Below are 72,089 nucleotides of genomic sequence, written 5' to 3' on the forward strand. Positions count from 1 at the left end.
AATATGGTCATTTTGCACCTATTTTGGAAAACCCTAAAAGCTAATCTCGCTCGCGGCGAGATAAACTTGGAAAGTGACTTTTCTATATGCAAAATGTTATTACCGATTTATATATGATGTTTCTTCGTCAAACAGATTTGAATTTTGATATGTGCTTTTCACATGTGTGGTGCTGTTGATTTATGTGTGTACATAATGTTCTATCTGTTAAATGAATTTGAAATTCTAATTTACACGTAATGTTTAACAGCTGATTTTGTTGGAAAACTAATTGCTTTATGAAGTTTTTAAAAATGTGGTAGTCGGACCAAAAAAATTTGGGAATTGTGATTTTAGACCTGTTTATGATCATACTCATATTGTATTCTGGAAATGCATCGTGCCAAAAAACTTGCATATTTGTAGAATGGTCATTGAACCACCGTTAATTATTAGAATGAACGTATGTGGTGCATTTCATATATGATATTTATTGTGCTGGGCTCAGTCACTGAACCAACTAGTATTATGATTGATCACACACGGGATGCTAGGTTAGCCATTTGAGGAGTGGCCATTGTGTCGTCATTGGGTTGACAGTCCAAAAGCCAACTTTCGACTTGCACAGCTATCAGATTGGAAAATGTATCTCCCATTGGGCCTGCTCTCGGGGCGGTATGGCCGTTATGGCGTGCCGTAATCAAGACCTGTATGACCACCAACCATAGATGGGCCGTAGGCAGTGGCGGCGTAACGAAAAGGTACCTTGTTATCTGTAGGAAACAACGAGTAGCTCAGCTAAGCCCATTTAGCCACCGTAAACAAAGTTCTGTATAGACCACCCATTGTGGTGAGCTGTAGGTAGCGTGGTTAGCGTCCAAGTCAGTGGAGCATCACACCGTTTGGCTAAGCTCACCTAGCACACATATTATATTGCACATTCCTTTGGACATTTGGCACGGCTCTTGATAAATCTCATGAATGCTGTGAACATTTTGGCATGCTTTAGCATAAGGTTTTTATTCGTATGGTCGAGCACCAAACTTATATATATTATATATGAGGAATGATAGATGCAAGGGAGCCCTTGCATCATTATATATAGAGAGAGAGAGAACGGTTTCTACACACATGTGTAGATGAGTTATCTACACGCTAGCTTAAAATACAGTGGAGGCCCACATTGTTTGGGTGATCCAAACCATTCATTTGATTGGCCCTCACATAGATAGGGTGTCCACAAAAAATCAGCTCCATAGGATCATCCTAACCCTTCGAACCATGGAGGAAAAAAATGGACAAATTTGTGAAGGTTTATACATGTCCATTTTACCTCCACAAATCGTAGGGTTGGGATGATCCTATGGAGCTGATTTTTTATGGACACCCTATCTATGTGAGGGCCAATCAAATGAATGGTTTGAATCACCCAAACAATATGCCCTCCACTGTATTTTAAGCTAATGTGTAGATAACTTATCTACACATGTGTGTAGAAACCGTTCTCTCATATATATATATATATATATATATATATATATATATATATATATATATATATATATATATATATATATATATATATAGAGAGAGAGAGAGTATGAATCTGAGAAATATGAACCTATTGAGTTTCACATTAGAGACTCGCACTTATTTTTCACACATTATGCTGCGTACGACGGAGCGGGTTCATTTGGAGATTTATCGTGAGGGAGTGCGGCATATCACGATAGGCTCTCTAGTGGTCAACGGGTGATACTCGCGGAGTTTATTTGAGCTTGAGTCTGATTCGTTTGATATGTTATGTTTGGGCCTTCAGTTAATCTCTAGTAATAGTGATTTTATATCAATCCTCCCGAGGAGGAATTCTGATGCATGCAGAACCAGATTTGCTTTTGACTATGATCATCTGCACTGGTTAGTTCCATTAATCTCTCGTTTCTATTTATTACAAACAAATAGGGTCATCCAAGCAGAGTATTCATCAACAACATTAATTGGCCGTACTTATGGTTGTCATTCATGTCATATGATCTAACTGGGTACACAAGAGGCAAAAGTGAGGCCCAATAAATAACTCTTAGGAAGGAGCATAACAACTTGACACAGTCCGAAACCTTTAATGTTTTTCCTTGCGCGGGATTCAAAATGGTAAAATAAAGAATAAAAGGGGACCTTTCGATGATCTTCTCAGGGAAAACAATACTCGGATCGCGTCGAAGGGGATGGGATTTACTTCGATCGCGTTGAAGTCAAGTTTCTTAGAGCGAAACTGGAAAATAATCTTAGAAAGGTTAATCGTAACAATCCCAACGTCCTCGAATAACTCAAGAGACTTAAGGCCAATTTTCATTCAATAATCAAAGAAGTTCATTATATTGCTTTCATAGTATTTATTTATAAGAAAATAAACCCTGTAAGCTAACTTAAGACCCGAGCAACTAATCTAAGCTGATCATCTAAAGCAACTTAAATAAGAACTAAAAACATAGCTATAATAATCATATAAATAGAAATCCTGTAATCAACCCATACCATGCCTGTAAATTGGACACAATTTCCTCAAATCACGTGATCTTAGGCTCGTTAGATTGTTAATCTAAAAACCGTTTAAAAGATATCAAAATAAATCCAAACAGGCAATATTCGGTGCCTAAAAAGTAGGTCACAAATAAAGTAATGAAAGTAAAAGTCTAAGGAAATTGCTCCATGACGTATGTTCTTCATCATTTTCGTCCGCATCACATCTCATGCCTACTTATCATCTTCCTATCATGGAAATCGAGAGTGACTTCATTCAATATCCGTTAGATCTAAGGTGATATGTGTAATCGAGACTGTTAAAAGTGTAGATCATCATGTGTGGCAATTAAAAAAAAGGTCTTGACCCATGCCAAACGGATATTTTATGTGTAAGAAGAAAATATGGAAATCAACCATTTATCATCTGTCCGCGAAACCTTGAAAGAGGATTGATGGATCAATGAGTTGGAATCACCCGATCAAGGTGTTGCGAATGTCATCTGACTTGATTTCCTGGGCCAACCAATAGATCCGATCACATACAACACAAGTCGAGCCAAGAAAGTGTATGTTAGTGTGAAATGGCCAAAATCCGAAATGCCCGAAGCGTACCAAATTTCGGTCGAAATTTCAAAAGAAATATTACTTTTTTATTGTTTTACCGAAATTTCGGCCCAAAAAACCGACATTTCATGCCTCTTTACGAAATTTCGGTTTCGGCTAGGTCCGAAATATGTGCTGAAACCGAAATTTTAAACCCCATGGTCATAAATAGTTATTAAGTAATATATACATCACAAGGGGGCTGTCCAAAGCAAAACACAAGGAGCGACCATATCACTTTTCCAGTGCTTTATGTTTGCCGAGTGATGCAATTGGTCCCACAAATAACACCACCAACAAGGCAACAACCATAAAAAGCTGAAATCATTACACGGCACCATCAAACTCTATATATATATCCACCCCCTTCTTATTTCTTCCGTGAGATCAGGGGTTCGAATCTAATCCTTCTTAAAAAGGAAATTAAAAACCTTTTACTCTGTCTCTCTCACAACCCTCTCTTTTTCCTCAGACTTCTCCTCTTGTTTTTCCTCTCCCTCTGTTCTAGGGTTAGGGTTTCAGATCCTTCTCTCCTTTTTCATTCTTCAATCGAACCTCCCGCCGGCAGGGAGGTTGCCATGGCTTCCGACGGAGATTCCGGCGACGGGAGCAATTCCGGCGGGATCGCGACGGTCCATGTTCGTTGCTCGAACGGCTCAAAGTTCTCTGTTCAGACGAGTCTCGATTCCACGGTCGGAGCTTTCAAAACCCTACTCGCCGGAAATTGTGACATTCCGGCCGAACAGCAGCGGCTTATTTACAAAGGTCGGATCTTGAAGGACGACCAAACTCTAGAAAGCTACGGTACGATCTTTGTTAGGGTTTTGGTATTTTTTGTTTAATTGGGATGGTCTTTAATGCCCTGTTTGGATTGTAAGAAAAACATTTCGGACAGAATTTTTTTTTCCTTGCACAATTTAGAGGAAAAAAAAAAAATAGAATTATGGTTTATTTAGAGGGACATCATCATAAATTGAAGGTTTATACAAACAAAAATTTAATTGGGTTGGTTCAATATATATCTTTTTCGTGCGTGATAAAAGTAGGAAATTTTAACAAGATTTGACCTAAATGCTGTTGTTTAATTGTTCATTGATACATTGAATGGCAAAGGAACCTTAGAAAGGGGATTGGTTCTGTTGGTATTTGTTCTATTCTGATTTCATGACCCTTGATTGTTTTGGGAAATTGCGTTGAGTTGTCTTCTACATTGGGAGAGTTGGGAATAGATATTTGGGATGTAGTTGTTCTCTCCTTTGCTTGAATTTATTGCGTTTTGTGGGAAGTGGTTCATTAAGTTCAGTTTGCAGATTAATTCTAATGTTGGAAATGTGGACATTAGCTTTCCCCAAAAAAATCACATATTGCCGGATACATATTTTTCCTGGCTTCGTTGTTACATGGACTTATTGGTATTGTTTTGCATTTAGCTTTTATGTATATTTTTACTTGTTAAAGTAAAGTAAGTATATGCAATTTTACAAATTATATTTTCCGTAATTCAAATTGAGATGCTAGAGATATCAATGAAATTGTTGGTTAGAAATAAAAAAGTTGCAATTGTTTTTTTAATGGTTTTTGGTTCTGCACTCCAATTAGTTTGTATTCATTTTTTTCCGAATGACAACGGATTATACTAATAAGAAGAGAAAGCGGGTTGCCCCGTGACCAAGGTGGTCAATACAAGAGATCATCAACTAAAAAGATTAGTAAGGAAGATGAAAATTCTCAAGGAGGAAGGAAATCATGCGACTCTAGGCTTTCCCTAAGTAGCCTTGCCCTAGCCATCCTATGTGCGTCAGAATTTACCTATCTTTTAACAAGATGGAAGGATCTAGATGAACCGTCACTCGGTTTTAGATCTCATCAAACCAGTGAGCAAATCTTCAAGGGAAGGAATAGCTCCCCTGCAGACATTTGATTAGATTTAGAGAGTCTCCCTCCACTATCACTCGATCCACAAGGCTACCCTCTAGCAGGCTAATGACCTGGAGTATTACCTCTGCTTCATTAGAGTCCATGATTCCAATGGAGCCCGAGAAGGCCCACAACGTTAACCCGTTTTCGTCTCTCAGCACTCCGCCCACTCTTGCTGGCCTAGGGTTCCCCATGCTAGACCCGTCAAAGTTGAGCTGGTCAAAGTTGAGCTTCAGGTGATTGGTGTCTAGTGGCGCCCACTCTTGAGAGTGCACTGACACGTGCTTCGAACTACCACGAATCTCCCCCCAACCGTATCAAAAGTCATGGGCTGAGACAATACTGAAACCAAGAAATATCCTTACCCAAGAAATGGTTACATTTTATCTTTCAAAAGATAAATTATGGGCTTTTTACCAAACCTCTAAATACTCCAGCATTTCTCTCCTTCCATAAGACCCAAATCACGGCTAGGAATGTCACATTCCATAGGATTAGTATCTTACCTTTCTTCCTCCAGAGAACAAAGGACCATCACTCCAACAAGTCAGTAAACCTAGAATGAAGAACCCGCGACATACCAAATCTGCTAAAACTTATGTTCCAATCCTCCCTAGCCAAGCTTCAATGGAGAAACATGCGATCTACTTACTCTCTTGACTAAATGCACAGAGCGCAATGGTTGTTAATTGTAACGACCCGATTCCCGTGACCGGATCGCTATGAGCAAACCTGTCAAAATATTCATATTTTTTTTATTTTTTTTATTTTTTAAACCATATATGAAAATTAAATAGCCATCGCTTTTATTCCATTTCCAAAATGTCTCCTTACAATAACTTTAATTTAAAACCAATTTACTCAATTAAGTAAAGTCTCAAAACTAGCCAATTTAAAATAAATTCAAAGTATTGACGAAGGGTATCGTCTTCCTTAATTATTTGCTCCCATCATCCTACGCTCGTAGACCTCCTCGTGCGCAAACGCACCCTCATTAGAATTCTCTAGTCCTGGGGGAGAAAAATAAGATCAGCAGGATTATAGAGACTGAACCAGTATAAGAATTCAATTTAAAACAGCATATCAAGATCCATATATTATAGATAAGACAATTGTAATTTTCCAAAATAATGGTTTACCAAAATCTTCTGCAACTGAATAGAAAAATCATTTAGGGTGAACAAATGTACTAATAACTGAAAGAGAATAGTTCAATAAAAATAGGAACAATTAATCTGCTACATTCTTATCATATCAATTTCATTTAAACCCAGGGCACTCTAGCTCCCACTAGCTTGTTACCCTTGCCGACACGGCCGACTCCGCGTGGACTTATTACTGTAGATCATACCGCCTAGGGACTCTTGGTCTCCGTAGGATTCCGACATCAACTAGGAGTTGCGTGGTTCCCCCAAGTTGTATACCTTTGTTTACAGGGATAACTCAATGGTTTCCCATCACCCTTTCCCAACTGATGATTCTTTATTAGAAATCATATTCCATTTCCAACATGTAATACAAGAGACAGAATTTCATTTATCATAGAATAATTTAGAAAACCATAAAAATTTAGATACTTCACCATTCTTGTTGCATGAATTGAAAGCCATACGAGCAAAGTTAACTATCACCTGCCTTAATCTTACGAATGCGGTAGGATGAGATGGCTCCTGATAGAGAGTGGAGTGCAACGATCCTGAAGTTACATAATTGAGTGTAGAGAATAGCAGTTTAGCCTAGGTTCAAGTTGTTAAAAATTTTGTTCACTACTTAATCTTGATCCTGTCCCGTAGTGGGACTCACACATACTCTTAATTACACCATATTGCTGCCCTGTTCGAGCATGCAATCACACTCATCACAACACTAATAGCTGCCCTGTTTAAGGGCATAAAACACGTACAAAAAAAATGCTAGTTTTCTATTTTGTTCTTGGGTATAAGGAACAACACACAATTAAAACACTTATTCGGAACTCGAGGTCATTTAAACAGTTAAGCACTCGTACTCGTATTATTTGCATGCCACCCCGAAAATATACATACGTAATATAGCATGCAAGAAACCTACTATATTGAAAATAATGCAATAGCTATTATACCTTGCCTGCACGCATGAACTGCTTTTAAGGAAATAATTACATATATAATATATGTCAGAAGTAATGACTATTTTGAAAGAGAAGGCCATCCCACAAATTTTTATAAACAGGCATAGGGTCTGCTTCAAGAGAAACCATTATATACTCTTAAGATTCACACTTATGATTATTGGACTGACATAGCATAAAAAAATCATTTGATCTAGGTGTGAAATCATTTATGGGAAAATTGAAAGAAAAACATTCACCCCACCTTAATACAATTGTTGGAAAAAGGCTCATGTAATAAAGATCGTTTTTACATTGTACATGTCATTAGCACTGTTTGGGCAAAATTATACGTGTGCGAGGTTGTTCTTATGTACAATAGGTACATACGTCTGTTGTAAATAAAGGCCTACATAAAATAAAATTTTAGCAGTTTTATTTCTACTTGAAAGAATCACTTTATTTAACATATGCCCATGAGTTGAAAAGAAACGAAATTTAGATACACCTCTATACGTAAGGTATATAAATAAATGATTACATGTATAAACTCATTGGACCCAAAATAATAAAAAAAAGAACAATTGAAATTAATTATATCATATAAAAGAAATCTTTTGGTTTTAGAAGTCTGTCCATAAGACATACATATAGGGTCACTTGGAAGGTTTACTAATACATACAACATACGTTTGAAATTCAACTGTCAATACAAGGTTTTTAACTTGCGTATAAATTCTTTTACTGTTTGATATACAAAGAAGATAAAAAGAATCAGTTGTAAGACTTACCTAGTCACAAATCACAATACACATAAAACCTTAAAATTGACCAAAATATATTTGAGTAATAAAAGTGAAGCCTTATGATTTCATTGTCTCACCCACTGTAAAACTTGAGTAATAAACTTTCATATGGAAATCATGATTTTAAATTGAGGAACTCAATTCATCTACCAAAAATCATGAGTATTACATCCCTCATTGGTTAAAAGAATTCAACAACTTAATGAACTCTGAACGTACTTACTTGAAATTATGGATAGGATAAAAAAAAGGCCTTCCACTTCTTCTTCTTCAATTTATATATATATATATATATATATATATATATATATATAGAGAGAGAGAGAGAGAGAGAGAGAGAGAGAGAGAGAGAGAGAGAGAACGGTTCCTACACATATGTGTAGAGAGTTCTCTACACACTAGCTTAAAATACAGTGGGGGCCCACATTGTTTGGGTGATCCAAGCCATCCATTTTAAAGGCCCTCACATAGATAGGGTGTCTACAAAAAATCAGATCCATAGGATCATCCCAACCCTACGGTTTGTGGAGGTAAAATGGATGTCTTTAAACCTTCACAAATTAGTCCATTTTTTGCCTCCACAGTTCGAATGGTTGGGATGATCCTATGGATCTGATTTTTTGTGGACACCCTATCTATGTGAGGGCCTTAAAAATGAATGGTTTGGATCACCCAAATAATGTGGCCCCCACTGTATTTTAAGCTAGTGTGTAGATAACTTATCTACACATATGTGTAGGAACCGTTTTCTCATATATATATATATATACATATATTTTTGTAGGTGGATCTCTCTCTCTCTCTCTCTCACTTGGGCGTCCAGAAATTTGGACGTGGGAGAGAGCCCAAGTTTTTTATATTCTTCTCTTCTTTGTTGTAGTTTTGGTTGCTTTCCTAAATTTGAATTGTAGGATCCCTTGAATCTTTCAACTAATCTATTCAATATAGTTACTTAACCCTTAAGTAACTCAATCACATCCTTGATTTCCCAATGGACCACAAAATATAGACAATATATAAAAGAGAATGAAGGAGATATGGCAGTTGCTCACAATCAAATCCCTTGATTTCCCAATGGACCACAAAATATAGGCAATATATAAAAGAGAGAGTGTGGGTTTTTGGGAACATGAGTTGGGTGTCTCACAAATTTTGGGCGTGAGGGGATTACATATATTCTCTAATTTTTGTTTTGATTTGCTATTTTGGCTAATCTACTATTAATGATACTATTATATCCCTAAAGTTTCTCACTTTACATCATCCATAAGATTACTTAATCTCCAAGTAATCCCACTACTTCTATTAATGTAAAGTTCCCACTATTGTTAGGATTTGATTGCTCATATTCCAAAATCACAAGATCTTATCTAATAAGAAATCTGCTAAAATTTAGAGATTTTGAATTTCACATAAGTAAATCTACCATACCAAAAGAGGCGTACAAGATTCCTTTCAAAGTGGATATCAAATCTCCAAAAAGAAAAAGAATCTTTCCGTTCCCAACATTCCTAACTTATTTATCATACAATCATTGTTACTTACCCTAATTATATATATATATATATATATATATATATATAGAGAGAGAGAGAGAGAGAGAGAGAGAGAGAGAGAGAGAGAGAGAGAGAGAGAACATTTCCTACACACTTGTGTAGGTAAGTTCAGTGTTTAAAAACGCGGATTTGACGCGGAACGCGGCCAAGAAAAATCCTTGTTGACTCGGCACGGACGCGGCCAAGAACGCGGTTGACACGGTTGACAATGTCATAACTCGGGAGAGTCAAAGGAGTTTATTGACTCTGTAAGGCAAAATGCGGAACGCGGATGTGGTGAAACGCGGAATGCGGCCGAGGTAAAAAGGAGTCGACTCGGGCGAGTTCCTTGCCGAGTCAAGGAGTTTTTAAACACTGGGTAAGTTACCTACACACTACCTTAAAATATAGTGGGGGCCCACATTGTTTGGGTGATCCAAACCATTCATTTGAATGGTCCTCACATAGATAGGGTGTCCACAAAAAATCAGATCCATAGGATCATCCTAACCATTCAAACTATGGAGGCAAAAAATGGACTAATTTGTGAAGGTTTATACACGTCCATTTTACCTCCACAAATCGTAGAGTTGGGATGATCCTATGGATCTAATTTTTTGTGGACACCCTATCTATGTGAGGACCATTCAAATGAATTGTTTGGATCACCCTAACAATGTGGGCCCCCACTTTATTTTAAGGTAGTGTGTAGGTAACTTACCTACACAAGTGTGTAGGAAATGTTCTCTCATATATATATATATATATATATATATATATATATATATATATAATTAGTAGTTTTGCAATGCTATTACTAATTAAAAGCAAAGTATACAAATTCAATGGATTATTGAAAAGATTTTAGGTGGACCCACACCATATGCACATTTTCCCATACAAGGGAAAACGTGGGTTTCTTCCCATAACTTTTTATCTTATTTTATTTTTTTGACTTTCCACGTTTTAAGTGATATTTTCTGTGGAAATTTTTTTTACAACAAGACTTATTTTCTTCTCTCATTGAGGGAATTTAGTTATAACCTTCAATAGCCCTAGATTCTAAGATCTATGGATCAAAACAAATTAAAGGGAAAAGAATGATTAAAACTAAGATCAAGGGTTGATCATTGATGGATCGTTGATCCCCACCCTTGAAAATAGATTCACTGATCCAATGGCCTAAATCTTCGAGTTTTGACAGAAGAAGAATCACAGTCATTACATTAATCAACATGTGATGATTGCGCAGTTGGTCCACTATCAATATATTATCAATCAATTTGTATACATTAATCTACGGTTGAGGCTTTGTTTCTCAACCTTGAGATCTCAAGTTCGATCCTAGCATACCGATAAAAAAAAATTTGTATACATTATTTTCTCATGTTTAGTTTTTGAAAAGAATTCATCTTATACTCTTGGAGCTCCACAAGTATTTCCATGAATAGAAGCCACACTAAAATAGTTCGAGCAAGTCAAGGATTTTGTTCAGGTTGTTGAGATCGCGTTGAGTGGTGTGTGTATCTTTCTCTAGATTTCACTAGAATGCTCAAAGGATAAGATTGTTTATGTTGAAAAGGTGGAAACTCAGGATGCTGTTTCTATGCTCTCCACTTATTTTGTTTCTTCCTTTGTAGGATTTATCACTCCATGAGGCCTACAAAGTACTAGATAACTTGGTGATGTAGGGGCATGTTCTTTCATACATGCATAATGTTCAAACTTCTAAGAGAAAAGAAAAGAAGTAAGAAAAGAAAATTGGGTTTTCTTTTGTTTTTTAGGTAATATTTTGATATTTAAAAGTATCACGCAATGGATATGTCAGGGCCTTCAATAGTTCTATTTATATAGGGTTTTGAGTCTTGGGTCTAGAATTTAGATCTAGGGTTGAGATCAAGGTAAGGGTTCGAGTGATACACGAGTAACACGACTGCTATGTATATTTCTTTTTTGTAATTTTATTAGTTCTGATGTATGAACAAGAGTTTCTTCTCTTCTTTCTTTTGGCTTGTTGCTTAAGAGCCCTTTTGGAATATTTTACAAGTTCTACAGAGTGGTACTGCAGCGTGATGGTATGATATTGTCCTTTACTTCAGATAATCTTGTTGCGATTCCCTGCATTAATATTAGTGCATCTTCTGATCCCTGGTAATTAATCTATTTGATTAGCCATGGATGGGCAAAGCATGCATCATAGCCCACTTCACACTGTGCGCCTAATTCAGCAGCAGAGAGATAAAACTAGTTTTAGATTTAGGTCTGCAAGTAGGTCGTTTGATGCGGGAATTTAATCTCTTGTGACGGCGATAGGCTAGTAAAGATGGTCTGATTGCGATCTCGTCAACGGTGGGTTGATCCGATTGAGAGATGGTTCTTATATTTAAAATTGAGGATCTCCTTAATAAACTCAAGGGGCAATGGGGCACATGTAGAAGAAGTTGTTTGCTAGACTTACGTCGAGGGGGAAAATGGGAATCAATTTTATGAATGTGCTCGTGTCATAAGCTCCTTACCATTGTCCATGCGAGGACAAACTTGTGTGAACTCCTGAAAGGTAAGACTACATGGTTCATCTAGAGGCATCTATTTTCACAGTAAGCTATGTCCTAGTTCATTTTTAGATGATCTTATTAGTGTGGAGAATATTTTAGTGGAAGGATCTTCACAAAGTTTGGAAAATAAAATTCTTCACTGTGGGAGTCTTGATTCTATCATAGGACGACATATGTTTTTGTAGTAACGATGAGACGTCGAGTCTAGGTGGATACACGATTTTCATTCATCTGGTAAAGGCGGTTCAATCAGTAGAGAGAAACGGCAGGGAGACATCAAGCAACAAGTTCAAGCTAGAAGATGATTACTTGTCTCCATCTTAGTGGATGTGTCATAGTATGAAAGGCAACATTGCCCACACAACTTGAAATTCAAAGTTCAAATTTGAAAATGGGAATAAGATGACGGATGTGGAGCATAGACCGAGGGACAATTGTGCCACATTAGTGGGGTCCACGAACAGGGCTGGCCTTAAGTAGCAAGTTCATCTTTACTAAAATAGTATGTACTTATTAAAAATAGTAAGTTCTTATTTTTAGTTAGTGATGTGTGGGCCCTAGGTGATGTGGACAAACCCCCCACATCTAGGCTAAAACTGTATCAAAAATATAAATAAGTCCTATCTTCTTAGTATATATGTGTGCGCGTGCGCAGACGCTCGCATGTGTGCGTGCATGTACAAAAGGAATCAAATAGATGATCTGTAACACTTAATTTAATAAGAAATTAACAATCTATCAATGGCAGAAGGGAAGAAAAAGAAGAAAAGAGAAGGGAAACACCTTGATGTTAGGCCTTAGATGGTTGTGGCATCTTTCTTTGCATTGCTTGCCTTCTCCTTTCTTCTTTCCTCTTAATTTCCTCTATTCCTTCTCCTTTCTCCCTTCCTCCCCTTCCTCCTCCTCCTTCTTCTTCTTCTCCCCCCCTCTCTCTCTCCTACTTTTCTCTATCACTCCTTACACTTACCGGCTTGCAATCCAGGAATTTTCCTCCAGCCAACAACCCTCTCTTAACTTTCGCTTATTCTTTCATCCCCTCCCTTGCTGGTCGGCCATCTCCCTACGCCCAATGCAGTGGTCAACCCCCTTTTCCTCTTTTGCAGTCTCCGAACAGCAACATGATATTCCCAGGTTTTCCTAGCATTTTCCATTCCTTTCCCCCGTTTTACTCTCTTCTCATCGGCAAACAACCAGCTATTATAGATGTTGGATGTAAAACTAGGAAAAGCAATTCACCATGATCATCCCTACTGGTTATTTGGGCCTTTTTTGGACCTATTGGTTTTAAGGATTCCGATGAGGCGGAGTTGCGAGTAGTGCTACAAGGAGTATGGAAGTTGGAAGCGCACAATCTAGATAAGGTCGTAGTGGAAGGTGATTCCCTAAATGTGATCCATTGGCTAAAAGGATCCTCAAGACCTCCTTGGAGGTTTGCCCATTGGATGGATTAATTTTTGATCATATTGGAGAATCTTTCAATGACTATTCTACATGTGAGAAGATAGGCCAATAGGCTTGCCAGAGATGGAGTAGATAGGGCTGATTTGGAGTTTTTTTTATTTTCTCCCTCCTCGAGATTTCTTTTTATTCTTTGCGTCTCCATATGTTTCCTATCTCATTGTTCTGACCATCTCGCTCATGGGGTTCGCCCCTTTTTATCAATATAATTGTTACCATTAAAAAAATGACTAGGAAAAGCAATACAGAGAAAGACGGCACAACCATCTAAGGCCTAACATCATGGTGTTTCCCTTCTCCGTCCCATCTTTTTCTTCCCTTCTACCATTGATAGATTGTTAATTTTTTATTGAATTCATTATTACAGATCATCTATTTGATTCCTTCGGTACATGCACACACACGTGCGGGCGCGCATGCACATATATACTAAGATAGGACTTATTTCTATTTTTGATGCATTTTAGCCCAGATGTGGGTACTTATTTCCACATCACTTTGATGCATTTTAGCCTAGATGTGGGGACTTATTTCCACATCACCTAGGGCCACACATCACTAATTAAAAGATACAAACTTACTATTTTAAGTAAACACATACTATTTTTAGTAAAAAAAAACTTGCTATTTTTATTATGTGTGGAGTGTGGACTTTCTTTTTTAGTCAGCACAAACTTATTATTTTTATTTTTTAGTAAGTATGAACCGCGTAAAAGCCCCCAACCCTTATAAAAACTAACGAAGGAGAGCCTTACAGAGCATTTTTGGACGTGTGATTTTCTCACCAAGAGCAATCTCCCAAGAGAGCAGCCTTCTCTCTCTTCCTTCCACAGGTTTTTCCTCTCGTCCCTTCCCCTTTCTCTCTTCCTCCCCTTCCCTTTTCCCCTTTCTCTTCTACTTTCCTCCATCGCTCTCTGTTTTTGCCTCCTTACACCTGACTTCCTGCAGTACGGGAATTTCCTCCAGCTAATAACCTCCTCTTACCTTTCCCTTCTTTTATCCCTTCCCTTGCTGGTCGGCCTTCTCTCTGCACCTCAGTGTAGTCAACAACCCCTCTTTTCCTCTTCTGCAGTCTCCGAATAGCAACCTGCTGTTTGCAGGTTTTTCTTAGCATTTTCCATTCCTTTTCCCTCGTTTTACTCTCTTCTCATCGATGAATAACCAGCTGTTATAGATGTTGTTCAACCTCTGTTTGATTGTCGATTTCCTATCAGATCTGCTGTCCTGTACCCCTTTATAGCATATCCAACCATCACTTTCCTCTTTCGTCTTCCTTTGTACTGCGTATTGATTTTTGCTCAATTCAACCAATTTCCTGCCCTTTTCTTCATCACCTGTAGCTGATACATCCCTTGGGCGGACCTTGGCTGCTGGTATCACTCTATCCCCTCTTGGGAGCTTCTCCACGAGAGGGTTTGAGGCCGAGCCACCCACAATCAGGTGAGATCTGACCTGTATTACTCCACTGCCTTATATACACTTCCATTTAGAGCCTCATTTCTTGTCTCGTCCTTTTTCCAACCATACTTTAGACATTTTGGGCCCAACTTTGTTTATTTTACATCGTTTTTCACACTGTGGATAGACTAAGACATTATTGTTTCATCTTAGTTACAGATTTAATTTCTTTAGCATGACTATATGTGTTTGCAAACTATGTTTGGACTGAATTTAACTTATTTGTGAATTAATTCAAAGGCTTTAAATCTTGCTAACTCTAGTTGCTAGTTGATTAATTTTGGATGTTAAGTATTTTTATGGAATAAATGTGCTCTTTTAATTGAGGTTTAGACACGTTTATACTCCTGAAACCTGCGACCCATGTTTGCATCAAATTGCTATTAGAGCTAGGTTCGTATCAGAGTAGAACCAACCTTTGACGAAGGGGGATTTGAGCTTATGAGACAAATCGAAGGATGACTTGAAAGTATCATCTGAATGGAGGAAACTACCATGCACTAAAGATCAAAAGAACTCTGGATGAAAGAAGGGTATTCTATTACGAGTTATATTCTTAACATGGCTAAGAAGAGAATAAAAGGACACGATTAACTTCCTCCTGGTAGTTGATGATAAGGTTATTGAAGATATAGAAGCTATTTGATAGACTATTGTCTCCTTTCACATGAAGTTCTACACTAGTAACAGGGGTTGACGGGGTGGGGATTAGGTGGGCGGGATCCTAACATAGATGAGCTTGGCAAAATCAACAAGAGTATGAAATCTTCTTTTATCACTCACGTTCCAAAAAAGAGGGGCCATGGAACGTAAAGACTTCAGACCCATTAGCCTAATGGAAGTTTATATAAAATCATTGCCAAAACTATTTCAAGGAGACTCTTCAAGGAGACAGAGGAATTAATTTCCCTCTTTCAAGGAGCGTTTGTTGAAGGCCAGCTGATCTTAGGCAAACAGATGTATCGACTGATGGGAAAAAGTGGGTCATCAATTGGAAATGTGGATGGGGAGTAGAATGCTTAGGACCACGTTGAGTGGGAGTTAATTGATAACTTGGCAGATGGGTTTTGGCTCTAGATGAAGACTTTGGATGAAAGCATATATGGATGTCCCCCTTTTCTATATTGTTATTAAGAGCAGCCTTGGGGGGCACTTGTGTAAGACAAGGATACACGCGATCTTCTCACGGTAGTTTTGAACAACCCTCTTATTTTGGCTGGGCCTAGATTTCCTCTAAAACTTCCGTCAAAATTAAGCTTAATGTGACCCATAGTTGAAGAGCCGATTTCCTAATATTCCCATGGTTTCCAAGTTTGGTTTCGGAATGCTTTTTGGTCCTCTCCGAAACTGACATTTTAGCCGAAATCCGACGAAATAAAATATACGGCTATTTTATCTCCTATAATATTTCAACCGAAATTTTGGTAATTTCGGCTGAAATAAACGATGGTTTCGAGTGTCATCGATTTGGGTTTCGTTCTCGACCGAAACCCGAAATTTCAGATTTCGGTCGAAATTTAAAACCATGAATATATCAAGCTATCATTATTTCCATATATAATATACAACACCAATTGATCTACCCCAAAATTCTTTCCTTTCCAATACTCACTAGATGATGGATAATTTGATATCGAGAATTGACCATTATGCATATGCATAGGACTACATAATGGGCGACTTGTCTTCAAAGCTTTCTTGTGAAAACAATCAGCCTTCTAAACAACCACATGAGGTCCATCACTGATTCGGCCTCGCCCCTACAGTTCCAAAACATTCGGCAAGCCTGTCCAAAATTTGATGGCTTGATTTGCATTCTAGAAAAATATGGTCCATGGCTCCTTGATGCAGATTATAGGACAAATAAGAGGCATATTTGCGCGTTATGATTTATTTCCATGTTATTTAGTTTCTAGGCTTTTATTTTCCATGTTATTTAGAATTAGGAAATTTATTTGTTTCCATGGAATTTTATTTCCATGTTTAGTTGTTTAGGGATTCTTAAATTAGGCAGTTTCCTTCTTTTAAGGACTCTTAATTGCCTATATATAGGCCTTATGTAGTATTTGGATAATTAATAAAAATTAATTGGCTTCTCTTCGCTACAGGTTTCTTCTTCTCTTATTTTCCTTCCTCTATTCTCCTAATTTCTTCTTCTTCCCTTATTCTTCTTCTACTATTATTCTTCTATTCTCTTCTTCCCCTACTCTTTTTCTCTTCTACTCCTAATTCTTCACTTCTTCTCATATTCTTCCCCTTCTTCTATTTCTCTATCCCGGTCCTACATAAAATTTGTATCAGACGTTAGTAAGGAGAATAGAAGTGATAGGGAAGAAATCACCAACGTAGAACACAAACTGTTCGGGAGAAGAAGAATGGCTGGGAATATAGCAACATACTCCTCCTGGATATGTGGAATCGGCATGACAACTATGGGTAGTACCAATCCATGACCAGCCTTATTAAGGTCATCATCTGCTAGTATTAAATCTGGCTCATTGAAATCAGGATCAAAGCCAACTGCTAGAACTGTATCTGACTCAGTGATGTCAGGTTGACAATCATTCTGATGATCATCATGTGCACTGAAATCCTCAGTCTCAATCTCCGCAATCATCTCGATCGGGACATCTACTGAAGAAGCAATGATGTCACTGTGCTCATGTCATGATATGGAATCGATATCCTCAATGAACTGCTCGTGCACTGAATGATCTGGCAATGCCTCAACAATCAGGTCACTCGCCTCTGACTCATGACGGTGTTCGATTGACTCTGTCAATGGATCAGCCTCACGTGGTTTTTTCACAATATTTGCCTCGGAAGTGTGAAGCTGTCTTTCTGGATGCTCGGCAACTAGTGTTGGGGAAATCTCTGAATCATCATGCTTGTCGACGTCGGCCTCAACAATCACTGGATTCTCTGGCTCTATATCGAAGATCTCTGACTCAGTATCTGCCATGATAGACTCTGTATCAGACATAATCAATGACTCAACTATAATGATCTCATCAACACTAGCATCTGGTTCCTCAATAATATCATCAACAAGTGGTACGGGGGAAGTAGTGAAGTGGCTCTGCAGATCCGATTCACTCAGGCATGCGACACTCTTGGCATCCGGTGGCTGCTTTAATTTCGGCTTCTTGTGTACGTGGAGTGGCTTCTTCTCGTCGAGCAGCTTCTTCACGCATCAATCCTTGTTTATACGTTGCTCGCTCACTTTTCAATCTTTATTGATAATGATATCCATAAATGTTCATAAATTCATAATGAACTTCTTCCCATAGACGGAAGATGGCTTGCCTAAGTCACTGTCCTCGACGAAGAATCGCCATTTCGACCTGGCGTCTTTACATACTGTATCCTTGACACAACAATGGTTATTTGATGATTATAACATAGTTGTCATGGCGTCTCTACATACTGTATTTATGATATGCGTCAAGTGCATTGATCTATTACAGAAACGCATCATCGAAATTTCCATAGGGATAGTGGTAGTCATTATAACCATAGAATTATGCAACCTGTGGTACAAAAAAATATCGATCATCGTATCCATCAAAATATGGAACAAATGGTGGAGCCATAAGGATAGTTGTTGAAAAATGAAATCAGCTATTTGATCTATCTGTCATGTCGAATGGAACACAATGCTTTTCGCGGATCTCAAATCGGACTTACGGATGGTTCGGATCCGTGGTCAGACCAAAACAAACAAACGATGGAAGTTGGTCATTGTAGTGCTTGCACTCGTTGTTGACTGCTGAAAGTAAACTGGATATACTTGAAAAGTTGTCACGAACAACTTTGGTGTTGATGGCGAAACCCAATTTTGAGCGGAAAGCTCGGGTGAGGAGAGAGAAAATGAGATGGGGTAGAGAGAGAAAGTTAAAATATGGGGTACTAAAGTTATTTTTAAAAAGAAAAGGCAAGATGGGGGTGCCCAAGGAAGAACTGGGGGGTATTGTTTGTTTTCTTTCTTTTTCTTTTTGTGCCTCATGCGACGACAATCACATGAAAAATTAATTAACGGGGGTGTCTAGGAAAAAAATTGGGCAGAATATGACCTTTTTGTTTTCTTTCTTTTTATATTTTAACTTTATTAGTGGAAAAAAGGCAATGGAGACTACAAAAAATCTGCAGATTAAAGGGCTGGTTTTGGGTTGAGTTTAAGGTTTAGGATTTTAAGAGTAATATATGGGATTTGATATGGAAAGGGGCTGAGTGGGCTGCTAGGGATGTTCGGATGAGCAGCAGGTTTAGGAGTGGCCTTAGGCTGCAAAATACCTATGTTTTAGAGGATTCTCAGGGGCATATTTGGAGGTTATGGGTGCTGTTGTATGGGTTTGCAAGGGTGTTAGTTAATGGTTTGCGGCAAACCCCAAGGCAAAGGCAAAGGGCTGAGTGTTACAGGAAGGCTTTCCAGCTAGTTTTTGGCAAGGAAATCCTGCAACAAAAAGAAAAGGAACTACTAGCAGTGTGAACGTTGGTTGGGAAACTTGCCTTCATACGTTTCATTCAAGAGAGGCAACTTGCCTTTTTTTCCACTAATAAAGTTAAAATAAAAAAAAAGAAAACAGAAAGGTCATATTCCCCCCTTTTTTTTCTTGGACACCTCCCTTAATTAGTTTTTCACGTGACTTTCGTTGCATGAGTGAGGCATAAAAAGAAAAAGAAAGAAAACGAACAATACCCCTCAGTTCTTCCTTGGGCACCCCCATCTCGCCTTTTCTTTTAAAAAATAACTTTAGTACCCCCTGATTTTACCTTTAGACACAAAAAAAAAATCAGAAGAAAAAAAGAAAAAGAAAGAGAAATTCCCTTTCACTCCCTCTCTCTACTTTCTCTCTCTATCCCATCTCATTTTCTCTCTCCTCACCCGAGCCATTTCCATTTAAAATTGGGTTTCGCCATCAACACCAAAGTTGTTCGTGACAACTTTTCGAATATATCCAACTTACTTTCAGCAGTCAACAATGAGTGCAAGCACTACAACGACCAACTTCCATTGCCCGTTTGTTTTGGTCCGACCACTGATCCGAACCATTCGGGAGTTCGATATGAGATCAGCGAAAAGCATTGTGTTCCATTCGACATGACACATAGATCAAACAGTTGATTTTATTTTTCAACACCGATCCTTATGGCTCCACCACTTGTTCCATATTTTGATGGATTCAAGGATCGATATTTTTCTGTACCACAGGTTCCATAATTCTATGGTTATGATGACTACCACTATCCTTATGGAGATTCCGAGGATGCCTTTCTAGAATGGATCAAGGCACTTGATGCATATCATAAGTAACTATGGTTATGATCATCAAATAACCATTCGTTGTGTCAAGGATACAGTATGTAGAGTCGCCAGGTCGAAATGACGATTCTTCGTGGAGCGCAGTGACTTAGGCAAGCCATCATTCTGTCTATGAGAATAAGTTCGTTATGAATTTATGAACATTTATGGATATCATTATCAACAAAGATTGAAACGTGAGCGAGCAACATATAAACAAAGATGGATGCGTGAAGAAGCCGCTCGACGAGAAGAAGCCGAAATTAAAGCAGCCACCGGATACCAAGAGCGTCGCATGCCTGAGTGAGTCAGATTTGCAGAGCCACCCGTACCACTTGTTGATGATATTATTGAGGAACCATATGCTAGTGTTGATGAGATCATTATAGTTGAGTCCTTGATTATGTCAGATACTGAGTCTATCATGACAGATACTGAGTCAGAGATCTTCGATATAGAGCCAGAGAGTCCAGTGATTTTTTGAGGCCGACGTCTACTAGCATGATGATTCAGAGATTTCTCCAGCACCAGTTGCCGAGCATCCAGAAAGACAGCTTTACACTTCCGAGGCAGATATTGTGGAAAAACCACGTGAGGTTGATCCATTGACGGAGTCGATCGAACACCGTCATGAGTTAGAGGCGAGTGACCTGACTGTTGAGGCATTGCCAGATCATGCAAAGCATGAGCAGTTCATTGAGGATACTGATTCCTTATCATTACATGAGCACAATGACATCATTGCTTCTTCAGTAGATGTCCCGATCGAGATGATTGTGGAGATTGAGACTGGGGATTTTAGTGCACATGATGATCATCAGAAGGATTGTCAACCTGACATCACTGAGCCAGATACGGTTCTAGCAGTTGGCTTTGTTTATGATTTCATTGAGCCAGATTTGATACTAGGAGATGATGACCTTATTGAGGTCGGTCATGGATCGATACTGCCCATAGCTGTCATGCCGATTGCACATATCCAGGAGTATGTTGCTATATTCCCAGCCAGTCTTCTTCTCCGGAGCAGTTTGTGTTCTTATGTTTCTACGTTGGCAATTTCTCCCCTATCGCTTCGGCGGCATTTCATACTCTTCGCATGATTATCACGAGTCTTAGACATCAGGAATGCCTTCGACCGATTATGACTCCTACTGCTTCAATTGATCGTCTACATATTTGATCCAGGCGGACTAGAACTCGAGGGCGAGTTCTTTTCAAGCGGGGGAGAATGATGCAGATTGTAGGACAAATAAGAGGCATATTTGCCCATTAGGATTTATTTCCATGTTATTCAGTTTCTAGGCTTTTATTTTCCAATGTTATTTAGAATTAGAGAATTTATTTGTTTCCATGGAATTTTATTTCCATGTTTAGTTGTTTAGGGTTTCTTAAATTAGGCAGTTTCCTTCTTTTAAGGACTCCTAATTGCCTATATATAGGCCTTATGTAGTAGAGAACTAGAGATTATTAACTTTTGGATGATTAATCTTCTCCCCTCTACAGGTTTCTTCTCCTTCTCCTCTCTTCTCCTTCCTCTATTCTCCGAACTTCTTCTATTCTCTTCTTCCCCTATTCTTATTCTATTCTCTTCTTCCCCTATTCTTCTCTTCTACTTCTAATTCTCCACTTCTTCTCCTATTCTTCTATTTCTCTTTCCCGGTCCTACATCACTCCTCCATTTACTCAAATCACCTACTAGCCATTCAAAATCTTTCCTCTAGCATGTCGCGAGTGTTTAGATTTGTCTGTTTTGCCATCCATCTAAACTCCACTATATTGTGGTGAACATGGGCAGCCCAAAAGCAGTTGGATGGACATGTCAGTCGATTCATAGCTGCGAGAGAAGAGAATAGAAGCACCTTGTTTGTCATGGTCCCACCTTGTTTGTCATGTCCCAAATACTAATACAATCTAGTTAATAACCATCTAACAACCTAATATGCTTACGTTAGTACTTAGAACTGTATTTACTCTTGTTTATACATTTCTCCTAAAGATCAAGCCCCTAACCAATCTCAAAACTTCTCCCATGTCACACTTCTTTGTATTCAAATCCCTACAGACAACTAGCGTATGCAAGCTTGGGAAAGCATGGCAAAGAGCAGACTCACCTGCACGGATCCTCTAAAATCCTAATACTCACCCCCACTGACACTAAACAAATAGACCACCAATGTACCCGAGCATCTACTGGAAGTGTTCGTGCACCCCACCCTACCCCACCCATACTTATCCTCAATGACCTTGCTCTAGAGAGCACATTTTTCTTCACCAAACCTCCGCCACCACTTTCCCAGTAGCGATATATTCCTTAGCTTTAAGTTACCAATTCTGAGACCCCCATTCATGTGATCTAATTGCACATTTTCTGAACAAAATGCAACTATGTCAAATATTTGAATAAAACACTGGCTTAGAAGAAATAATTCCAAAGCATAAGCACACAATCGCTCTTCTTTTTTTCCTCGGTCCCTCTTGTTCAACCCCATGTAATTAAGAATGCTCATTTTTTTTTTTATTTTGTTCTCTTGGAGTGTGAGTTTTCATTTTTTTTTTGTTATGCTTGGAACATGAAGCACAAATATTTTTAGAGTTCTCCCCTTTGCTTTGTTATATCCCATTTGCTTCTAAGTTTGCTTTGCTTTTCTGAAAATTTTTATTTTAAAAATCAAGAAACTTATGAGATTACACCTCATTGCGCATGGCTTTTGATATCATGCCTCGCAAGAGGTCTGAATGCCTCAATCATCGACTTGCACGAGTTTTAAATGCAAATTTCTTTTATTATTAAATACCTTATAAATGTTAGTTCCCTTCTAGCACATTGCAGCTGGTCTCACCATAATTGGATGATCCTCAAATATTGATCAAATATGACACTTTTTTTTTTGAACAACTAATATGACTTCTTTAGTAGCAGGGGTCATCCTTGTTTGGCTTAGAAGATATTTGAACAACTAATATGACTTCTTTAGTATCAGTCTACTAAATGCCCGTCTGTTCAATATGAATCATATGATACTCATGCTTGCCACTCAAAAAAAAAGTGATACTCATGCTTGTTTGTTCATTTCATCTCTTTCTCTGATCAGGTTTGCAGTCAGATCACACTGTACATTTGGTTCGTGGTGCTGCCCCAGCTGCATCACCTAACACTGCAAGTGCACCTAATGTCGGGGGTCCAAACAATACTACTGGTGTTGCAAGTGGGGTTGGTTCCAATGAGGGTTTGGGCATTGGAGGAGGATTTGGTCTTGGTGGCAGCCTCTTTCCTGGACTCGGTGGCAGTGGAGCACCTGGTTTATTTGGATCTGGTCTTCCTGAGTTTGAACAGGTGCAGCAGCAGCTAACTCAAAACCCTAATATCATGAGGGAAATAATGAACATGCCTGTCATCCAGAACCTAATGAATAACCCTGACTTGATGCGCAACTTGATAATGGGCAATCCCCAAATGCGTGAAATCATTGATCGAAATCCAGAGCTTGCTCACATACTTAACGACCCTAGCACCCTCCGACAGACTCTAGAAGCGGCTAGGAATCCTGAACTCATGCGGGAAATGATGCGGAACACTGATAGGGCTATGAGCAATATTGAATCTTCTCCAGAAGGATTTAATATGCTTAGGCGCATGTATGAGACTGTTCAAGAGCCATTCCTTAATGCAACGACTATGGCAGGAGACCCCGGAAGTGATTTGGGATCAAACCCATTTGCAGCTCTCTTGGGTAACCCAGGTGCCAGAGTTCAGACACCAAACCCTTCCACCGCAGGATCGGAAACAACAACTGGGTCTCCTGCGCCTAACACTAACCCTCTTCCCAACCCATGGAGCAATGCTGGTAAGGTTTCACTCTTCTGTATTTCTTAGCTCAGGCCACTTTAGTTTTAGTTATGGAACTTTTGAACTTTTTGGTCTCATATTGTTATTTGTAAGTGAACCTAACAGCGGGAGGGACACAGACAAACACTAACACTAGGTCTAATCTCTCCGGAGACGCAAGGGCACCTGGCATCGCTGGATTGGGTGGTGCTAGTCTTCCAGATTTAGAAAGAATGCTTGGTGGCTTGCAGGAATCGCCTGTTAATCAGGCCATGCAAAATCCAGCCATGTCACAGATGATGGAAAGCCTCCTCTCTAACCCTCAGTATATGAACCAGGTACTAGTCAGCCATCTTGTGTAGACTTGATAGTATGAAATATGTTTCAAATGTTGACATTGTTTATTGTTTGATAGCTTCTTGGACTCAATCCCCAACTGCGGGGAATGATGGATTCCAATTCTCAATTTAGAGAAATGATGCAAAACCCAGAATTTCTTCGCCAGTTGACTTCCCCCGAGACAATGCAGGTAATATTGATTTAACAGAATAATCTGAAAATTTATTTCCTCTTATATTGTTTTTTTATTTATTTTTAAATTCTTCTTTTCCCGCAGCAAGTCTTGTCTTTACAGCAATCACTTCTGTCCCAGCTAGGTCGCAGTGACCAAGGTCAGACTGGCGGCGGGGGCACAGGTTAAAATTGGGTTGCGATCAATTTAATCTAATGCTTTTAACTTAAAATCCAAGTCTATCTTCTTAATCTTTTTCAATAACAGGTGCAGCCAACAATAATATGGGGTTGGAGTTTTTGATGAATATGTTTGGTGGCCTCGGTGCTGGTGGCGTCCCCCTCCCAAACACATCCAATGGTTAACATTCTCTTAGTCCCATTCACATATTTCTGCATTGTGTTTTCTTTATTTCAAACTCCATTAAACTACTTGTCTATGCTTCTTTAGTACCTCCGGAACAACTATACGCGACACAGCTCTCACAGCTCCAAGAAATGGGTTTCTTCGACACCCAAGAGAACATCCGCGCACTGAGTGCCACTGCTGGGAATGTCCATGCCGCAGTCGAGCGCCTCCTTGGCAATCTTGGTCAGTAGATTTTTATCATGTAATATTTTTCTATTATAATATTTGGTCCGCAAAGCTCATGTGGACCAGTAATATTAGTCGGTTCCCACCCGTGTCTATTAACTCGAGACAACAAAACACACACTCAGCTTCCATTTTTGGGCATGAAATAAGTGCATTATATGGTAACAGCTGTGAAACTTTTGTGGTATATATGAATTTCTGGGCACTTAGCTCTCTATTGAGAGGTCTGATGACCTGTGATCTTGTACATACACACTCTCTGATACTAAGTTTGCCTTGTGAATTGTTTGCCAAATTTATGAACAGTTGTGGTGTTTGTGTTTATAGTATTTCCTTCTATTTTTTCTATTCTTATATGTACCTTTGCCACTTCATAGAATACTGGCTGGTCAGTAATATGTCTCAATGACTAATAATTTAGTATAACGAGGTATTTATTTACCAATGGCGCCCTCTTTAGATTTCCTGTGGCCCCAAAATTCTTCTTGATCAGGTAATGGTGTGGGTGAAAAATGTAATGATAGTTGGTTCAGAGTAATTTTTGGTATTTCAAAGGCTGATAGAATTTTATCATTTCAAAAAAGGGGCATCCTTATTTCCAACAAGTGTTGTTGTCTGAGCCTTTAAAATGGTTGGGAAATGAAGGCATTCAGCAAGGAGATTTGCTAGGGACCATCGCTTAAGGCATTTCGCTGAACGTCTGTTGCATGAGAGAGCAGCCACTTAGGCTCACTTTTCAACAGATTTTGTCATTATTCATGAGGTGGCTGCCCTCTCATGCAACTTACGTCCCGCAAAATGCCTTATGCGATGGACCCTAGCATCGCCCACAAGATGGCAAAACAAGGGGCCAATATATCTTTTCCCAATTTCAAAACACACTTCACATGTCCTATAATATTTGCATAATTTTACCACATTTACAGAGTAGGGTAGATTTGCATTTTTCCTTTTTTGAAACGGTGAAATTTTATTAAACAAAGAGGGGTAATTTTTCTTGACACGGGCTTGTCTTCTAGCATCTCTCGAATCCTATAGCCTAAATCATAGGGTCTCTGGCAAACCACAAAATAAGAAAAACAAAGAAATTTTTTTTGGTAACTATAGGTCTCATGCATGTCACATATCACCACTACGATGTTTTGATAATGGCGCTTTGATTTACACTTTTTTGTTTTATTAGATGCTTGATTGTGGTAAAAGTTGTGAAAAAGCTACTTAATAAAAGTGGGTAGTGCCATTATCAAATTATGGATGGCTGATATGAATCCCAATATTTTACCCTACTTATTCTACTAAATTAACTAGCTAGAAAAAAATGTTAATCACATTTAATGAATGCTCTAATTCTTTTTTTAAAAAGTAATTATCTTTTGTTTACAAACTAAACACCAGAAAATGGTGAGTGAACCATCTCCTCCCTGTGATGATTACGTGGATTAGTTAATCTGAGCCGTTGAATTGGTGGGCCATCTCTTGGATAAGTTTTAGCTACAAAATTCACACCAATTGAACTGCAATCAAGATCAACTGCGTTTTTCAATCTTTTGTACCATGGCCCACCTACCTTGGGTCCACTGCGGTCACGTGACTTCATAGCCACGTGTACGGTGGCGATTTGCCGTGAATCTCCGGCCAAACATTTCCCTCTTTTGTTTTTTGCCCTCCCTGTTTTTAGGAGTCGTAGAAAAGTGAATGTTCCCGCCACTACAATAATGGCGTATATTTCTCAATAGATAACGATAAATTCGCACCCCATGTAGGTTAATTCGCACTTCCTTTGGAGTGAATTGATGTGGCCGACTTTAACGCTTTTTTTTCATGTTCAGGGGTGCGAATTATCCTACAGGGGGCGAATTTATAATTTGCCTCAAACAATCCGTTTTTCAACTTTATACTTCCTTTTCAATTTAGAACCAAACTTCTCCTATTTTCAAAGCCTCTCTCTTTCTCTCTCTCTCTCTCTCTCTCAATTGTTTGGAGTGCTGAAAGGTAATTTTCTCCTATTCTTCTTAAATGGGTTTCTAGGGTTTCAGCGTTCAATGCATTGACTTGTTTCAAAATCCCTTTTCTTATAGGTTTTCTTGAATACCCATTTATATCCTTTTGCTTTTTCATTATTTGGGAATGCTTAATAATGGGAATTTTTTTGGGAAACCCTAGTTGCTTTTTTCTTTTTTCCCGATTTCTTTCTTGGTTGAAATTTGCTAAATTTTTTTTTTTGTTTTGATGCAATTTTGGGGAAGCTAGGGATTTTATTAGCTTCTGATAGGATTAATTTGTTCTGGGTTTGAGGTTAGTGAAGAGAGATTTTATATCTTAGGGTTTTTTTTATTCGGAATTTTTCTAAATTTTGATGGATCTCATTATATTCATTTATACCTACGAGGGTTTTTTTTTTGGGGATTTTTCTGCTTGGGTTGAATTAGTTTCTTCTGGGTAGGCATTCATTTTGTCAGGGATTGTTGTTCTATTGAGAAACTGCTATCGTCTTTATGAGCTCAAAGCTGGTTTTGTAGATATGCCATCTGCCTTATCACATCTTTATGATTACATTTGTTTTTTTTTTCCTTATGTAAATTTCTTGTTCATCTTGGTTCGGGTTATTAGAAGTGATTAGTCCCCACATATAATCATTAATCAGGACTGAGCTTATTCAGTCTAGACCCCACTGAATGAAAAACTTCCATTTCTATTCGGAAACTTTCATGTCTTTCTGAGCTCGAAGCTGGTTTGTTAGATATGTGATTCATAGTTTTTTTTTTTCCTTTTGTAAATTTCTTGCTTATCATGGTTTGGGTGATTATAAGAGATTAGTTCCAAATCATCATCAATCAGGATCGAGCTTATTCAGTTTTGATTATAAAATTTATCGGATTCTCTTGTTCCGAATACCCTAGATAGCCACACCAATTATTATGTTTTGTTTGTGGAAGAATTTATACACATTGGTTCTATTGGTTCGAAGCTTGGATTCTTTAATTCATTAGGATTTAATGACTTTCATGAGAATGCAGAAGGTTCAATTGATACTGAAGTTACAACTTACAACCACCTTAAGTTTGGGTGAGACTCTTTGTACATCATCATCTTGTCTTTTTTTTTTAAAAAAAATTGCAAAAAGAGGACATTTGGATAAACATGGGAAAAGGGGAACATAAATAAGAAGAGATGATTTAAATTTCACTGCAATGCAAGTTTTGGGTTGGGGGAAGGTTTTTTTTTTCCCCCGAGTATGAGGTTGAAGCATGAGTCTCCTTCTAACCTTATCCGATTTTTTTTTGTTGTCAAAAGTAGTCTCCCATGTTTACCTTTTCAATCAATTGGTATTTTAATGCTGGAAAAATGGTAAGGTGGTTGTTGAAAGACAGTAGGATCTTATAATAATACTCTTTCATGATTTTTTTTTGAATTGCAATACTCTTTTCATGATTGATTGCGGTTTAACCTACTATGTGCTTGTCAGTCCAAAGTATGTGGACCATAGTTGCCAGGGTGGCAAACGGATTTGGGAAGCGAAACAGAAAACAGAAACGGGAAGCACAAGAAAAAATATAGAGGGAAATGAGATACGGGAAAATAATAAAAAATCGTACGAGAAACGTTTTAGGAAACACATTAGAATTGTTTCGGAAACAATAGAGAAACGTTAATGAAAACGCATGTGAAACACAAGGAAAACATGAAATATATGGTTTTGTGGATTTAAATTTTGTTAAGTTCAAAATTCTATTTGGATATTTCGTAATTTTAGTTTTTATTACGGTATACGTTGTTGTTTTCCTTTTTAATATCTATTCCACAATTTCTTTCTGTTTTTTCCTTAAAAATGATTTTCGTAAGTTTCACACATATTTCCCACACGTTTCACATACGTTTTCTACAGGTGTTCCATACGTTTCTGATTTCTCACGTGTTTCATATAAGTTTCTTATATGTTTCTCATGCATTTTGGAAATGAGTTTCCTACCTTTTGAAGGAAACGAGTTTCCCACTTGCCCAAGGAGTTTTCAGCTACTATGTTGTGGACATATTACGACATAGATACAAATATTAGATATAACCCGATCCTCATTTTTAGGGAATAAGAGAAAGGGAAAAGTAAAAGGGAGAAATGATGAAAGGGGAAAGGAAGGAAAACACTTCCCCTCAAGCTGGAGTATAGATATCATCCATGACTGGCCTTTACAAATTATTTGTAAGTGACTTTTACCCAGTCTACTAGTGAACCCATCACCAAGTTGCTCTTTAGACTTAACAGATGAAATATTGATTTTCTTACCGATCCTTTATTGTACCTTTGTTGGAGGAAATCTATTTATGTGGCAGAACAAGAAGAAAAATGTGGTTGCTCGGACTAGTGTAGAAGCTAAGTATCGTGTAATAGCTCACACCACCTGTGAGTTAATGTTGCTAAAGACCCTTATGGATGTGTTAGGTTTGAGGTTTACAAGGCGATAAAGATGTTCTGTGACAACCATGTAACCACTTACGTTGTCAATAATCTGACATTTTATGCGCGGACTAAGCATATTGAAGTAGATTGTCACTTTATTCAAGGAAAGGTCACCAACATGTTGACATCTACTCTATTTGTGGCATCCAAGGGTCAACTAGCAGAAACCCTAATCCTATATTTTTGTGAATCCCTAAATCTTTCCTATATTCCATCCAACTTAAACACTTCGCAATCAGTCAATACTCAGCCCTAATTTTTATATTTATTCCATCCAACCCTATCTTCTTGAAAATCATACACTACCTACCATCTTTAGTCCTATTTCCTGTAGGATATCTTTTAAGATCTTGTTTTTCATTGACCATCATGCATCCATTTGGCATTAGAGCTTAGGTTGACCACTATGTCTGCACGACGTGGAAATTCCTATGCCCTGAGATTGTCGAAGAGCCAACGGGATGAGTTATTGCTAAAACTCGTGCGTCAGAAAGTTTTTTTATTATTATGGCAAACAGATATCCAAAGAAAATCAGATGAGAGAGTTATTTGATTGAGTTGATGCTAGAGAGAGGGAACGTCATGGAAACCAATCGACCTATGATTGTACTGCACCAGAAGAGGATCTTGATGGTGATGGAAATATCATCCTCCAGTCCCCACAATTGATGGGTTTTGTTTCAAGGGAAACTATATATGACAATCCTTCTTATGGGCATCACACATGTCGTGTGGCACATAATCATATGGACAACTTTCAGAGGATTATTGATCACGGAAGAGATCAATATGCAAGCCCGATTGATGACTTTACAAAAAAAATACAAATTATTGTGGTAGAATTTCATGGGAACCTAGATCTGCATGCCTTCTTGGATTGGGTGGCTTCGCTAGACGATTATTTTGAGTGGTATGACATGTTGGAAGGTTGGAGTGTTTGTTTTATCAAACTCTAGTTGCAAGGAGAAGCCTAAATTTGGTAGTGTGGAAGAGTGATTATCTTGGCTTGACTTACCTCCAATCACGAGTTCCTAAGAGATGAAGATGAAGATGAAACTCCGTGAGAAATATTTGCCACCAGATTATGAAGAAACTATTTTCAAACAAATGGTTTTACTTCGACAAGGAACCATGTTAGCGGAAGAAATAGTGTTTCAATGATCTTAGTATTTGAAGTCATATCAAGGTTTTAACTTTCGGTTTTGGTTGCCATGGAAATGAAAACGTTTTGGTTTCGGTTGGAAATTTCGGTGGAAATCCTGTAAAATCATGAAAACATATAGAAACATAGGCATTTGCTAGGGTCCATCGCAAAAGGCATTTCACGGAATGTCTGTTGCATGAGAGAGCAGCCACCTCATGAATAATGACAAAATCAGTTGGAAAGTGAGCCTATTTGGCTGCTCTCTCATGCAACAGACGTTCTGCAAAATGCCTTTTGCGATGGACCCTAGCAAATCCCAGAAACATATGTAAATAATCGAATTTAAAGATAAAACTTCTGGAAATGCTAGAATAAGTACAAATACACAAACCATCACATAAGCAAGACCACCATCCATCATGGTTTAAAAACATTGAACACTTAGTGACATGACTGTCGCGCATGTCTGATAATTTAGCACATACCAAATTTCACTTGTAATTCATATAAATATTCATTCATAATATATGCACCGCATTTCATATGCAAATACATACAGATGTAGTATACCACTATTACACATACAATTTTGGTTTATGCATTTCGGTCGTTTCGGTTTCGGTTTTGGTGTTGGTGAAAACAGTAACATTTCAGTCGTTTTGTGTCGGTTTTGATGGAATTTTATAACCATGAGTAGATCGTAGAAGATGAAAAACAAACCATTTCTCATTACAAAACAGGGTTGCGCACTGAAATTCGAAGGGTGTTGTTGATGATTAGATTGTGTGGAGTTGATGATGCTTATCAATTATCTTTGAAAATCGAAGCCCAACTCAAGAAATGATAGTTTAGGCATTTTGCATCACAAGACGGGTCGAGTCTACTAATCGAAGTGTTTCAAACATTACACATACCACAGGAGATGTCCCTATTAGTACATCGACTTTTCAATGTAACAACTCGAAGGTAGCACTTGCAAGCACGGAAAGGCGACGACTTCTACTACTAACTCATCCCAATCTAATGAGAAATATCAAGATTGTTTTAGACGTGGAGAATGAGAACACTTTGGGGTCATTCTCATCACTGAATATTAATTTTTTCCTAAGAACTACTTGAATGAGAGAAACAAGAAGAACGGCATACCCATAAAAAGAAGAAGAAGAAGAACGGCAGGCAAGAGAGCAAGGGGAAAATCAAGAACATGATGCTCTTGGCCTCATAGATATCAACCTTATCGTAAGGAGACTTTTGATTTGCTCCTAAATAATAGGAAGAGGAAAAGTGGTTGCGAAATACAATGGTGGAATACCCATAGTTGATAGTGTGGGAAGCGGAAGTGAGAAGCAAAGGCTCTTGAGAAAGGTTGGAGAAGCATGAAGCGAAGCGTCGGGGAAGCCTGAAGGGAAGATATGGGAAAACATGAATGGGTGTTACTCAATTTTAAGTTTCTAACATTTCCCAATAAAGTTTATTTCATGTAATTTGGAGAAATCCTTGATTCTAAAATGCAAAAAACTGCCTTTAAAGGGTTAGGGTTTAAACTTTAGACGAAATTACCTAAATACCTTTAGGCCCCTTAGTTGTATATTCCATTTCGTTCATTGTTTTGTTTTGGTCAGTGGAACGAAACATTTCAGCATTTGGGTTGTTTTAGCATTTCATTTCAGAAAAGTCGCTGCAACCGGAGATTTTTTTTTAATAGTTAAAAATTAAAAAAAATATAAGAAACAATTATTTGAACCAAATTCTTAAAAAATACTTTTTATTGCTTAAAGCATTAAGGGGAGATGTAATTTGGGCCTTCGATCTTTGGGAGGGGAGATCTGCTTTAGTAGTGAGCGTTGTTCCTCTATAATTCAAATTTGGGAGCCTCCTCCTTCTGGGATGCTAAAGCTAAACTTTGATGGATCTAGCTGGCCAGTAGGAATTGGAGGCATTCTAAGTAGGGTTGCAACTTGGGTTGGGTTCAACCCGATTTTTTTCCTGGTTGGGTTGCCCAAAGCTTGGGTCGGGTTAGGGTTAGGGTTGGAAAACAGCAACCCGAGAATATCTCAGGTCGGGTTAGGGTTGAGCGTCTTGCAACCCGACCCGAGACAAAACACAAAGATTTCCTTTTTTACGCTTTATAATACTTTACATTTATCTTATTATAATTCTTTACAAAACCCAACGAAAACCTAATCACATTTTTTTTTATGTTTTTCATCTGATTATATTGGTAGCTCACTGCAGCTCACTGTCAGGCTTATTAAATCTCATCTCTCTACTCTCTAGGGAGAATCACCAAGCAGCTTATGTTGGGGCCACATGGTGTTTGGTACTGCTACAGTGCTACATGTCCCCTGATATTGCTTTTGCTTGGTGTAATATCACATCAGTTGTCATGTCACAATCAAGTCTGTTTCAGCAAGAATTTCTAGAGGAGGTGTGCGAAAATCCGAAATGATGAAATTCTCCCTACGGGTCTTTGTCTTCTCCATTTCTTCTTCTACATGATCTCTCATGTTTTTCTCATGTGTAACTCTGTAAGGTGAAAAAACAAAAAAAGCTAGTCTGCCGAAGCATCCGCATCCCTCTCGGCCAACCTCGTCATCTACTGGTCCTCCCCTGTTAGCCGTTAAGTATTGTGGAGGTTTCGTCCTCCCTCTCTGAATCTCTCTATTAGTTTGCAATGAGGCAAAACATGAAATGCTCGGGTTGAAGTCGGGTCGGGTTTAGTGGTTGGGTTCGGGTTGACACTCTCGGGTTGGTGCTCGAGTCAGGTTAGGGGTAGGGTTAGGGTTGAGGGAATAATCTTCTAGGTTGGGTTTGGGTTGGCCTCAACCCGACCCACCCCGTCCCGAGTTACACCCCTAGTTCCAAGAGACTCAAGGGGAGATGTTATTTGGGCCTATTGGGATAGCAAATGCTAGTGAGGCGGAGGTACGGGGCTGTTCATCAAGGAATAAAGCGCTTGGATTCAAATTCATTGGATAGGGTATTGGTGGAGGGAGACTCCCTCAACGTCATTTGCTGGCTAAGAGGTTCAATCCCCCCTCCCCCCCCAATGGAGATTTGCACCCTTCTTTGATGAGATATTGGATAAAGTGGAAGAGACATCAATCATTTTTAATCATATCAGAAGATCCGCCAATAGAGGAGCGGATAAGTGAGCAAGGGATGGGGTTGTAAGACATGAGTTGGAAGACAAGAGGAAGAGAGGAACGGAATAAAATCCCGAATGATTAAGAAACGCCCGAATCCTTTGGGGCTCGAAATGCTCTTCCCCAAACACGGAAATTCGTTCCCCAAGATGTGCGAAGCGTGCTTCCTATGTTTCGGAAACACGCTTCCCCACATTTTGGGAAGCGTGCCGTTTCTCGTTCATGGGAAATGCAATTCCCACCATCGCAGGCGTTTCTGGCAACATTGTGAGTACCAAGAGTCCAAGACTACATTTGTAAGCTGATCATTGAAAGCTGAAGTGGCATGAATGAGGCATCACAATAGTTGGTTGATAAATTTAAGTCTAAGGTAAGAAACAACCGAGGCCTTATCGATTAGCTTGAATTAAAGGCACTTTTAAAATCTTGAATGACGCTTCTATTACGGTAAAATCTTGATGCTTGGTTAGTTTCTTATTGGGAATATGAGTGTCTGACATACTACGATGAAAATTCTTAGTCCATTGGAAAGGACAACTGTATCCGACGCACACGAGGATCAAAGGTGAGAAACTCCTACCAGTGAAGATGATAATTATACTCAAAAGGGTTGTGTCCTCTAAAGTGAGAGAGTATGATGGAGGACCATTCGAGATGATATGACAAATCAAGGAGTTTAGATGGAGACCATCATTAGTATTAACTATTAAAAGAGTTTTATTTAGTTTTTAGAGTGTTATTTAAGCCTTTTAATTCTTATTGGGTAGTTTTCTTTTTATTAACTATTAAAAGAGTTTTATTTAGTTTCTAGAGTGTTATTTAAGCCTTTTAATTCGTATTGGGTAGTTTTCTTTTTCCATCAAAATTACTTAAATTCTCTTAGTTATCAATGTTTTAATAGGCCTCACACATGTATTACACAAATTTTAGGTGGGAAGAGTCCTTAAGTTTTTTTTTTTTTTTTGAAAAGTTGAAGAGTCCTTAAGTCATTAAGAGGGTTTTTTGGTCCAAAAGTATTTGGTTTTAGAACTTTCTAGTTCTTTTCTTTTTCTTATATACTGTAAGCTTCTGGGCATTTTTCTTTTATATTGTTACGATGGAATGAATAAAGATTTAAAGTTTTATTTTTCTTTCTTGTGTGGATGTGACATTTGCTCCTTGCCAAGGTGTGATACCTTGATATTCCCAAGGTGCAAAGCCTTGAGATTGCTAGTGTGATTCTAGCTTAATCTTCTTTTTCGGTGAGATTTCAAAGCTTCTCTGGTGATATCCAAATGGAAAACTCTTGTTGGGATGCCTTAAGATAAGTATCTTATTTCTTTATTACTCAAATCTATATCTTGGTTTTTTCTCCACAAAAATGTGCCCGGGAACTGGAAATATTCCTTCCCCTTAACTAAGACCTCAAACCCTAATTTTTTTGTTATACCCATACCATCTCATCCTAAACTGTGTGCCCTTCAATCTTGTCCAAAATTCTTGCCTGCACCTTCCTGCCACACCTCTTTACCTTCCCGGCACACATCTTCACCTTCCTGACTTCCGTCTGCATCCGTTCAAACCTATCCTAAGCCTATTAGAAATATTTTTCTAATCTAATCACATATTTTAGGATCTAAAACCCTAATTTTCAACCTTAACGTCCTTTTCATTGATCCTCCCTTCATTAGTTTAGTGTCGGAGCAAAGTATTAGTGATTCCTTCGATCGTCCTGCATCATTTTTGGTATCAGAGCTAGATCGTCGTATATCATCCTGAAGTTAATCTCGTCATTTAGAGAGTATGCCCAATTTGCAAAAGTATAGGCTAATATGTAAAGATGCCCATTGTGGGAAATTGATGGTAATTTGGCTGCTGTTGTTCAAGCGGAGGCTGAACTTGCTAAAAAGCAGAGGACTGCTGCTACTGCTGGCATGGCGGGTCACTTTCTAATGTGAGGGAAGCTGGAGCAATGGCGTCTACCATATAGAATGTAGAACGCCACAGCTTAGAGGACTTGTGATGTGATCCAGTAGCCATGGGATTGATTTTAATTAGTTTTTTTTTTTTCACGAGAGATTTGTTTAGCTATTTTATTTGGAATTTATTTTATTTTTGGTTATAATTTTTATCCTAAATGTGGGGGATGTCCACATCAACATACGGCTCACCTGCGGCTGCGGACTTACTATTCATAGTAATCACGGACTTACTATTTATACTAATCACGAGCTTACTATATGCGCAGACATCTCCACATCTAGTAAGTGGGGGATGGAAATGGGAATATTTTGGTCATTTCGTGTTGGTTTTGGCGGAAATGTTAGTACATGATTCTTCTTAGAAATCAACTTCTGAAGAATTTAATCATGACTCTTTAATCATGCATGTTCTGGATGAGTTTAATGAAATTGGCAGTCACCCACTTGTTCACTGTTGTTTTTGTGCTGAGAGCGTCCTCTTTAGTGTTTATGTGGCTTGTGAGAGACAGAATTCTTATTGGAGATCAATTTGTAAAGAAAATTTTGATAAATCTTTTGTATCCTGGATGAATTTAATGAAACTGGCACACGTTTAATGACATTGGGGCACACCCACTCATTTGGTTCAGTTTTAGTCAAAGATTCTTGGCCTCACTCAGGGGCATCAGATTATTTATTGGAATATGCATATTTGATATTTCATATGAAAGGATCCTACGCCATCTCTTGGTTTTTAGCTCTTTGGTACATGTTTAGTACTGCTTCAGGTATAACATGTAATTTTTGTCTCCCATTTCTTCGTCTTGTGAATATTTTCTCGCCGTTAAATTTGCACACATTTTACTTTTGGACAAGAAGCTCCTCTTTTTTTTTTTTTTTTTGGCAATGAATATCTGTTACTGCTATAGGTATGACCTGTATTTTTTGTCTCCCATTTCTTCATCATGTGAATATTTTCCTGCCGTTATCCAATATGCACACATTTACTTTTGGGCAAGAATCCCCACTTGTTTTTTATGGGAATAATTCTGGTGAAGATACAATGTTTATATTTTCATTCACTTGCAAAAGACAAACACCTATCTGTATTCTGTAGCACCTATATTTTGCCACATTGTCCCAACCTCCATTTTGGGTTTTGCTGAAGCACATCGGCAAATTCATTGCCACATAATTATACAGATGTAATCTTGGCTATACATAATTACACATTTTAAAATTCATTATTGTTATATGACCATGTGGCATAATTACTTGTGAAAAATTTGTATCACGTACACATGCACACACATAGAAAAACTTATGTATTTTATATGCTACCTATGATTTAGCCGGCACTTTGAATTTATTGCTGACATGCGTGTCCTGCCGTGTCCGACACTCCGTGTCAGTGTCGACACGCGACACTCGTGTTAGTGTCCACAAATCATAGAATGCTACAGTATGTATTATTATTATTATCAGATATTTATGCTTGCATCTAATATAGATTTAGAGACTACCTGATGGGACAATGTATTGCAAGTGTGAAGTATCGAAGTTGCTTTCTTGACGCGGGTTCATTTTATGTATGCCATAATTGCATGCGGTAAGGTAATATAAGAATATGTGTTGGGCTGTATTGGTGTCTTAAATGTTGTATTTGTTACACATTCTGCTAAGTTACCATTTTTATTAAATAGTGTCACTTTGCCGGCTTTTCGCAGTCATTCGTAAAGTCCCTCTTACAGCTCTTGCTATATTTTGCATTTTGCAGGTGGTTTCTGTTACCGAGTTCTTCTAGGCCAATGATTGGGTAATTACGATCTTCCTTTTCTGCTGTAAGTCTTTCCATTTTGTATCTCTCGATGCGGGTTCATTTTATGAATGCCATAAATGCATGCGGTAAGGTAATATAAGAATATGTGTTTGGCTGTATTGGTGTCTTAAATGTTGTATTTGTTACACATTCTTCTAAGTTACCATTTTTTATTATTTAGTGTCACTTTGCCGGCTTTTCGCATTCATTCGTAAAGTCCCTCTTACAGCTCTTGCTATATTGTGCATTTTGCAGGTGGTTTCTGTTACCGAGTTCTTCTAGGCCAATGATTGGGTAATTACGATCTTCCTTTTCTGTTGCAAGTCTTTCCATTTTGTTTCTGAAAATATTCTGAACTTAGGGCATGTTTTTCTACCATGAATTTATCTTGATGATAAATTGGTGTACGATTGACTTTCTTCTTCTTCTGATTTTTAGTCTCTCCCCACCCTCATTGCAGTCGGTCCTCTCAAATATCTCTCCTTCTCCCACTCGTCCTACCCCTCTTTCACCCCTTAAGGCACCAATTTATCATGAAAAGAAATTCCTAGCTGCCGGACATGGCCTTAATGTCTCTCATTGTTGGATTTTAAAAGTTAAAGAAATCTCCTTGAGAAAATAACCCTTTTTGCTGAAATTAAACAAAAAAGGTTATGTCTATCTGCTGTTTCTTGTGAATTTGTTATTTTATGGTTGGACCTGTGAAGTTGTATTTATTATTAAATACAACTTCATTTCTTTCATTTTCAGTTCTGAATATAAATCCTTGGGGTTGAGCCTCTAGCTCATTGGTAAATGGTTTTTTTCTTCAACAAGAGGTCAAAGGTTCAATCCCAGCTTACCTACCAGAAAATATAAAAAAAATAAATAAATACTTGCTAGTGTTGCCGTCAGGCATTACAATGTGATGGTTTCCATTCTTTGCACATGCAATTTTTCTATTTTCAAATTATGGTTTGTGAATAATATTCAAGCGAGATACCAAATCATCATTTGTGAGGCTTAGCATTTTGTTAGAATATCTAGACCTAGTATTTATGAGAAGTTTCATGTCATACATGTATCAACTGAAACATCTTAAAATGAAACTGCTCATGAAACATAACCTTTGGCTTGTACTTGGCTTTTTGGAAGCTCGTATGTCTTGCAGTTATTATTTCATTTCATTGCTATCTTGTTACTTGCTGCAAATTATCTGGTACTTATTAGATATGCTTTGATATGTACTGTACACCCTTAAAGTTGTAACAATAATTTCCCATTTATACTTACCAGAAGTAGCAAGAGGTGGGTGTAGGAGTGGGAACATCAAATGAAGTGTTAAATGAGCTATTTTATGACTAGAAATGCCCAGAATTTTAGATTCCAATGAAACTGTACGTATCATAGTTTCAAAGTTCCCCCGCGTCATCGTGAATTCCCCCGAGTTGACTTCCTTTTACCTCGGCTGCGTTCTTGTTCAAGTTCGCATTTTGCCCTACAAATTCAATCAAAACTCCTTTGACTCTCCCGAGTTATGACCACATCAACTGAGTACTCAGTAGCGTCGTACTGAGTCGACTACAATTTTCTTTTGCTGTGTTTTGACCCGCATCCGCATTTTGAAACACTGGTATGTGTTCTTAAACCCTCTTATTTTCTTAATGCAGTTTCATGTTGTCACCAGTCTCTCGGTGTTTCTTACTTATTCACCAAGCAATATCATGACATCAATTACTAGTCTAGAATCTATCTGATTATGCTGCTACTTTTTCTATCTGATCCGACACTGTAACCTCCATCTTTCCATATCTCATTGCCGTGGATCCTTTATTGACATGAACCATCTCTGTAAATCCCCACTACGTACTCACTGGTACAATCTCATTGTTTTGAATCCATGGTGAACCCCCATCATCCTCTTTGTGAGATGTGAATCCTCATCTCGAACCCAAAACACATTTTAATTGTCTGCCTTCATTCTTTTTTCACATTGCCCATGTACCACCCCTTGTTATCTCTCTTTCTGTATTTGGTAAGTGCATGCATTTCATACTCCACGATTTCACTTCATTATTCTGTGAACTTTTTAGTCTTAGGTGAAGGGCCTATGTGCGCATAACCAACGACTTCCATAGTCTTTTCACTTCATAGTCAGAACCTTGTTTATTATTTTAAAAGACAGCCTCAGTGGTTTCATCTTCTGATGCCGATATTCTTGCAAAGTAAACCTATGTTCATGGTTTTTCTTGGCGATCTAGTATCAGTTCATGGAAGGAATTTTTGGTCCGATGATGGCAGACCTAGATACTGGCGATGTAGCCTATGCTGTAAGTCCATTCATGATTTATTCTTTTTGATCTCATCTTGCTTATTATTTACCAGATTATGTAATAGAATTTATCTTTTCTGAGGCATAGACTCTTGATGTTGCATTGGCTTCTCTGTGCTTTGCTCTGCTTTAGCATAGTTTTAAAACTCCCCCGCGTCATCGTGGGGACTCCCCCGCGTCATCGTGGGGACTCCCCCGAGTTGACTAGCTTTTCCCTTGGCCTCGTTCTGCGTTTTGCCCTACAAAGTCAAGAAAAACTCATTTGACTCTTCTGAGTTATGACCGCGTCAATCGAGTACTCAGCCGCGTCAACCGCGTTCTTGCCCGCGTCCACACCGAGTTGACAAGGACTTTTCTCGGCCACATTTTGACCTGCATCTGTGTTTTTAAACACTGTCCAGTAGTGTTTGATGCATGTAACATATTGAAGTGGACTTTCACTTCTTTTGCAAGAAATTTACATCAGGAATTCCTTTTCCTTGTAAGAAACTCATTGAATCTTAAATTGAGATGGAATTAGCAGGTTTCTCATCAATTGCTTAATGTAGTAACAACTTGCATGGAGAATCTAGCTTCCTGACTTTTCATCTCATGCAGTTTTGTTTAACAATGTATTGATTTGTGTTGCATGCATTCTCTTGATAGATGATAGCTTATATGCTGTTGATGTCACTTTCATGTGTTCAATCCATCTTGGGCCATGTGTTTCGATATATTAATCACTTCTTCAGCTGTTCAACTAAAGGGAAGAAGAGATACAGTAATTTTTTATTCTTTCCAAACACAAGGATTAAAACTTGTTAAACTATGATACTTATGAATATCTGATAATTTTATTCTTAAGCGATAAATTTGTTTGAACTTTAAGATTTAACTGCCCTTGGACCCTACTATGAAATGTTATGTCATTTATGGATGCCTCATAAAACCTCTTAATCACGAGGATTGGTAAGTGATGATACTTGACGTGGAATCCCTTCTCTCAGCCGCATAGGTTCTATTGATCCCTTCCATTCACTATTACTGACCTCTAGATTGTAAATGGACTTTGTAATGGTTTCTGGATTATGCTTCTCCAGGCACATGTTTGGTATCTCTTGAAAGAGAAACTGCGATTCCTAATGGTTCAACGAATGATCGATGCTAAATTAAAGGAATATGGGTTGGCTAACACTGGAACTGGAGTACCCACTTGTGACAAACAACTTATATCTGGAAAGAAGATAGCTCTGAGAGATTTGCAGAATGAACCAAGAAACATGGCTCCAAAACTTCCGGGAAGCTCTCCTCTATCGAAAGGTGGAAAACCTATTGTGGATAATCCAAAGGTCATTGGCATCAAGAGATCGAGATCCGACTGCCCAACAGGCCCTACTTCCCAGCAGTCTATGTGCAATAATGGCACAAATGGGCGTCTTGTGTACGTTCGCCGGAAAGTGGAACTAGAGTCAGACAAGTTAAATTCTTCCAACATTGAGAATGCCAATTCTCCACAATCAAGAAAATCTAGCGACGGAAAACAAGAACCGCACATGCGACATAATCAGATGCCAGAGCCTACTAAGACATTTGCACCTATGCCCGCGGCTTCCATAATGAACCCATGTGGGGAACCTTCAGTTCCTAATTCTCAGGTTAAGCCCGCTAATGGGTTGACCGTGTCCGAACAAAATTATCGTATGTTGAGTACTGGCACCCCTATTCCGGTTAACCCTATGAGGACATGTAGTCAATATTGGGAAGAGCGACTACTTAGACTGAAAATGTTCTTGAAGAACTGTGCACAGTCAAGTTATGAAGAATACATCCAGAGTATGTCTATTTCAAATTTCAATACTCCTTTTCTCATGGTTCTTTCAATTTTCCCAGTACTAACCTTCCCTTTTTTACATTATTGTTTCAGAGCTTCACTCTCTATCTGCAGCGGAACGTAGTAGACATGCAGTTGAATTAGAGAAACGAACAATCCGTCTTTCACTAGAGGAAGGTAATGTCTGATTTTGAGAAGCTTGCTGATTATTTGCCGCTAATTGTGTTACTAAACATAATCTTATGAAATGATCCCTGAATTGCCATGTCCTCATAGAAGAGAAACCAAAAGCTAATCTCCAATTTATGTATTTTATTTTCTTGTTTCTTATTGCAGTGAAAGAGATGCATCGAATGCAAGTTCTTAATGTCTTGGGCAATTCAGCCCTGAAAAGTAATGTGACTCCTTTAACACAAGCCCGCTTTCAAGCATTGTCTTCTCTGAAGCAAGAGGAACAGATTCACTGACTATTGATTGTTTATCAGAAGATGGGGTGTGCTACCATTTCTTCTACTCTTTCAATTCTAGTAGAGAAAATTAGACTGCATCTGTTGATAAGCCCACAGTAAATGAAAGTTATAGTTCGATGAAAGAGATTTCTGCCAAATGTATTGACTAAGAAAAGTGTTATCTGTTAGTGACTAATAGAGGTTTCAGACATTGTGTTCTGATCTATCGAGTACAAGGGGATGATATCCACAATCCCCTGTTTTGATATTGGTAGTCCTTTGTTTTTCCGTAAGCCTCTCTGATTGGATGATTGCAGTTTCATGGGAATTATAAAGGCCAATGAGGTAGGTGTAAAATAGGAAGGGAGTGCCAGTTTCAAAACAAGTGAGTGCAGATATAATCTCTCTCAAGTCCTTGGTATTGCATGAGTCTTTTGAATGTTTTATTGGGTTATTGAAAACTAATGGGGGAGGAGGATAGAAATCACTGCATAAACTGTTCTTGGTATTGGCTTTCCTGCTGGTATAGCATGTTACCAACTCATGGGACAAATATATAAATTGATAAATCAAAATTATCCTAATCTAAATTAGTATTTTAATCTATCCTAACTACTAAATCTATTAGATCTGCTTGTTATGCCCATGTTTTCGACTGCCAATCAGAGAACAAGAATTGAGGGGTGCAAATAATGAGGTAAATCCAAAGGGAAGTGATACATTCATCCCTTTTCTTTCCTGGTCCAGCCCCCTCTAGTGTATTTATGACTTACCCTTTTGCACTACAAGGGGGTGGCCCAGGGAATAAAAGGGGGGCAAATGTATCATTCACAATTCCAAATTGTCTCTCTTAGGGCCCCATCTTCAATCTCTGGCCCTAAATTCATTTTTGATTGGATGATCGGTTCATTTTTTTTCTTTCAAATTAATTGTGGACCGTTTTCTGTAACTATTTTTACCATGCATTTGTAGCCTCATGATTGGATGGCTAGGATTGTTGAATCAGATTGGTTTTTGGGCCATTGATCAATCAGATTAAAATTCTGGAACAAGTGCATGATTAGAGAGAGTACGGCATTTAGCATGTGATTTAGAGAATTGTTGAAGTCCATGTTGCAGGATCTTGATTTTCCACGTTTAGTTGTGGTTGAAGCCATTTTGAAGATTTCTCCTAAGAAGCTGGTTCTTCGATCCATGGTAAGAAAAAAGGAATAATCCTTTGGAGGGTGATTCTTGTGGCTACAATTTGGGTAATTTGGAAAGAAATGCAAGGATGTTTGGAAGCGAGGGAAAAAAAAATAAAAAAAGTAGCGCTCTTTCATATTAAAGTGATTGCTCTAACCATATCTTGGGTGAAAGTTATCCCATCTTTTAGATTCATCTCTTATGATAACTTGTGGAGATGTTGGCAAGAGGTTTGCATGATTGGTCTAGTTTTAGTAACCCTGGTTCGGCAGGTATAGTCAGTCTATTAAGGGATAAATGTGGGTTCACTAGATGGGCTTTCTTGGGCCCTATTGGAACCTCATATTCAAATGATGCCGCGGCGAGAGTGGTTCTTCATGGAATTAGGTTGATTGAGAGCAAAGACTTGGATAGTTTAATTGTGGAAGGTGATTCTCTTAATGTAATTAGTTTGTTGGAGGGTAGGAACCCTCCCACGGAGATTTCAACCCTTATTCATGAGATCTTGGATTGGGTTTTCATCTTTTGATGTTTCCTTCGAACATGTCATAAGGTCAGCAAACAAGGCAGAATGTCTAGCTAGTGTGGGAGTTCTAAGAAATAGGTTAGAGGTCTTCAATTTTCATCCCCTTTGAACTGGGCTTCAGTGTGTTAATTTTTGTAGGCCTTCTTGTATTTACCTTGTATCTCCTTTATGCGTCATCTCGGTTAGTTTGTTTTTTTTCTCTGATAAAATTCTCACTGTTCACAAAAAAATGTGATTCTGAAGATTTGAATTGTCCAGTGGTGGGCCCTCCTATGGATGTGTTTGTGATAAAAACGTGGCTCTGTTTCTATCAATTCCATTTTGGTGGAATCACATCACATTTGAAGGGTATGGAAACTGGTCTTGTTTGATATGTAATTTGTGCATTGCCTACCCGTGGATCAGCAAATGAATGGTCAGGATCATTTGACTATTTAATTAAGAGGTTTTTGCAAAAGAAATCTTCTGGTTTGCTTTATTTGCAAAAGAAGTCTTCTAGTTCGACGATTTACAAAGATGCATAACATTCGAGTATTTTTGCAAATCACGCCATTCCATCAATTTATGACCAAAAATCGATGGTAGATTTTTGCAACTAAAGCAAAGCAGAAGACTTAGGTACCTAGCCAATACACTTAGGTACCTAACCAATACGCTAAAGCCCAAGAGCTCACGGAACACATTAGGGTCTTTCCTAGTCTCATAAGTAAACACGCCCTTCTTTTGGGATCTGTTTGTAGAGAATTTATATGATGCCCTGTGATATGAACTTTGTTTAGAGATCTGTAGCTCACACCCAAAACAGAGTATCGGAAAAGAGAAATGGAGAGACCGTTCAGAGAAGGAAAAATAAGAACACAGAAGAGAAGAGATGAGAGAAGAAGAAGAGCAAGGAGACAAAAGATATTTTTCATTCATACCTTTTCTGCTAGGGCTTACTCCCTTAAATAGGAATATGTTCCCTTTTACAACTAATTACAATTGAAATTGCATTTAACAGATAACTACCAACTAAGGACTCTATTATTACTTAAACTGGTTCATTACATAGTCTCCCATCCACATGGGTTTACGCTGGGCCCTTCTTTGTATGTTATCCACTTGATCCCCATTCATTTCTTCTATTCCCTGATTTGATTCTGGTTCACTTGTCAACCCTTGATGTAAGGATCTATCATTGCCGACCCCATGAAGAATAACCTTGTCCTCAAGGTTCAAAGCGGAAAACTCCAATTGCAGCTCATGTAGATTCTCCCACGTTGTGTCTTCTGGCAATAGTCCGTGCCACTGAACTAAGACTTGTTGAATTGGTTTGTCATTGTTTAGGACAGTTCTCTCACCCACAATCGTTAACGAGGAGATGAGCGGTTGATTGTTAATACTCAAAGTAGGCAACTGACACACAGCTTGGGGTGGAGGTCCATAATATGGTTTAAGCAATGATATATGAAAAACAGGGAGAATCTGACTTCCTTCAGGCACCGTCAATTTGTAAGAACCCTTCCTGATTGTAGCTTCAATTTCATATGGCCCATAGTACTTTTTACTACGCTTTTGGAAGGTTCGACGAACCAGGAAATGTTGTCTGTAAGGTTGGAACTGTAACAAAACCCAACTACCCACCTCCAATTGCTTGTCAAGACGTTTCTGATCCGCTAGACAGCTCATTCTCGCTTGAGATTGATGTAAAGTATACTTGAGGCGGATTAAAATCTGATCACGTTGTGGAAGGTCGTCCTCCACTGCTTCAATGGAAGAAGAGCCTGAATTGTACAATGGTATTGTAGGAGGCTTTCTTCCGTAGAGTGCCTCGAACATTGTTCTTAGGCATTTCTTTGAATGAGCAAATGCCTTTTGAGCTTCAGAACTCCAAGGAAAAACGTCTTTTTGTAAGAGGTCTGTGAGAGGGGAGGCTACAGTAGCATAATGACGAATAAATTGACGGTAGTATCCTGTCAGGTCGACGAATCCGCACAAGTGTTTCAAAGAGGAGGGCCATGTCCAATGTTGCATGGCTTGAACCTTATCAGGATCAGATTGTAAGCCAAGGCCAGATAACAAATGTCCCAAATAGTCAAGCATATTTTGGCAAAATTGACATTTAGACAATTTGGCAAACAGTTTGTGAGCGGATGAACATTCCAGAACAGCTCGTAGTTCCTCTAACCATTGAATGCCCAAAATAACATCAGCCCCTTTTATAGGTAGGAGGACTAAATCAAATTGGAATTCAGGTGTTTGGAGATTGAGTTTGACATCAAGGAATTTTTTAGGACAAAGTAATGATTCCCCGTTTCCAATTAAAACTCTGAATGGAGTGGGTGGTACTATTGGCCATTTAATTATTTTTGCAACTTGGTCCTTCACAAAATTGTGAGTTGAACCATTATCGATCAAAACATCGAGGGAATGGTTAGTGCTTACCCTTGTGAGAGGTATAGTACTTGGATTTTGTTGACCGACGAGTGTGGGGAAGCTGATTTCCGCTGGTTTATCCCCCAAAATTTCAGTTGAAGTGTCCTCTAAAATTTCATCATTATCATCCTCCATGATGCAATCAGGGACCTCATCAATGGCTTCACCTGTAGTTCGATGTAGGTAGGGGTTTTGGGGACGGGTCTGCAATTGCTTGATCAGGGCTACGAGTTCTTCGTGTTGTTGTGATTGAGTGAGACGGATTTCATTGATTTGCTGTTGGCAGAGCTTGAAGTGCTCATCGATCTTAGCTTGTGCATGGTTATTTTCTTCCATTGCTGCTGATAGGAGGCTCAATGAAAGCGCCAATGATATGAACTTTGTTTAGAGATCTGTAGCTCACACCCAAAACAGAGTATCGGAAAAGAGAAATGGAGAGACCGTTCAGAGAAGGAAAAATAAGAACACAGAAGAGAAGAGATGAGAGAAGAAGAAGAGCAAGGAGACAATTTTTCATTCATACCTTTTCTGCTAGGGCTTACTCCCTTAAATAGGAATATGTTCCCTTTTACAACTAATTACAATTGAAATTGCATTTAACAGATAACTACCAACTAAGGACTCTATTATTACTTAAGCTGGTTCATTACATAGTCTCCCATCCACATGGGTTTACGCTGGGCCCTTCTTTGTATGTTATCCACTTGATCCCCATTCATTTCTTCTATTCCCTAATTTGATTCTGGTTCACTTGTCAACCCTTGATGTAAGGATCTATCACCCTACCGTCAAAACATAAAGGGCGCATATAAACAAAACCTGCTGCCTTGATAACTGAACCAAGGAAAAGTTAAAAGAAAAGGAGGTTTCTCTAGGATTAAAAATCAAGGGAGAGATGGTTCTCTCTCCGCCCTTTAGGTTTTGACGGTCGGGCACCATATAAGTTCTCCTGTTTCTGAATCCTCTAAAGTTTTTTCTTAATGACATCTGACCCCACTTTGGTATCAAAATTTTGACTAAAATTACTTTTTATTAGTATATTGCCTATTGCCTATTGCTGGATATGGGTGATACATGGGTTTGATTGAGGGAAGCCATTGTCTTTTTTACGCTCATTCAGTGATCTTGGTGTCTTTTTTTTTTTTTTTTGAAATGATAGAATGAAAGAAGTACCAAAGGGGGACATACCACCTTACTTCACATCCAAAACAAAAGGAAAATTACTTACAACGAATACCAGGAATGCTCAAAGAGACATCTTAATGTGTCCCTAGCCCTTCTGGGAAGGTCCTTCCACTGCCAGTATGTATGATTCTCGTTTCTTTTACACGCAAAATTTAGTGATCTAGTTGTCTAACCACACAAGGAACAAGTGAGCTAAAGCCTCCTCATAGATGGAGTTGTTTCACCAAGTTTAGTAGTAATGAGTCATCAGGTCCCATATCAGACCTGCTATTGCTATTGATTTTAAAATTTTCTGAACCCTGTTGGGAAGGAAGCCCATAGCTCATTCTCTTGGTCTCTTTTCATCATTCATCTTATTGTTAAAGGACAAAATGAGGTAAGAGGTCCAGGAATTGGCTAGAAAGGCAATCAACCTCATCTACATCCGATCAATGTGATTTAGATCATGACACTCTTTCTAATTGCTGTTTCAGGAGGGAGAGCTTTCATATTCTCATTCTGTTTGTTATAATTCTACAGATTTGTTGAGTTTTATTTTTATCATTGTTTTAGATTCATCAGGTAATAGGAGGCTCTATGTAACTTTTCAAGAAGGCTATAGGTAATTTAATATTATCTTTCTTAATTCTCCATTTTATGGCTTCTAATATCTACCAAGAGTTATGTTAAGTAAATTGTTTTTGAATTTCTAGTCAACGTCATTCGGGGTCCTACGTAGTCTCATAAGTAAACATGCCCCTACTTAGGACTGTGACCCCATGGAACATGTTAGGTTAAGCTCTTTAAATTGTCCCATACGGGGTTGAGTCCCGTCTATTTCCTTAAGTAGACGGGTCCCCACTTAGGACCATAATGCCCACTTGGGCGCGGCTAGAAAATATATCCAGAAGGTAACACCTGCCTTGGATGAGCCCCAGCTAAAAAAATCTCCAACAGAAGACTCAAACCCTCTAATTTGTGTCCTTCGAATCGAACGGTCAGGATAGCCTAATAGGATTGCACATATATTTCTTAAATTATCCTTAGTTTTGCATGGAAAAGAGCATTAAAAAGGCTAAATTAATGAGAAAAGGAAGTTACGCAACCGAGTGGGTTGAGAACACATGAAGAGCAAATAGGAAGGAAACAAAATACAAAGTGGTCACCTCCAACCCTGGCAAGCCTATCCACCTCCCTTTTAGTCGACCTCTGGGTATGCTGAAACTAAACCGAGAGACCCTATACAGAATCGAAGATCCCATCTAAAATCTCTAAAAATCTCGGAAGAGAGAGTGTGCATCCCAAATAACCACCTGAATATGTCGAGGGAATCACTCTCGACAATAATGTTATCCAACACTCCTCTAGCCAATAGTGTGAATAGTGTGATGCCTTGGAGAATAGCCCTCATTTATACTTTGTTGGAATCATTGTTGCCAATAGGCCCAGAGTATGCCCACTTGGTATCACCACTCTCATCTCTTATAAGGCCTCCAATGCCAGCCAGGCCTTGTTTGTCAAAACTAGAGCCATCAAAATTTAGGTTCACTCAAATAAGCTAAGGGGGAATCCATCTAGGAGCCGCCATCGCCTCTGAATACCTACTCCAACATAGATCTTTCTCCAACAACTTTTGATATCGGTTGTGGAATACAATTTAAAGCAAGGAATAACTCTAGCCTAGAAATCACTAGCGATATAATTCTCTCAAATGAAAAAGAATTGCTTCTAACTCCGTTTTGAAAGTGCAAGCATTCCTTTCTTTCCAGAGGACTCAAATTGTTGCCGATAAAATGAGTTTCCATAAGATCAATCGTTTCCTAGGCTAGGGCGCACAAAACTAAGACTCCGAGAGACAGACAAAATGAGCACAACATACCCTTGATATTCCAAATCTATCAAGGAATTTGGCCCACAGATCTAGATTACTTAAAAGTGATCCACTGTTTCCCCCACCTCCATGCAGAGGGTACGATGATCTATAATGAGCATATTGTTGGGACCCGGATAGAACTCGCCCTCAAAAGCTAGCTATTAAGGGGACGGTGCTTGAATCCTTATAAGCCCATCCATATCATTCAATCTTTCTGATGTGGGATCTTTGCTTTCACGTAGAACCCCTAACACATGTCCGTGGCGAAGGTGGTTGATGGTCTAGATTTTGTTCTGGAAGGCTGTCCATCAAAAAGTGCACTCTGAAAGTAGGAATATGAAGTCAAAGGGAATCAAACTGGATAAGACACGCATTTTAATTTATCTAGAATTACCTTGGAGAATAGTGACCCAGTATTTGGTTCCACGGCATATCCTCAGAGAGTAGGAGAAAAAGTAGGGGTGTCATTACCAATATAGGGATAGAGAGAAGAGAGAGAAGAGAGAGAAAGAGAGAGCATCATTCCCTAGAAAATCCAACAAAATTTTTTTAGTCTTGGAAGGATTTGCTTTTAGAGGGGACAAGGAATCCACATCATCACACAAGTAATTATTACATGGGTGAAATTCATGGGAGTCCAATGCTATTTTGGCAACCAAATATGGAATGTGATGTCAAATCCAAACCAAATTCCGACGGCTGCCGAGCTTTTATGCAACCAGACGAAGCACCAGGGGATGGGTATCGGAACATCCCAAACTCGACGAAGGTGCTGAAATGACTATGTTGGCCTTTAAATTTGCCGAATAACATTTAAACAGATATTATTTTATAAGGAGAAAATTGAGTCACTCTTGAATTGGTTTATATCCAAGGCACTTCGGTCTTTTGGAGTGGATGAATCTAGTTAATTGAATCAAAACAGATCCAAGGCTTAGATACATCACAACTAGCAAGAGCTGAAGTGATTATAAGCTCAGCATTATAATCAGCATTTTCAGCTCTTTATTAGATCAATCTTGGAATTCCAAAAGGAAAGTGAGGTAACAATGGTAATTTGGTGTTTAAAGGGAGAATATCCCGGAAATCAGCATGATTTTAGATTAATTTGGACCGTTGATTCCTCCTCACCCTTGATTAGATACTCGAATTTTTAGTCAGGGTGCAATTCTCAATTCAGTCCCTTATCTAAGATGATCCGTATGCAAGTGTTGGGAATTGTTCACATCAGATGTGAATTTCTATGATTTCTGATTGCTCTCGTACACTCACCCTTTAGATTTATGACTTGGATCATTTTGCCATTTCGGAGTTAAATTGGATGAATCAAAATCTTTTTCGTGATGAAGACGATGAACTGAAATAATTTATATGGCTGGATTGACTTGATTTCATGGTGACAATAAGGAATTCCCATTTTTTGGTTCTTGTTATTTAGTTAATCTGGAACGTTTATCACCCCCCAAACCCACTCCCAAAGTCCCACCCCCATGTGGGTGTTAAGTAATATCAATTCTCGGACCCCTTTAGCATTATAAGAAACAGTAAAGAGACTGTGACACCTCCGAGTAGTGAGTACCACCTCCTCACCATCAACCGAAAATAGAGACCCATGACTGAAAATGATGTTATCCTTCATTAACTCATCAATGGTCTGATTTTTTGTAGTATTGGTTTGTCTTCGAACACTTGCTCCAATACAAAAGACAAGTAGACAACCCAAAAATGGAATCAGTTTTTCCGAATCACACACAATCATTTTTTCCGAATCTCACACAGACACGAATCGACTTCCTCTCTCTTAATCTTCGTGAGAGAGTATAAATGACCCCCTTTGTTTACCACCAGCACCCATCTATAAGTTGTTTTATGACTAAATAAAAAACTGCTGCAGGTACTAGTCATGAAGCGATTATAAAGTAGGGTGTCGCAGTCTGATGGGCGATCCGAATCCGAAGTTTAATGGACAGACCTCCTAGACATACTACTAGGATCCATGGACATATTTTGGATCCTGATCATAGGAACCGAAAAATAAAAGCCCTTGGGACGGTCCGAAATCTGATATTCTTATGTTATTTTATGAAAATACCTTTCAATTTTTTTACCATTAAGTATTATTTCATGGTCTATATTCCTTTGCAATTTCTATTTTCAGTATTTTGTCGTTCATCCGTCTCAAATCTTGAGTCAGCCTCTTCTTTTCCTTCTTAAACATTGACTTTAAGTCTCTAATCCGATGCGTCGTCGGCCGTTGCAACTCGCCCTCTCCCTAGCCCTCTTCTGAGAATTTTAATTGTGTACAACATAAGTAGGACCTACTAGGACACTCCGATGGACGGTCTGATTTGAAACGGGTCGTGACCAAGACATGGGAAGTAGGACCCGAAGAACACTCCAAATCTGATCCGACCGATTAGGGATTTGAATGGATCGTGACTGAGACATAGGTGGATCCGTTGACAACCCTATTATGCAGGGGTGCTCATGGTAAAAAAAGGGTGCATTTATCTGTTGTAGTAAATAAGACAGAACAAAATGCAGAAAATAGAACAGTAGAATTAATTGGGCAAGGCACTTCCAGGAAGCTATTTTTAAGATAGTAATTTATCACGTATAGATGCAGATGGACTCTTGAAATTCTATCTCCAGGATACAATGCCCAACACCGAGAATTTTAACAGGACTGCACTTTCTGTATTCTCACGAATCAGAACCCACTCAGAAAATTTTTTAACGTATATGAAAGAGAGAAGAAAACAATCGAAGAAGAAGAAGTAGCAAACTCGGATCGAGTCTTTTTATAGACTTTGAATCGGTGCTAAGACACCCTCTCATGAAGAGACTCGCACCCTTCTAAAGAAGAGACGCAACTCTTCAAATATATGCTTGAAGTTCTTTCATGGTGCTCTTTCAAAGAGAAAGAGTTCCATAGAACTTGAATGAGATGAGTGAAACTATCTCCTATTTATAGATGAAGGAGTGAAGGAGTTTGAATCCTAAATCTCCATGTTGGATTCACCAAATTTCAAATAATTCTCACCAAAGCATTTGAAAAGATTCCGAATAAAAAAGATGAAGGAAACTTTGCACAACTTTCAAGACTTTGATTTTTCCCTTCAAATTAATGGAGGGAACTTGTACAAGTCTAAAAAACTATGACTTTTTTCTCTTCAAAACATATTATTGTAATATAATATAATTTATAATATCAAATCCATTATTAGTAATATAATATAATTTATAATATATAACATTATCATCCCCTTGATTACCTTGAGTTGATGATTTTATAATAAAAATGATGATGTTGCCCACGAAGCCATTATAAGGGGGTGATGAGGGTTAAAAAAGGGGGGTGCATTTATCATCATCCTTATCTTCATTATCTTGAATTGATGATTTTATAATAAAAAAATGATGATGTGGCCCACATCAAACTAGGGTGCTCTTCACTTTCACTACAGTTCGATAATGCATGGGGCCCGTTTGTTTTGGATTCTGAGTCTTATTTGACTCAAAATTACAGAGTAAAATAATCAGCTCAATTCTCAAAATCCAAAACAAGCAGGACCTAAGCAAGATTGGGTTCTCTCTCTCTGCATTGCTTTCTCATATCCTTACCTTTTAAAATCATATCTCATTGGCTGTTGTAATTCCCAATGAGTTGCAGCAACCAATAGAAAATTCTAACAGAGAAAAAGAGGTTCTATACTTATCTAAACCAGTTGTGGTTCAAATATCAACTCCAATGTAAGAAACTTTATAAAGATGTGAACATTTCCCTAGTTTTAAGATGCTTTTATATTCTACTAGTTCAGGTTTTGAATAATGTCAATAGGGGGATTTGAAAATATAAGCTCCCACCCAAGAACCTTAGCTAAAGATTTGAAAATTTTAGAACCTATGAGTATGCTTTTATAGAACCTTTGAAAATATCCTGAATTTTTGTTGCCATATATTAATTTTTAAAAAATCTCATTTTTTTTAATTATATGAATCCTCAGAATTAATTTTCAAATCTAACATATAATTCATCAATTTTTTTTATAATATTTATTAATATCTCGAAAAAATTCTAAAAAAAAAAAATAAAATGAAAAAAGACACTGTAGTGAAAATTGTAGTTACACCATTTGCCTTGCCGAATTATTCCCGAATCTAAGTTTCGGATACCTTTGGAGTGATAATATGGTCATGGCCCCCATTAGAAAATTCCAAAAACCATATATCTTTCAAGACCTAGTACAGTCATTTGCGTAAAATTTGATTAAGGCCACATCAAAATAATGTTTAGGAGAATGTGAATTCCCTCTTTTGACTTAGTTTACATTCTAATCATATTTAAATAGAAATAAGAGACCCACAAGCAATATATTTTGAACTTGATGAGGAAAAGCAACAATGACTCAATGCACATGTGGCATATGTTTGCTTCATGATAAGATCATTGATCCAATGCAGTGCAGGGGCGATGCCAGAAATTTTGCACAAGGGGGCAAAAATTATAGTAAGTTTTGCACAAGGAAGGGATATAAAAATGGTAACATTAAAATTTTAAACTTATTTTCTATCTTAGTGATGATCGGAAAGGGGAGCATATTTTTTTAAAAAGGGAGTAAGTATAAAAAAATATTAAAAAATAAAGGTCTATTTTTTTTTTCCAAAAAATTAAGGGGGGGCAATTGTCCCCCTTCCCTTTCAAGTGCAATCGCCCCTGACCCAGTGGGCCCAGATCCAATGCCAAATGGAGATATGTTCACAGATTAACTGCTTAAGATATGTTGAAGCACTTCTTTTTTTATCATACTCCATTAAAGTTGTAGAATCAGCTGAAAGTGTTCGGACAAAGAGCGATAGGCCGGACTTGTGATGGCCAAAAGTCTTTGTGGACCCGATCACCATTGATGTCCTTGTGGTCATCGTTCAAAATGTCTCGGGAAGTGATATATTCGTCCCCTTTTTCTTCTCTTGCCAAATAGACTACTTTTTTTTACACAACTAGAGGATGGCATGGGGAGGAAAAGAGGGCGAATATGGCTATTGCCCTTGGTCCACGCTTATCAAATATTTTAGGCCTTTGATCAAGTATTATGAAAAACAAGTCGTTTAAGATGTCTTTAAGCTGTTAATTTTTGAAGGTCATCATCATCTTGAAAATGAGCAGCAGTGACTCGTGCCAAGTTGATCGAGTAAAAAGAGGAAGGTGCAGGCCGAAAATAATTTGGGTAGAAACAGTGAGGAAAACTTGATGGCTAGGAACATAACAAAGAACAAGACCTTGTATAGGAGAAAATGGAAGAAAATGATCCATGTAGACGAACCCAACTAGTGTCAGGATTAGACTTAGTCAATTTGAGCAGGGTAGATTCTTTCACCTTCTTCATAAACTTTTTCTAAAGGATTCATTAGCCGACCCCAACTAGTTTGGGACAAAGGCTTAGTTGAGTTGAGTTGATAATCTTGAAAATGAGATCTCCATTTTCACGAAATCTGGACCTTCTAACCAGTCCTATGATGATCTATCCTATCAACGGTCCTGATTGGCATGCACATATGCCACGTGTGATTCGAGATTTTACTCATTGCTAGTTAATCTCTTTGATCTTATCATCTCAATGACTAGATACTTGCATTAATGCTAAATCACTTTCATGGTGTTACAATCTTCTTTTGTCTCCATGTGCAGTCTTAATTGCTTTCATGACACGCTGCTGTCGCGATGCCACCAAACGATGTGTCCTAATCTTCTTTTAGGGTCCAAACCAAAATTTTATCGTCTGTAACATGGCAAGACTGATGCACTAATGGTTAAAACCTAGGGAAGACTTCTCTACTACTATTCAAAACCTTATCCTTCTCTTGATCTCAGCCAAGAAAAACAGGTCAATAGGGTTGTCAAAGAAACCCCAAAGCACATGCTTTCTTGTTGAAAATTTTTAGGGTTGATATGAAAGTTTAATGTCACACCAAGTGGTGTTAAGATAATTTATATGAGTACGTGTTTCTACGCCCTTTCATCATATAATTTCTCATACCTTACTGCTCTGTTTGGTTGCTGGGTTTTTTTTTGTTCCCAGGATTTATGTGGGTAAAGTTTTAGTGGTCACATCAGCTTTTTCTTGCTGACATCAGCAAAATCTTGTCTTGAAAAGGGTGTTCTCTCTTTCTCTCTCTACCCTCTCTCTCCACTCATCATAATATCTTTCTCTAATTAATGCTTCTCCCCTCTTTTTTCTCCTACCTTTACCCACATAAATCCCAGGAAAAAAAAAAAACCCGGCATCCAAACAGAGCACGAGAAATTATATGATGAAAGGGCGTACAAACATGTAAATGTGGTACGATAGAAGTACCACCCTTGATATTTGATTCAACAGCAGCTTCTCAAAAAGTGAGCTACAATTGGATCAAATATCAAGGAATGGATGATGAGTATGTGTTTGTACGCCCTTTCATCGTATAATTTTTCATACCTTTTATAGCCTTCTCCGCTCCTCTTTTTCTCTCTCCGCGCCACCATATGGGGTAAGCCATAGTTAGCACACTCCTTTTGCACATTTTGAAAGTTCGCCGTTTAATAGTTCATTTAAAACTTTTACAGCTTTTTTTTGTATTAAAGCATTTAAACGTATTAAACACATTTTTTGGCCAACTTTCCAATTCAACCCCATTATATTTTGTAAATGACAAAAGAAATAAATGTATTAAATGCATTTTTATGTGTTTTTGTGTATTTGACCTATTTTTTCCTATATATGCTTTTTTGAACCAATACTGTATTAAACCCGATTTTTTCCTACCATGTTTTCGCCGGATCGTGCTTTGCGAACCTTAGGGTAGAGTTATCCCTCAAGCAAGGAAGGATTAGAGAAGAGTTCTATAGGGGTGAAGGCTTCTCTTGTGAAACAACCAATTAGTCTAAAAGCTTAAGCAGTTGGAGATGGCAATATTTAATCTTTTATACTTTAACACTCTCCCTCATTCACTTGTGGCCCCTCTTTTATGTTGGCCATTGCATGTGAATTTTTAATATTAAGGAGTTTTGAATTTGGGATCTTTTGCTTTGATACCATGTGAAACGACCAATTACTCCAAAAGCTTAAGCAGTTGGAGATAGTGTTATTAATCTTTTATACTTTAACATCTCTAAATCTTTCAACCCTGGCCTAACCATCTAACCCAATTTTTCAAATTGGGCCGGGCTAGGGTCAAAAACAGAAAAATACATATACGCCAAAGTTATTGAAAATTGCGTTAAAATCACAATAAAATTAAGAGAACAAAGTTTGGGTTTGGGTTTGGGTTTGGGTTTGGGTTAGGGTTAGGTCGGGTTGCCCAAGAACTCAACCCTAACCCAACTCAACTTCAGGAAATGCCAACCTGGGTTGAACCCATTGGATTCGGATTGTGCCCAACCCAAGTTGCTCCCTAAGTTAAACAATGTAAAACCATTATCAAACATGGTGGTCCGGATATCAGAAGTTTGTTTGCTCCAAGTACCCCTCTTAATATTGTCATTTATACCAAAATAGGAGTATCTTTGCCATTTTATCGAAAGGACATGGGCTTTATACTAACGAACAACAGCTATTAATGTATAATTGACACCTGACAAGATAAAACAGTTTGATCTTGTGTCCACTCTTCACTTTATTAAATATTTTTTATGTTGCTATCTACAGTGTTTTTTTGGCAATTGTCTGACTTTGATAACTAATTAATTTGAAAAGTTAAAAATAAAAAGAGGTGGCATTATTAGAAACAAGGGAGTGTGGATAGGAGTGTGATATCCACACTCCCTTGTAAAAGGAGTTTGACATTTTGAAGGGAGTGTGATATCCACACTCCCTTGTTCAGGAGTGTGGCATCCTAACTCCCTTGTTCTCTATTCCTTACCTTATTTGGCACTTTCTTGATTAGCTACTGTTAATCTTTTTTTTGCTTTTTTTGTTTTGTTTTGCAATTGGAACATTCTTTAGGCCCTCTTTGGATTTTAGGATTTTTTTTTCTGGGAAAAGTGCGGAAAGAAAAAATTATTCTAAAATTTCATACTACTAGACACGAAAAAAATAAATTGATTCAAACTTATTCAATTTTAATTAGAAGGAATTTTAATTTTTTATGACTTTCCATTCAATTAACTAAAATCATATCAATTCCCTCTAAATAATAAAAAGAAAATAATTACTAAGTAATTTTTTCTGTTCAAAAAAAAAAAAAACAGTTTTCTTGCAATCCAACTTCACACGGGCATACACTATATAAAATCTCACATAAAGCTAAGCCCCCTCCAACATGTTAGGGGAGGGGGCTCAATAGAATCAATTTTATAAGTTGGGGTGAAGGGTGTATCAATTAATCCTCTTACCCCTAATAAAACTATCAAAATCATGGTTTTAAATTTCGGCCGAAATCCGGAATTTTGGTGGGTCTGAAACCGAAACGTACCGAAACAGAAATTCCCAAAATTTACCAAATTTAAATTTCGAAAAAGCCTTTTTTAAAAAATTTCTTTACAGAATTTAGGCTGAAATTTCAAAATTTTGGAACTTTCTACCCATTTTCAGCCAAAATTTCGGTTTCGGCCAGGACCGAAATTTTCCTGAAATCAAAATTTAAAACCATGATGAAAATACAAATCTTATTATCTTTTCTTTACTCTTTCTTTCTCATCTGAATATGGGTGCCACTTCAATATAGATAAGGCCTAAGGGAGTGTTGGTATCATTTCATTATGTACATACTGCTGACTATACTTTTCCATTGTACATCTCTTAGATGCCTTACATATCCGCTCGACATTGATAAAGACAAAAAAACATCTCCACTGGTCCATTGCTTTGATTCTGAATAATTGTAGACACCTTTTGTAGCAATTTCCGAATCACTCGATCTCTCACATCAGCCCAGTTGGGCTTTAGTTGTATTGCAAGTTGTCTTACCAAATATACTGGAAGTGGTCGCATGTAATTAAACCGTACAGACACGGCCATCAGTAACTCTACATTGCACCCAAGAGTTGATTTGATGCTTTTTCATGGAAGACTGATCAAGATAACTAGTCTCATGACTAGAGGGTGCAACTTGGGTCGGGTTGGGTCCAATCCGAACCCTACCTGAGGAACCATTTACTCAACCCAAACCCGAGACCCGAGTTCAATCCGACCCAACCCGATCCAAGCTGAGTTTTTAAGCTTACAAAAATTTTTTTTGATAAAAAATGTTGGATTTCACTCGGGTTGGGTTGCCCAAGCCCTCACAACCCGAATCCGACCCCGACCCGAACACAACCCGGGTTGGAAAAACTCAACCCGAACCGAACCCTACCTGACCCGAACTCAACCCAACCCGACCCAACTTTTTTTCGGGTTGAACCCGACCCGAGTTGCCCAAGCCCTCACAACCCGAACCCAACCCGACCCAAATTTTAATTTTTGATTTTATCTTAAAAGATATTTCGATAATTTTCTTGACGTAGTAGCATTGATATATAAGCCGCGTATTAGATTTACGGGGTTGTGAGGCTTCTTCTTAGTTTTCTTGACCGAGAAAAAAAGGAGAGTTTTGTAACCTTAAACCATAATAATAAAACTCTTCTCTCGTGGATGTAGGTACATTGTCAAATTGCTTAAATCTTGTCCTATCGCTCTGGGTGATTCTGTTTCTTGCATCTCGTCTAGACGTTTGCTGCACATCGTGTTCGATAAAAGAAAAAATTCTCAATTTTTTTACAAAAAGAATGACCAAGTCATGTTTGGGGGCTTTAAACTGATAACTTCTTTAATCAACAAATTAATGAAAAGTCTTCTGATATTTACACCAGATGAATGCTCTTTATCTCATCCGATATTTACTTGGCTCATGAATTTTAAAGAGCTATCAACAACCCATCAAAGAAGTCTAAAATAAAGAGAGGTGTGTCAATATTAAAAATAAATAAACAGAAGATACAGTTAGTGTCAATATAAATATCGTATGGTCACCCCACGTGTTTGTCCCACTTACTGCATCTTCTGTTTCTTTCTATTGGAATTACATTTCTTCGTCATGGAGTGTCCATGTGGGCATTGCTTTCCAAGATAAGCTTTGTCGTCTGCCTTTGAAAAGTACTTAACATTAGAGCTTATCTTCATTGAGGTGGGACCCACATAAACTAGTTTAAAATATAGCAATCTTGGACCATATTTGGTTGTCAGATCAAATCCCAAAAAAATAAGAAGTATGGCATGTGAGCATGTCTTGTTAAAATTAATAAAAATATGGTGCATACACCGGAATTCCAGTGTAGAACATGCATAAGATTGGGGAAGAGGATAGATGGGACCCTATTTAAATTTTTATCCACCAATATAACTTAGAATCAAATATTATTTAACATTTCCTCAAATTCATATACCATTAAAAAAAAAAATCCTCAAATTTCACATGATTTCTTGTATTGGCCGATATATCGGTCGAGCTGAAAAAGATGATAAGTGATGAACATTTACATCATTCTTCAGTGTTCATAGTCGGATGTCTGCCTTACATCACAAATAAGTGTTGTCTATGGTTCTGATCAGACGGTGATGCAATTGTTGGAAAATTTGTTGAGGGTACTGTTGATGATAGAAAACAGAAACTTGTTGCTTCAAGGCGTGATATCACTTTCCTTAAGACAAGATTCGCCCCCACTAGTAGTGTGCAAAGGGGATCCGCGAATTGCCTCCAAGATACAATGAAGCCTAGTAGGGAAGCCCTACTAATGTTTGATGACGCGTAGCACTAGCGGAATCAAACCCGAAATGCCCTTCCGAAATTTCAAGCCTTAGAGAAATCTCTAGATTCTGTTTCTGCAGAAAAACAGTATCTAGAACAGTAAACAAAAGAAAAACAGTATGTAGAAATACTTGGGGATTTTTGTAGGAGTGTAGAAGAGAGTGTAAAGTCTGTCAGAAGTGCCAATTCGATTTCTATACGAAATGATTGAAGTTTGCACATTTTTATAGACCATCTGGTGTCTTTTCAGTGTGAAAAACACCTCTACAGGGCACCTTTCCAGAATGTTTGAAATCTGACCGTTAGATCGCACCCATTGATATTGAATGGTCCTGATCGATTCTAGAGGTGACTGTTGGTTTGAGTAAAACCTCTCTCCAACCCAGTCATTGTTAGATCAACCATCTATGGTGTGGATCGCACCCCCTTGGCACATGACCGTTGGGAGAAGGGACACAACCCATTTGATCACACCCTTTGACCGTTGGAGTCATGGGCCCGTTGGGCCGACCGTTAGGCCCGAAACGAAGCCCAACCCAACTGAACCATTCGGCTTGATGGGCCTGCGACCGTTGGAGTCATGGGCCCGTTGGGCCGACCGTTAGGCCCGAACCGAAGCCCAACCCAACTGAACCATTCGGCTTGATGGGCCTGCGAACCATTTGACCCACCCATCCGACCGGTCCACCTTCATCTTGATCCAACGGTGCAGATCAGATCAGATCAAATCTGCAAAGTGCGCCTAAAAAAGCGCCACTATGCGCCCTATAGCCCATTGCCCACGCCGCGCGCGCGCGTGCGCGTGTGCGAACGGTGCGTTGCACCGTCCCGCGGGTCTAACCATGGGTTCAACCCAATGTGCAATCAACAAGAGTTAGAAAAGGTAGTGCTTTATAAGCCATTCTCTTTCTTTTCTCTCATCCGGTACGGGACTATCTTTTCAACTACACTTCTACATCCTTTTGTAAAAGCAAATATTTCCAAGAAAACATTTTCTTTTTCCCAAACGCTTTTGATAAAACATTTTCCAAAACACTAAAACATGTAATATACATGATTTTGAAAATGCAAAATCACTAACAAAGCCCACATATCACATCATCTTCCCCGGGCCACCCCCTTGTAGTGTAAAATTGTTGAGAAAATCTGCCTGGCAAATCTGATCCGATCGTGCACAAATTAATGGAAAAGTTAAATAAGAAGCAAACCACCGAGATTTACGTAGTTTGGCTAAGATGCCTACATCCACAGGCAAGTACACGATCTTCCATATGAGAAAATTAATATACAAGGATTACAATGGATTAAACCAAACCCAAAAACCTTCAACCCTTTCCTTTCCTTACCCTCTCACCTATAACCGTACAAGAGAGTAACTCTAGAAAACCCAAAATAAAGCACAAGAGAAACCCCGTGAGAGTAAAACCCCTTCTCTCTAGCTTTCTTTCTGACTTTCTCTCCCTTCTCTTTCTCTTACTCCCAAAAGCCCTAGTCGCACCCTCTTGTGCAATCGACACACACAAGAGAAAAAACCAAGAGCCTTATACATAAGTTTTCTAAAAAACCTAAAAAGCATCCTGCCTATTTTAGTTTCAATCGAATAGGAAACATGATAGTACTTTACCAATAATCCCCACCTTGGCTAATTTACTAGCCACCTAAAGATTTTCCGTCGATGTCTCTACCAATTTGCTGTCACCGCAAACCGCCATTGGCCTTCTGAAGTACCACTTACACACTATTGAATTGCCCCATCTGACTCTTCCCGACTCGATTAATACGGCCAATGCACATGTGTAGCCTCCAACCCATTGACTCACCCAATCAACCTTAGAGAGGGATCTTAGTCCATACTTCCCATCGTAGGTACAATCACCTTCTCACCATCATTTGCAATCTGGAAATCTGTCTCTGTACCAAGTGCGAAAGAGACCCTATGCATGTACACGTCATTACCGTGTTTCCAACTAGCCATTGAGATCTTAAGAACATTAGTCACCGTGTCTCCGACCAAATAATATAATCCGTCACATTTCTCTCCTTTCATTAGAACCACGAGGCCACGTGTGATTTTCATGGATTCCCCTATAGCTGAATAACTGCAACCCCTGGAGTCCAACCGGCCAAGTGATACTAGATTCTTTCGCATATCTGGGACATACACCACACCACCCAAAGTACGAATCACTCTATCGAACATCTTGCTCTTCACCGTTCCAACTACCATGATGTCACAAGTAGACTGTCACCCAAGGAAACTACACTTGCCCTTATCTCCTGGAGGATGTCAAAATATTCTCTTAGAGCATATATGAACAGAGCGTCCTAAATCTAGAATCCACTCATCATAAGAAGTGCGGTTACCTGTGAAGATTGTGAAAATGTCCCCAACCTCTTCGTTCTTTTCATCTATTACAACCACCGCTGTATTTGTAGCATCAATATTTGACTGGTCAGCTCGCTTTGGACAGTCCCGCGTAATGTGGTCATATTCCTTGCAACGATAACATTACATGCCCTTTCCACCTACCCTGGATCTTGACCTGTGTTTTCCTTATCCCTTATCAGATAACCTTACTCTTTGATTCTCACCATAAACAACCAACCTATGCTCTTTCTCTAACTTCACTGTATCCTTGCCACACAATAAATTCGCCATTAGGTTTTCATACGAATTCGAAAGTGAAGTAAAAAGCAAAAGGACCTTGTCTTCTTCCTTCAACTATTCATCAACCTTGTGGAGTTGATCCGCTAGCCCGTTGAACATTGTAATGTGTTCTAGAAGATTCTCATCTTCTTGCATCTTCAGCCCGTATAACTGCCGCTTTAGATACAATCTATTGGCTAAGCTTTTTGACATGTAAAGTTTTTTCAATTTCTCCTATAACTTAGGCGCTTCTTCTTTTTCCATAATGTTAAACATAGCATTATCTGCTAGAATTGTACTGACCATCTTCGACTCAATGTCTTCCCACTCGGCATCTGTCATCTTCTTTTGCTTCCCATCCTTTCCTTTCAACGCCTTAGCCAGGCCCTGTTGAACAAGGATGTCCTTCACCCTAATCTTCCATAGGGTAAAGTGCCATTTCCGTCAAATCTATTGATGTTGAAATCGGTAGAAACCGATTTTAGAGCCGTCTAAGATAACCCTTGTTGCGGAGCTCCACCTTGAATGAGAATTTCTCGGACAATCTTTCTACCTCCAAGAATCATTGTAACTACAATCCAATCACAACACCCACAGTCACTCCAGCCGGCCTCAACGATTGCTCCATCTTGGCTCTAATACCACTTGTTGTGAAAATCCGCCGGGCAAATCCAATTCGATCGTGCACAAATTAACGAAAAAGTAAAATAAGAAGCAAACCATAAGATGAACATCGAGATTTATATGGTTTGGCCAAGATGTCTACATTCACGGGCAAGAACACAATCATCCACTATGAGAAAAATAATATACAAGGATTACAATAGATTAAACCAAACTAAAAAAACTGCCACCCTTTCTTTGCCCTCTCACTTGAGATTGTGAGAAAATTAATTCAAAAGAAAACCGAAGTCTATCAATAGTTAGCAAAACTCCGTTTTAAACTCCCTTTTGTTTTTGAAAAAAATATGTTTTATTGGGTTGCTGTTTAATACTTCGTTTGAAATTTTTACACATTTTTTGAACCAATACTGTATTAAACTCGAATTTTTGATGTCCTTTTTTTGCCCTATCACTTTTGGCTAACTATGGGTGTAGTCGACACAAGAAACAACCGAGAGCCTTATACATAAAAAGGAAATTGCTAGTGCCCATAGCAAAGGCATTTCATAGCTGGTCTATCGCAAGTCACACCAGCCACCTCGTGAATGGAGACAACATCTTTTGTCTCCATTCACGAGGTGGGTGGTATGACATGCAACAGACCAGCCGCGAAATGCCTTTTGTGATGGACCTTAGCAAATCCCACATAAAAAACCCTAAAAAAATCTTTTCTATTTTGGATTCCACCGAATAGGAAACTAAGATACTTTCCCAACCTACTTCTCTTCGTAGAGTTCAACTCCATTATTGAGTAGGCCGCTATGAAAGAACATATACACTTCCTCACTTACTAACGTTAAAGTTGATATTTTCACCCTTTCTCCTCCCATCTCATCCCAGAGTTCAACTCCATTATTGAGTATTCGGCTAGGAAAAGGACAAAGAGACAAAGAGGTAAAAAAAAAATGATATTTTCACACCTTCTCCACGCTCCACCATCGTTTTCTTCTGTTTGTCTTTTCCAAAATAAAGTCATTCGTAGGAAAACATACAAAAGGTGACGGAAATATTACGGAGGGGTGGAAATATAAATTTTCCTTTATTATCTACAGTAGAAAATTTAAAAAACTGAATTTAATGCTTGTAGTTGAGTCCGTGAACTATAAATCCACCTGCAAGGGTGTAAATGAAGATCGCCACTCATAGCAAGCCTTGCTCTTCTTTCTTAGTCTAGAAGCCATGGATCCTTACAAGGTCTGATTTTTTTTTTCTCTCTTTCAATATCTTTCCTTCAATTTGCTTTTTCTTGGTTTTTCATTTCCAATTTTTTTTTTGTTTTTTGTTTGTAATATGGGTGGATCATGTCTTTGATCTTGGTTGTTTTATTTATCAAGTTCAAATTCATATGATCTGTAGGGAGCATGGATAGATTGATCCTTAAGAACATATGAAATACTAGTTGGTCATTCTTTCAAATTTCTTTGATCTATATTTCATACGAGTGATGTCACTAGAATTGTATGTTTGTGAGGATGGTGACGTTACTTTTATGGGACATGGTACTTCGAAATTCACGAGTAAATAACTTTGGTAGTCCTGCGGAGTAGCATGCCTTTGGCTAAATTTTGAAGGTTTTTTGGTCCTTTGGCTAAATTTTGAAGGTTTTCTCTCCATTTTCTTTTCTTTATAATCATATTCCATGAAAAAATATGGAAAATAGAAAAATTTTCCATATTTTTCTACTTTAATTTTCTACTAAGAGGAATGACAGAATGAAGGGCGCCCTAGCAAAAATTAGCTTCAAGGGCGCCCCTATTGGTTAATTTTGCAAAGTGTGCCTAAAAAAGTGAAAACCGTGTTGACTTTGCATAAATCAACCAATAAAGGCGCCCTTGAAGCTGATTTTTTTACAAGGGCGCCCTTCATTCTATCATTCATCTTCTACTAAATGGAAAAAAAATTATTCATAAAAATGAGTTAAGAAAATGCTGGAAAACCCTATTTCCAAAAAAAATTAAATAAAAAATTTCCATTTATCTAAAAAAATTTTGGATGTAGGAAAAAAAATTATGAAAATTTTTTATGTGAAAAAATTGCATATAAGAATAATTGCAATGGTCCATTTTTTTTTCATCCTTTGCACAAAAAAGGTACCAAAGTGGTTACCATAGCCAGGGAAATTATATGGTGGCCGACCATGAAGTCCTGTCAAGGTGGTGATGTTTCACCCTTGATGTTTGATCCAACAACAACATCTTAAAAAGTGCACTGCGGATAAGGGTGTCAATTTTGGCTCGGGCTTGGAAGTTCGCTCGAGCTCGGCTCGAAAAAAGCTCGTTAAGAATTTAAATTATTTAAATATATATTATATATTAATATATACACTAAAAGGGTTGTCCAGGGACCGAAAGGGGAGGCAAAATATGTCACTTCATTTTTGGAACCCCATTTGTTACTTGGACCACTCCCCGTAGTGTAAAAAAAGTAGTCAAATTACACTAGTAGGGCTGTCCAGGGAAGATGAGGGGTGTGAACTTAATATAACCCGAGCTCGGTAAGGCTCGCGAGCCTGGTTCGAGCCCGGGCCGAGCTTTTGAGCTTAACGAGCCGAGCCGAGCCTGGCCAAGCTCGGCTCGGCTCGGCTTGTTTACACCCCTAACTGCGGATCAAATATGGTGTCTGTGCGTCAAGTTTAGTATGTATTTTTTAAAAGTACGGTGTGCCCACTTCTTAGGATGATCTGAACTATTCAAAACACGACCCACAACATAAATAGGCTAAACTCAATAAATCATCTACATAGGTATGCTGCTCAGGCCGAGTCAACTCGTAAATTATTGAGTCAACCCTGTCGTTTTTCAAGTCTATTTGGCTCAGTGTTCAAACCCTGTTGTTATTATTATGTTTATTTTTTTTTACTTAATCATTTCTCTGATTCCATATCATAAAAAATTTCTTTAAATGGTTTGATCTTTAGTTTTTATGGATATATCTCATTCAATATTTCCACATAAACACGTAAAAGTCTCCTTTTCTTAACAGTAATCTTAGCTCTTTGAATTTTAGTTTTTTCTTAGGCCCTGTTTGGTTGTAGGAATTTTCTTGAAAAGTTGGAAAGAAAGAAAGAAACTCAAGAAAATTCTAAAAGTCCCTATTTTTTTTTTTACACACGGAGATAACTTGAATAGAGCCTTATTCAATTTTTAGAGGGGCCCTTAAATTTATGATAACATCCCTCTAAATTAACCATAATCATATCATTTTCCTCTAAATTGTGGAAAGAAAAATTCTCCCTAGAAATACTTTCTTTTTTCTTCTTCTTATTATTATTTTCTTTTATTTTTGGCGCAGTTCCGTCCTTCAAGCTCTTACAACACACCCTACTGCACCACGAATTCTGGTATGCCCGTTTGGAACAACAATTCGGCACTCACCGTCGGAACTAGAGGTATTCATTCTCATCAGTAGGATCATTTATTTGTTATTTATATTGGCATATTTTGAGTTTAAAAAATACTGTCTTGTCAACTCGAAACCGGCTGATTTGACTCAGTTTTGATCTAACCGAGTTGGCTCGAAAAATTTATCTGGGAAAATAACCAATTACTCCAAAAGCTTAAGCTGTTTGAGTTCGTGTTATATAATCATTTATACTTCCAGCGCTCTCCCTCACTTGTGGCCCCTCTTTCTTTTTTTCCTTTTCCCCTTCTGGGGTTGGGTGCCATACACTTGGCACATGTGGCCCTTCTTTTGGGTTAGCTGTACATGGGAATTTTTAATATCAAGGAGTTGTTAGGTTTAGAATATTCCGTGAGGCGATAGCTCTGATACCATGTGAAAGAACCAATTACTCCAAAAGCTTAAGGCCCAATTTCTTTGAGATTGTGGCAACAGGTTGTAAGCCCCAAACTGATTATTGGACTCAAAATTAAACATAATTTTGAGCCAAATAATCGGTTTGGGTCTCACAATCAGTTGTCACAATCTCAAACAAACAGGGCCTAAGCAGTTAGAGTTGGCATTATTTAATCATTATACTTCAACACGTCCCATTTCACTTTAGTATGGTAGTTGTTTCACTGATTTTTAAGTGGAGATTACTACATTTTTTTTTTAGGACTGTTGAGTTGCATTTTTCTCATGGGTTTTTTTCATGAATCGTTAATTTTGGTGAGTTCCTTTTGAGTATGATATAAATATTATCTTTTAAGATGTTTTTATGTTTCTAAGGGTTACTAAAATGTCTGATCACAATCTATGTAGGATCAGCTGTGTCTCAATAGAATTTGAAGGAGAATCTAAATTATGAAATCCACAATTTGAGTGTTATTTTCATTCGACAGGGCCGATTCTCCTCGAGGATTACCACTTGATCGAGAAGATCGCCGCGTTCCATAGAGAGCGCATACCGGAGCGTGTGGTTCATGCTCGGGGTGCTAGCGCCAAGGGTTTCTTTGAGGTCACCCATGATATTACTCACCTCACCTGCGCTGATATGTTTCGGTCACCGGGTGTCCAGACGCCGCTCATCATTCGGTTTTCGACTGTTATCCACGAGCGAGGCAGTCCCGAAACAATCAGAGACCCTCGAGGGTTTGCCATTAAATTTTACACCAGAGAGGTAACAAATTTTGAAGTACACCAGCAATTTCTACAATCGATTATTGATAATTTTCAATGATCATAGGACAAAATCAGTTGCATAATTAAAGTAAATCATTTTCTTGGTTCGACATTTTAGTTTAGCTCGTAATTTCATGTTATAAAAATATTGATCTTGTGGTTTCAAATGTTAGGGCATCCTTGGATGCCTCCAAATATGGTCCTTATTTGCAGATACGGTTATTTTAATTTTGTTTTATTTCTAAATGGGACATTAACGCCCCTTTTGGAAGTAATTAACTGTATCATTTCCGTATATAGCCAAAAATATTTGTCTTGAAAATTTCTCGGAAAAGGTGTATCGGTTGATTTTTTTTATTTTTTATTTTGTTAATTTTGGATTTACGTTATGAAATACTGGAAAAATAAATTTTTACAAATTTATTAAAAATAAAATTTAAGAACAAAATTATGATGAAAAATAGTATCGTGAATTTATTGTGATATTTTCGTGATTTTTGGTGGTAAAAAATAAAATATGAATATATCTCGATGAATTTTCAAAATCTAAGGAAGATTTCTTAATTATGTTGTTTTATAAAAAAAAATTACAAAAAATTGCAATATTTCTTGAAAATTTTGGAGATATTATGTGCGGCTATGATCATTTCTACTATTATTTGCAAATTATCATACTTAACTTCAAAACCATTTTCATATTAAATTATGGGTAGTGATAAATCTACTCCCAAATATCTTAAATCGACTCCCCGTGTGTCTTTCTCTCTCTAACGCAGAGGAGAGAGACAGGCACATTGGGAGTCGATTTAAGATATTTGGGAGTCGAGTTATCACTCCCCTAAATTATATGCAAATATTTTTTAAAGGTATTTGAAAAGGCCCTTATGTTGATTTGTGATTGAATTATTATGCTTTTGTTTCAATCTCAGGGAAATTGGGATCTAGTGGGAAACAATTTCCCCGTGTTCTTCATCCGTGACGGGATGAAATTCCCCGATGTGATCCACGCATTTAAACCAAACCCAAAGTCCCATATCCAAGAGAATTGGCGAATCCTCGACTTCTGCTCGCACCACCCTGAGAGCTTACACACATTCGCCTGGTTCTACGATGATGTTGGAATTCCGCTAAATTATCGGCATATGGAAGGATTTGGTGTTCATACCTACACCCTAATTAACAAAGAAGGGAAGGTTACTTATGTGAAATTCCATTGGAAACCAACATGTGGAATTAAGAATTTGACGGACGAGGAGGCCGTGATCGTCGGTGGGACCAACCATAGTCATGCTACTAAGGATCTTTACGAATCGATCGCAGCGGGAAATTACCCAGAATGGAAACTTTTCATCCAGACCATGGATCCGGCGCTCGAGGATACATTTGATTTTGATCCATTGGATGTTACGAAAATTTGGCCTGAGGACATTTTGCCCCTTCAACCCGTAGGGAGAATGGTTTTGAATAGGAACATTGATAATTTTTTCGCGGAAAATGAGCAGCTCGCCTTTGCCCCTTCGCTCATTGTGCCTGGGATCTATTACTCAAATGACAAGATGCTCCAATGTCGAATTTTCGCCTATAATGATACTCAGAGGCACCGCCTCGGACCCAATTATCTGATGCTTCCGGTGAATGCGCCCAAATGTGGTTATCATAACAATCACTACGATGGCGCGATGAATTTCATGCATAGGGATGAGGAGGTAATCTCATTTTTAATGTCTAGAGATTGATTTCTTATTAAAATTAGTGTCATTTAGAGAGAAAAAAACTTCTACTAAGAACAGGCGTAAAATAAAGTTTACGCCCATTTTTAACTTAAAAAATGGGCGTCAAATAAAGTTTACACCTATTTTTAAGTGAACAATATGTGTGTAAAATTTGTTTTACACCCAATTTATGTTGAAAGAAACATAGCTTTACATAAGCAGGAGATATTAAAAAAATTGTAGCTATATAAATATAGGGATGTAAGTGCATTCCCTTATTTCAATTTCTCTACATTTATAGCTTGAAATATAGTAAAACTATGTAATTGGTACACTTATAATGCTAAATTGCAAGGCGAAAAAATAAACCGCACAAAAATAATTCTAAATTACTAGGAAAAAGGAAAAAAATAAACTAAGATTTTTTTCTCTTCATCAATGTGTATCTAACAAGCGAGTCTGTGAAATGTGGCGTGTCCGACATGAAGTTTTTAAGTAATTAGATTATAATTAGTGCCAGGTTAATTTTATATTGTTAAATTAATCTGATGATGCGATTTTCAGGTGGATTACTTCCCTTCGAGGTACGATCCTGTTCGACATGCTGAGAAGTACCCCATACCAAACCATGTAATTAATGGGCAACGCGAGAAGGCGAGTTCCTACTAACCTTGTTTTATTGCAATTTTTATGCTTGATGACTTAGAATTATTGCTTGATTAGTTTTAAGTAGTCCTTAGTTAGATGAAATTAAGTTTGAAACTATTTTTAGACTGATCTTATTCCGTATGTATGTAAATACGTATGTATATACATTGTGTTTCCGCGAATGCAGACTATCATCACTAAGGAGAACAACTTCAAGCAAGCTGGAGATAGATACCGATCTTGGGCGCCCGACAGGTAATGTGCTTGTTGTACTTAATTAAAAAAGTTATTATTCTTAGGCCCTGTTTGTTTAAGATTATGACAACCGATTGTGAGAGCTAAACTGATTATGGGACTCAAAATTATGTTTAAATTTGAGTCCAATAATCGGTTTAGCACTCACAATCGGTTACGAACAGGGCCTTAATGGTGTCAAAATAATTGGATTATCATATGGCTCTGTTGTCTTATGTTTTCAGGCAAGAGCGGTTTCTCAAACGTGTGGTCGACGGGCTGTCGGACCCAAGGATCACCTATGAGCTGCGCAACATATGGGTCTCTTATTGGACTCAGGTGAGACTCCTCATTAGCCCATAAGGTCCCAGATTGAGCCATATTGACAAGCCTGCGATTTGATCCCATGCCTCTTTATAAACCCATCAAATAGTTGTACAGGCATGGGCTTGATTGTGAAGGACATAACTTGGGCTCGACTCTAGGCATATCGTCAGGCCCATGAAATAGAGGGGCCTGATTATTCAACCGAGCATTGTAAGAAATCGAAATGGGCTTGGTTCCGAGCTTCAGTGGGCCTTTCGTAGCTCCACCAATGGGATAGGAGTAAAGAGTAGTGATTACAGCTGTTGATAGGCCCTGTTTCTTTTGGATTTTGATAACCGATTGTGAGTGAAAAACTGATTCTTGAACTCAAACTTGAAAGTAATTTTAATCCAATAATCAGTTATAGACTCACAATCGTTTCTCAAAATCCAAAACAAACTGGGCTTCAGTGTAATATGGGTTTAAATGTTTAATGTAGTGTTAAATAATATATTTTGATTATAAATTTACAAATTAATATTTTCATTAAAAAAAGGGAAATGTTATCAGCACTACTGTATTTTGATGAGGGCACTCCTCACTTTATTAAAAGTACGGTATGGCCCATACCATAGGATGATCCAAACCGTCCATTAGATAGGTCACAACCTAAATAGGTTTGCCCCAAAAATCATTTCCATAGGTTGATCCTAACCCTTCGATCTGAAAGTTAGAGGGTTGATCCTAACCCTCTATAGATCGGAGGGTTAGGATCAACCTATGGAAATCATTTTTTGGGGCGCAACCTATTTAGGCTGTGGCCCATCTAATGGACGGTTTGGATCATCCAATGGTGAGGGCCATACCGTACTTTTAATAAAGTGAGGAGTGCCCTCATCAAAATACAGTAGTGCTGATAACATTTCCCTAAAAAAATATGTTACAAGCAGGGCTAGAGCCGACCCCCTTTATATCCATATCAACATTAATGACATATGGCAACTTAAAATTTATAATCTAAATGGGTAGACAACATAAAATTGGGCTACAACTTCTGATGATTTGGAACCATTTTCTAATAAAAGATGAGCCGCAATCCGCCGTTGATCCACACGTAACAGGCAAAAGTTGCAGCGATCAAATGATTTAGATCATCTGATT

General features: G+C 38.2%; 3 protein-coding genes across 5 annotated transcripts in view; all 3 read left to right on the plus strand.

Moving 5' to 3' along the window:
• The first annotated feature begins 3,449 nt into the window (after window positions 1-3,449).
• On the plus strand, window positions 3,450-25,485 carry LOC143886663 (ubiquitin domain-containing protein DSK2b-like). Of its 2 annotated transcripts, none has more exons than XM_077390722.1 (7): window positions 3,450-3,909; window positions 23,318-24,070; window positions 24,166-24,389; window positions 24,467-24,580; window positions 24,668-24,746; window positions 24,830-24,922; window positions 25,013-25,485. In XM_077390722.1, exons 1-7 carry the CDS (start codon window positions 3,684-3,686, stop codon window positions 25,159-25,161), a joined length of 1,638 nt encoding a protein of 545 aa, XP_077246837.1. In that variant the 5' UTR covers window positions 3,450-3,683; the 3' UTR covers window positions 25,162-25,485. The 2 variants fall into 2 exon arrangements, with proteins under 2 accessions (XP_077246837.1, XP_077246838.1); XM_077390723.1 differs by having other exon boundaries at window positions 3,453-3,909; window positions 24,178-24,389.
• A 1,575-nt stretch (window positions 25,486-27,060) lies between these two features.
• Window positions 27,061-42,459, plus strand: LOC143886665 (uncharacterized). Of its 2 annotated transcripts, none has more exons than XM_077390724.1 (6): window positions 27,061-27,148; window positions 37,620-37,683; window positions 37,917-37,955; window positions 41,052-41,784; window positions 41,876-41,959; window positions 42,119-42,459. In XM_077390724.1, the coding sequence occupies exons 4-6, from the start codon at window positions 41,094-41,096 to the stop codon at window positions 42,247-42,249; spliced, it is 906 nt and encodes a 301-aa protein (XP_077246839.1). In that variant the 5' UTR covers window positions 27,061-27,148; window positions 37,620-37,683; window positions 37,917-37,955; window positions 41,052-41,093; the 3' UTR covers window positions 42,250-42,459. The 2 variants fall into 2 exon arrangements, with proteins under 2 accessions (XP_077246839.1, XP_077246840.1); XM_077390725.1 differs by having other exon boundaries at window positions 27,072-27,148; window positions 37,620-37,658.
• A 22,057-nt stretch (window positions 42,460-64,516) lies between these two features.
• Window positions 64,517-72,089, plus strand: part of LOC143886666 (catalase-like) — a 7,936-nt gene continuing 363 nt past the window's right edge. Inside the window, exons 1-7 of the mRNA XM_077390726.1 lie at window positions 64,517-64,659; window positions 66,757-66,853; window positions 67,749-68,026; window positions 68,958-69,734; window positions 70,305-70,394; window positions 70,576-70,643; window positions 70,868-70,961. Coding sequence (XP_077246841.1) covers window positions 64,645-64,659; window positions 66,757-66,853; window positions 67,749-68,026; window positions 68,958-69,734; window positions 70,305-70,394; window positions 70,576-70,643; window positions 70,868-70,961 — 1,419 coding nt within the window. The 5' untranslated portion in view covers window positions 64,517-64,644. The remainder of the gene's footprint in view (window positions 64,660-66,756; window positions 66,854-67,748; window positions 68,027-68,957; window positions 69,735-70,304; window positions 70,395-70,575; window positions 70,644-70,867; window positions 70,962-72,089) is intronic.

Source organism: Tasmannia lanceolata, unplaced genomic scaffold (genome assembly GCF_043159265.1).
Source record: "Tasmannia lanceolata isolate RefF3 unplaced genomic scaffold, GAP_Taslan_0.1 ptg000011l, whole genome shotgun sequence".
Taxonomy (NCBI): domain Eukaryota; kingdom Viridiplantae; phylum Streptophyta; class Magnoliopsida; order Canellales; family Winteraceae; genus Tasmannia; species Tasmannia lanceolata.

Excerpts from the sequence above, each read along its gene's own strand:
- LOC143886663 (XM_077390722.1), top strand. The coding sequence starts at position 3,684 with ATGGCTTCCGACGGAGATTCCGGCGACGGGAGCAATTCCGGCGGGATC. Across the intron at positions 24,390-24,466 it reads ACCCTCAGTATATGAACCAG|CTTCTTGGACTCAATCCCCA; the intron begins GTACTAGTCAGC and ends ATTGTTTGATAG. Across the intron at positions 24,581-24,667 it reads CTTCCCCCGAGACAATGCAG|CAAGTCTTGTCTTTACAGCA; the intron begins GTAATATTGATT and ends CTTTTCCCGCAG.
- LOC143886665 (XM_077390724.1), top strand. The coding sequence starts at position 41,094 with ATGGTTCAACGAATGATCGATGCTAAATTAAAGGAATATGGGTTGGCT. Across the intron at positions 41,785-41,875 it reads TTATGAAGAATACATCCAGA|AGCTTCACTCTCTATCTGCA; the intron begins GTATGTCTATTT and ends TTATTGTTTCAG. Across the intron at positions 41,960-42,118 it reads CCGTCTTTCACTAGAGGAAG|TGAAAGAGATGCATCGAATG; the intron begins GTAATGTCTGAT and ends TTCTTATTGCAG.